The 72,089-nt window shown below is 42.0% G+C and overlaps 1 protein-coding gene and 2 long non-coding RNA genes across 3 annotated transcripts in view; all 3 read right to left on the reverse strand.

The window, feature by feature from the left end:
- Positions 1-2,435: 2,435 nt before the first annotated feature.
- LOC140693525 (trafficking protein particle complex subunit 9-like) lies at positions 2,436-55,697 on the reverse strand. Its single transcript, XM_072957345.1, has 10 exons — positions 55,202-55,697; positions 37,021-37,079; positions 36,671-36,823; positions 36,011-36,134; positions 31,381-31,440; positions 31,125-31,282; positions 30,726-30,846; positions 25,521-25,630; positions 24,057-24,180; positions 2,436-2,711 (listed from the first exon to the last, which is right to left on the reverse strand). Exons 1-2 carry the CDS (start codon positions 55,423-55,425, stop codon positions 37,052-37,054), a joined length of 252 nt encoding a protein of 83 aa, XP_072813446.1. The 5' UTR covers positions 55,426-55,697; the 3' UTR covers positions 2,436-2,711; positions 24,057-24,180; positions 25,521-25,630; positions 30,726-30,846; positions 31,125-31,282; positions 31,381-31,440; positions 36,011-36,134; positions 36,671-36,823; positions 37,021-37,051.
- Positions 55,698-63,149: 7,452 nt separating this feature from the next.
- Positions 63,150-71,483, reverse strand: LOC140693542 (uncharacterized). The gene is made up of 3 exons (XR_012069310.1): positions 71,244-71,483; positions 63,820-63,979; positions 63,150-63,417 (listed from the first exon to the last, which is right to left on the reverse strand). It is a non-coding gene; the product is annotated as an uncharacterized lncRNA (long non-coding RNA).
- A 198-nt stretch (positions 71,484-71,681) lies between these two features.
- Positions 71,682-72,089, reverse strand: part of LOC140693535 (uncharacterized) — a 6,875-nt gene continuing 6,467 nt past the window's right edge. Inside the window, exon 7 of the long non-coding RNA XR_012069301.1 lies at positions 71,682-71,796. This is a non-coding gene — a long non-coding RNA (uncharacterized lncRNA). The remainder of the gene's footprint in view (positions 71,797-72,089) is intronic.

The raw sequence follows: 72,089 nt of genomic DNA on the forward strand, positions 1-72,089 counted from the left end.
ACCTCTGTACCCTTCTGTAACCGTTCAAGTCCCGCAGCTCATGTTTTACCTCCCTGATCCAGCCCTCCATCAGATGCTTCTGCAGAAACACTACGGGGATCACACCCGTTGCCCCCATGCGGAGCTGGGTTTTCTGTTGCTCTGAGAACCAAGCACCCGCAGGTGTTGTCGCTCAGAACTTCCTTGGGAAGAGCACATATTCCCCTTTTACACGCTGGGAAACAGGCAGGAAGGATCACTGCCTTAGCTCCACTGTCCGAGGTGTTGGGCTGGCGGGGAGAGGTGTGGTACAAGATCAGAGCCCCAGACAGAGCAGACTGCCTGAGTGTTGGTGCATAGTCCCCATCCCTCCTGGGTAAACCATACCCCAACCTAGTGGAAACATCAAGGGCTCACAGTGGTTTCCTGGGGGTGGGAGAGCTGTCCTCATGTGAAGGAAAAGTCCAGCTGGGCTAACAAGCTAAGTCACAAATCTAAGTGTGATAAGTGTCGGTTTACTGATCTAAGTTCTGCTGGGCTATCTCGTAAATCTGAAGTTTAGTGTCAGTTTATTGGGCTAACAACCTAACTCGTAATTCCAAGCTCAACAAGTGTCAGTAATGTGAACTATTACAAATAGATAAGCTCCAGTGTACTGATTCCTTGCATTTTGTTCTTTGAGTCTTATTGGCTAATATCCCCTTACTTGTATTGAAGTCTTTAAAACCTCATGTGCACGTCTTGGAGGTGCTCAGAAATTCGGAGCAGAAGCCCCTCTGAGCCCGCCGGCATAAAAATTCTGAGTACTCCAGCACTCCGATTGGTGCTTGTTTCTTGGCTGGCCTGTTTCCATAACACTCAGCTCCAGTGCCCTGCTTTCTAGGTAGATAGGAGTGTTACCAAGTCCAAATTCATTCTCCTCAGTGCAGGACAGGCCAATAAGTTTGGAAACCAGATGTTGGGGCTTGGAATAGCAAGTTTCTGTAGACCTAGTTGGCAAACTAATGTTCTGGAAAACCATCTCCCCAAGTCACAATTCAGGCTCCTTTCCTACTCGCTTGGTTGTTGCAAACTTCTTAGTGTAGGAATTCCTTCTTGTTAGAATCCTTTGTTCTTACAGCTATCTGCGTGGGTCAGATCCCTGTAAATCTCCAACAAAACAAACGTTATTTTCTATTCTGCAATTTGCTATCTTTTAATGAATGAAAAAATGTTAAATATCCTTAAAGGTCAGAGCTTCAGAATAAGCTCTCCTGTGTATTTCAGGCTCTAGGCAACAATTTTTTACAAGCAAGATGAAGCCTAGGAGACAGAGCATAGGGTTAAATTCAAAGGAACAGATCTAATATGGAGTCAGATTTGTTCTGTTCTATTACCCGGGCAGAAGCCACTTGAGGATTTAAATCTCTTTAAGTTAAAAATAACTAAAATTTTAAAGGAATTTACATACATAGGTGGGAATGTGCAAAGCATATCTGGAAAAGCACCCAAAAGATAGTAAACAGTGGCATCTCCAGACAGGGCTGAAAGAACAGAGGATGAGGGAAAACTTCTTTCACTTGTGTATTTTTGTGCTCTGTTTGAGTTTTTTTTTTTTAACCTTTTGCTTGCATTTCTTTTTCAGTTAAAATAATGTGTAATGGAGCAAAGGAGTAACTAGCTTAGCAAATACAGCAGCCATGGAATCACTAAGTCATCACTTTTGATTTAAGCCAGAAAGCATTTATTGACTCTCTCCAATGTGCTCAGTCCTGTTTTAAGACTTCTTTTATTATAATAATAATAATAATAATTATTATTATTATTATTATTATTATTATTATTATACTATTAATTTTTCTAGTACTATTACTATTACTATTATTACTACTATTTTATGAAATAATAACATGGTATACCTCACCCCTGCCCATGACTGGTGGAAAACCAACTGAGTTTTTCTTGTGTTGTTTTCCAAGGAGTAGAGATGAGTTTATAAACAGAATACATCTTCAGGGCAAAACAGGCAGTGTGCATTACCAGCAGGCCAGACAGCAATGAAGGGTTTTCAATTGAGGCGCAAAGAAGCTGAGAGAGAAAGCCTCAAGGACACTACAAAAAGCTGCCCAAACTGCCATCTCCATGGTACTACTGAAATAGGAAAGAACAAATCTGACTCCACATTTGATCTGTTTCTTTGACTTTAACAAAGCCAAGTTAATATGCTCCGGTCTTTTCATGGGTTATGATGTCACAGAGGAAACGGACAGGTCAACAAGGAACCACTCTGCCGTGATCACGGAGCCGGGGAATGGGATGGGTTGCAAGATGTATGAAGCAGCCGCAACTGTGCCCGTGCTTCTAGGCAGGTATCCAAAATCGCCTCGACAAGGTGTCAAACATTTGTGCCCACGTCCTCATCAACAGACATGTATTAAAGACAAATGGAAACATATAAAAGGCCAATACCCTTGCTGGGTACACCGTCCAAAGAACAAAGTCTCAGTTTGACAACTGGCCATCTCGGTTCCATGGGATTCATTCTTGGAGAACCTTAAAAACCACTCTTCTGTCCTCAAGAATTGCTGCATATTTGTCCTATCTTTGGCTCAGGGATGCAGCACGTTCAAGTGAACTTTAATGTCTGCACAGATTTGACTGTCTTTCTCCAGGTTCATTTGTCCATTCCAATGAGGCCTGAGCTATGTCCATCCTCCGTAAGATCTATTCCCTCCAGTGACAGTTCATTGAGCCTGCAATTAAAAGCCAAGTGAACAAGACTGTCCTCAGCTAAAAATTTCACCCACCCTTCACTGTTTTCTTAATCTCCTCTCCTGGCTAATTGCAACAGACTAACACCTCCCTCCACCAAGATTACCAACTATGTCATTTTGTCTCCCCAAAGAGAAAGTAAGGTCCATAATAGAGGAGACAACTACATAGTCACCTCTGAATTCGTAGCATATAGAACTGTTAATAAAAAGATCTATGATTATGGCTTCTTTCCTTTAAAACCTTTCTGGTTATTTGAATGAGACCTTGGAAGGGAGGTGTTTGCTGTCCAGTATCTTGATCCACAAGACTCTGGAGGCCTTTTTCAGAATGGCTGTTCACTGATTCTTTCAAAACACAACTTATCAATCAAGGAGTATCTGGGCTTTTCTGCCAGGTGTTTGTGGTCACTCTAATGCCAGAACAACTTTAAATTATATCCTTACTTTGGATTTGTTATTTTTCCCCTCTTCCAACAAAATTGACTTTCCTTAATTTCTTGCCTTGAGGAATTTTTTTTTTCCTATTTCACCCTTTAGTAAACCAAGATCCTCAGGATGGGCTTGGCCCATAATATGATCCCCTATCCAACTCCTAGTGTCAGAGGCCTGGGGCTCACATCCTGCCCTCCTGTCAAGGCAACTGAAAATCAGTTCAGGATCAAACCAGCACCCCAGGGATTCTAAGGCTCGCTTATCTCCCAGAAACCCTGCTTTCTCATTTGTCTTGGCTTCTGAGAATTTTCCCTCACTTTCTTGACAATTTGTTGTGCAGCTTGAAAGATGAGGAAGGAAGGTTTTATTTCTTAATCAGCATTTTAAGGAACTTGTGTAATGAAAGTTTTCACGAGTTTCTAGAACCCTCCATTGCCGAGAAAGAAAACACACTAGACATTTTCTAAATTTAGCTCCCATGTGCATTTTTTCTTTGTTTTTGTTTTCTTAACTGTTAACAGACTTTTTTTTAATTAAAAAAAAATAAGGCCCCAAAAAGGATAGAACACTGAAGGGGCAATCAAAATTAAAGGGCAAAGACAGAAAAATGATAACTACTCTACAAAGTTAATATAATACATACACTATGTATCAGATCAGCAATTCTCAGTAACAGCTAATTGAAAAATGACCATGAGGTAAAATTTCTCTCCTGTCAGGACATGGCCAACAGAAAATACAATTAAACCAACAAACTAATATCCTAAGTCTGGCGAGGTACAGAAGTCTACAAGCTAAATGTGTCTTCTTCTGGAAAAGAGGAAGACACACCAGCTCTTTTCTGTGGAGCCTGAGCCCACGGGAGGACGGTGAAGTGAGCTCTGTAAGTACCCAATTAGCAAACTGAGTGATGAATAAATAGACGTGAGCTTTGATGACAGAGGTGATACTACTATTCATTTGTCCTGTAAAGTATGACTTCCGTTCAGTGATCAATACTTCGGTGTCCTCAGGAGTTGACATTATTCGAAAATGCACAGCCTGGGCGCAGACCTCCACTTTCAGCTCGTGACACTGCACTTAGATGTCACAAGGGCACCTCCAACTCCACCTGCAAAGAGCTGACTTCACGGTGCTCCTCCCATAGCCGTCCTGCCCAGGGCCTCTGGTCGGGGGCTAAGTTCTCCGTGCCTCTCCCAACTCAGACCCATCACTCACAGATGTGAATGAACCCCTCCTTCAGGGCCCAGATATCCTCAGACACCGAGTCCCACCACCCACACCTGACCTACCAGATACTCACTGGCACTCACTCAGCACTGACTCTGTGCTGGGACCATGCTGCACACTGCAAACGTTATCTCACTGGATCTCCACAACAGTCCTGGGAATTGGGTACATCGCTGCTTCAATTGATTAGATAAATTGTTTCACTTCCTTGAGTGCGTCATTCAAACTGACACGGCTACTGAGCCACAAGCCTGGGCCTGAAAACCACTTGAAAATTGAACACTGCTACACCTCGCAGCCACCCTACTCTGACTCATCACATCACCTCCTGCCAAGCCTTCTAAATGTTTCCAAGCATTCTACAAGACAAAAGTGAACTACGAGAGCACCCCACTCTCCAACATAAAATCTGTCAATGATGGTCCGCTGCCCTTAGGAGAAAGCCCCACCAGGCCTGAGCACAGCCCAACGGCCCAGCATCCGCGTTCCCTGCGCGGCCACGCCGCCTCACCCAGTACGCAGATCTACACGTGCCTTCTCTAGGACAGGGATGCAGACTCCGCACAACCCAGGGCTTGTCTCACTTGAACAATGATCACCTTCTTCAGTGTTCATCTTCTTCTTTGCTGACCCTCAGAAAAATGTTTTCTCATGATGAATAAATATCTTTTTCCTTATAACTTCCCATCATTGATAATGAGCTCCCCCGAAAGAGAGAAGACCTAATTGTCAGTCTCCTTATCTGTAAAGTGAGATTAACAAGGAAATATGTGAGGTTTTATGAGAAATAATATTCATGTGAGGCTGAGGGACAATTCCATCATACAATAAGCACTCAATATGTGCTTAATTAATATTAATAAGAATATATTGCATTCCAGCAACCTTCAATCAATTTTTAATGACTTTGTCCAACAGACTACTGACAAACTGTTGGACGAACCACTTTGAGCAGATCAGCACAAGCGTACTGGGATAGGTAAGCGCTGACTCCAGTTGCAGCTGCAGCCACCCAGCACTACGGGGTGGGGGCAGTTTGCTCAAGCTCTTACATGTTGCTTGAGCATTTAGTTGTCGTTATTGATTAAAGACAGGTGGGGGTTCTTTAGTCAAAGCACCTGAAACATAAATCTTCAAAGATTGATGCAAATTAGGTTTCAAGAACAACACTCTCACTAGAAATTATTTGAAAATCATAGTCTTAGCTACTCCGCACATCAAAAGGGCATGTTCTTAATGTATCTGACTAAATACACCGGAAGGGTTGTTTAAAAGAAATTACGATGAAGCCATCCTGAATAAGCTCCAGTATCATCTGCACAAAGCCCCACCCAAGGGTCTCATTTCACATTTCCACATAGGTGTTCAGGTAGCTTAACTTGGGTCTTGGTTTCTTATAACACGGGGCGGGGAATAGTTGTGGATAGATTTAAGTAGCAAATATATAACTAGGGTAATTGCTGTTAAGGAATTCTAGAAATAAGAAGATTGATATATAGTCCCACCCATAAGAAACTCAGCATGTCCAATTACAGCAGCATTAAAAATAAAATGAGGGATACATTTAACAAAAGTTTACAAGATTTGTACATTGAACTTTTTGAAGTATCACCAAAATAAATTTTAAAAGATCTACATATATGGAAGACATCCCATTTCCATGGAATGATAGACAGTATTATTAAAAATATTAAGACTCCTCAAAATGATCTACATATACAGTGGAATCCCTATCAAAATTCCAGCTGACTTCTTTGCAAAAATTGAAAAACTGATCCCAAAATTAATATGGACGTGCAAGGGGCCCAGGATAGGCAAAACAACCTTGCAAAAGAAGAGTAAAGTTGGAGGACTCACTTTAAAAGGTACTAAAATGCTATAGTAATAAGTCAGTATGATGCTGGCATAAGTTTGGATAAATAAATCTATGAGACACAATAAAAACCCACGGGGAAAAACTTACATTTACAGACAGTTTTCCACTACGGGGCCAAAAACACCCCATTGAAAGAATAGTCTATTCAACAAATTGTGCAGGGACAGCTGGGTATCTGCAGGCAAAAGAATCAATCTGGAATCTGAACACCCATATTTTATATAACAAATAAAAATTAAAACAAAGTAGATCACAGACAAAATGTAAAAATTAAACCTATAAACTTTCTAAAAGAAGACACAGTATAAATCTTTGTGGGCCTAGGATAGGCTTTGGTTTCCTGGATACAATACCAAGAGCACAAGTGATAGAAGAAAAAAGCAGATAAACTGGACTTCATCAAAATTAAAACCCTTTTCTTACAAAAGACATCATCAAGAAAGTCAAATGACAGGGGAAATGGGTATCTCAAGTCAGAGAGTGCGTGCTTAGCAAGAAAAATAAAATAAATCATTACATCTAACTACCTCCCCTGTAAAGAAATTGTTTTAATGTTTAAAAAAAATAAAGTGAAAGACAATGTGCAGAATAGAAGAACAATTTTGCAAAACATTTATCTAATAAGAGAGTAGCATCCAGGATATATAACGAATTCTTACAACTGAACAATACAATAAAACAGACCCAATTTTTAAATTTACCACAAATTTAGATACATATACAAATGGCCAATAAGCATATGAAAAGATGCTCAACATCACTAGACAAATCAAAATCAAAATGAGATCTCATTTTACACCCACTAGGATGGTTATTACCAAATCATGGACAATAACAAATGTCATTCAGGAGGCAGAGAAACCTCATATGCGGCCAGGGGAAAGGGACAATTGTGCAACATCTTTGGAGAAGTCTGGTATTTCCTCAAAAGCTTAGAGTTATATGGCTCAGCAATTCCACTCCTATATGTAGAGTCATCCCTCAATACCCTTGGGTGTTTGGTTTCAGGAACCCCACACCCTGGATACCATAATCCAAGGATGTTCGAGTCCCTTTACAATCAGCCATCTGGATCCATGTAGTGGAAACTACAGATATGGAGGGCCAACTGTACAACCAACAGAATGAAAACATATTCTCATAAAAATTTCACATCAATATTCATAGCAGTATCATTCAGAGTAGCCAAAAGTTACTAACAATATCCATCCATCAATGAACGGATAAACACATTTACCAAGAATAGGCCCACAAACTTTTGGTCATTGAAACTTTGACAAAGGAGGTGAGAACATACAATGGAGTAAAGACAGCCTCTTCAGCAAATGGTGCAGGGAAAACTGCACAGCTGCATGTAAATCAATGAAGTTAGACTACTCCCTCACAGCATACACAAAAATGAATTCAAAATGTGTTAAAGAATTAAACATGTAGACAAGACACTATAAACCTCTTAGAAGCAACCATAGGCAAAACATGTGACATACATCTCAGCAATGTTTTCCTAGAGCAGTCTACTCAAGCAATAGAAAAACAACCAAAAATATACAAGAGGGCTCTAATTAAACTTACAAACATTTGCACAGCTATGGAAACAGTAAGCAAAACAAAAAGACAACCAACCTATGGAATGGGAGAAAATATTTGCAATAAATGAAACTGCTAGGGGCTTAATTCCCAGAATATGTAAACAGCTTTTACACTTAATAAGAAAGAAAAACAAACAATTCAATTCAAAAATTGGCAGAAGTCCTAAAGAAACATTTCTCCAATGAAGACGCACAAATGGCCAGTAGGCACATGAAAAAATGTTCAATATCATTATCAGAGAAATGCAAATCAAAACTGCAATCAAATATCACCTCTCACCAGTCAGAATAGCCATCATTGAGAAGTTCACAGACAATAAATACTGGAGAGGCTGCGGAGAATTGGGAACCCTCCTACACTGTGGTGGGAATGCAGTTTGGTGGAGCCATTGTGGAAAAATTATAGAGGTTCATCAAAGACAAAACCTTGACCTCCCAGATGACCCAGCAATCCCACTCCTGGGCATATATCCAGAAGGAACCCTAATTAAAAAAGACACCTACACCCCAATGTTCACAGCAGCACTATTTACAATAGCAAGACATGGAAACAACCGAAATGTCCACTGACAGATGGCTGGATAAAGAGGTTGTAGCATATTTGTCCAATAGACTACTATTCAGCCATAAAATAATAATAAAATAATGCCATTTGCAGCAACATCAATGGACCTGGAGAATGTCATTCTAAGTGAAGTAAGCCAGAAAGAGAAAGGAAAATACCACATGAGATTGCTGACATGTGGAATCAAAAAAAAAAAAAAAGAAAGAAACAAAAAGATAAATTTCTCTACAGAACAGAAACAGACAGAGTCACAGGAACCAAACTGTGGTTACCAGAGGGGGGAGGGTGTGGGAAGGAATAAATTGGGAGTTCAAGGTTTGCAGTTACTGAGTATGTAAAGAATAAACAGCAAGTTTATACTGTATAGCACAGGAGAATATATTTAATATCTTATAGTAACTTATGTTTAAAAACAGTATGAAAATGAATGCCGGTATGTTCCTTTTTAACTGAAGTCTTGTGCTGTAGACAAGAAACTGACACAACATTATAAACTGACTAGACTTCAATGAAAATATTTTTAAATAGACTAAAACCAAAAAAAATGGAAAAGGATATTATCAAACAAAAAGAATAAAGTACTGATTCAGGCTACAATATGGATGAACCTTGAAATTTTATGTTAAATAAGCCAGACACAGAAAGCCAAATAGTGCCCTTTAAGGTGAACTGTATCTAAGCATTTATTGTACTACTCCTGTAAATTTTCCAGAGATTTGAAATCTATCAATATCAAAATAAAATGTATTATGCATTAAAAACTTAAAACGCTTCCTCACAGGAGGGCTTTGATTATTAAATGCAGAAACGCATATAAAGCTCTTGGAAAAACAATTTGCACGTCCACACACAGTCACTGCTGTCACTGCCACTCAGAGGGTGGTGCCAGCGCTGATGACAGCTGCCTCCACTCGCTCCCCTGCAGAAAGGAGTGAAGGCCTGAGCTCTGCCATGCAGGGTGAGCGTGAACCTGAGTCATACACAGCCACGTTCCAGACTCTGCGTTACCCAACTTTCTTATACAAACTGCAACATGTAATGTAAACACGCTAGAGGGATGTATCTTACAACACAGGGAATACAGACAATGTTTTACAGTAACTATAAATGGAGCATCTATTGTACACCTGAAACTAATATCATATTTTAAATCAGCTATATCGCTATAAAAAATTAAAAAATATTTTTAAAATGTTATCACTTTAATATTCAAATCGGTTTTTAAGTAAATACTAAACAGCTTAGAATATATAAAAGCATTTAATTGTGCTGTTTGTTTGCATATTTACATTCAGCCTCTTGCTAAAAGAGAATTTAAACAATTTTTTTAAACACAGCTTAACAACCATAACAACAAAAAGGCAAAACGGAGAGTGAAGAGAAAATGGAGATTCAATACTTAAATGAAACCAGGGGGAGATAAGCTCATAAAAATGGATTCGATGAAGTCAGGGCAAGTGTTAAAGGCCGACTACAAATTCAGCTGTAAGATTCTTGGCAGCTAAAGCAAAAAGAATATGATGAAGGGGTGGGTGGTAGAGCATGTGCTTAGCGTGCACGGGGTCCTGGGTTCAAGCCCCAGGGCCTCCACTAACAGATAAATACATCTAATTACCTTCCCACCAAAAGAACCCCAAAGAAAAGAAAAAGAGAAATTTCTTTCCCAAAAAACCCTGATATTAAATTTGGGTTAAATACTTAAAAACAGATAAAAAGAAAAATAAAAAAGATAAGTGACACTGTGAAGGAAAACCCCAGCTGGGCTAACAAGCTAAGTCACAAATCTAAGTGTGATAATGTCGGTTTACTGATCTAAGTTTTGCTGAGCTACTTGGTAAACCTGAAGTTTAGTGTCAGTTTAATGGGCTAATAAGCTAACACGTAAATCCAAGGACAACAATTGTCAGTAACGGGATCTGTTCCAAATTGATAAGCTTCAGTGTACTGATTCCTTGCTTTTTGTTGTTTGAGCCTTATTGGCTAATAGCCCCATACTTGTAATTAACCCTATAAAACCTCATGTGCACGTCTTGGAGGTGCTCAGAGGTTTGGAAAAGAAGCCCCTCTGAGCGTGTCAGCATAATAAATCTCAGTACTACAACCCTGTAAGTTATACTTGTTTCTTGGCTTGCCTGTTGTTTCTATAACAACACAAGCGATAATGCCCGTGAGATAAATCTGCGGAGGTTGCTGTCAGGTCCCCATGTCTCACGTAGGAAAATCTGAAATATTTTTCTCACCATTCAGGGTCATCATAAGCCCACCTCACACCTCCCGCAGTTAAATGCAAGAGCACAGGTAGGGCCAGACCTTTGCTGTCTCTGTGTCATCACAGTGAGACAGGATGGAAGGGGGAAGAGCACAGCCATTCAAGGAAGGCCACAGCAATTAACATCAAAATGTTAAAGGATTCAACCCCCAATAGGCCTTGAGGCTCAGGATGAAGAGATTTAACTTCTAGCAGATCTTGAGCTTCAGTAAACATCCATTGTATTAGTAACTTGGTCAATAACATGCCCCAGGCAACATGGCAGTCCCAATGATAGCCACAAAAGGTCAAAGGGTGGGAAATGGCCAACTCCCTGGGAATCCCAGCGCCTTACCCTAAGGCTGGTCCTTCTACTTATTAGCATATGAAACCACCAAGCCCAAGAAAACAAGCAACACAGTGCCACCTCGCGGTCACCACTCTCTCTCCCTCTTTGGGGAAGGCCCTCAATCTGTGGAGTGTGTACCTACTTCTAATATGAGCATCAAACCCCCACACCTCGTGACGTTTCTCTTGCATTACAATGTATCTCTCTGAATAAATCTACCTTTACTCAACACTGGCTTGCTCTTGAATTCTTTACTGCATGAAGTTAAGGAACAAAATCTGGTGGGGTACATCCCAGGGGCTCAATGAAAGCCTGGGACACAGCCCTTCTCATGCCCAACGTTTTTTATTCTTGTATCAACAGGACTCGGTTGTGAAGGGAGGTCTGAGGCCACAGCTAAGGGACAGAAGCAGCCTCCAGGGCTCCAATTGGTGGGCAGTCTCTCCCCCAGCATGGGTCTTGGGGTCTGCCCGGTTCTCTGTGTTTCTCTGTTGTGCTCACTCCCCAGACATACAGCGTACTCCTAGGCTTGTCCCCACAAAACCCTTCTCTCCAAAATACAAGCACGTCATGTCACAATCCTCTTGTTCAACAAGGAAATGTTCAGCCCACTTTTTTTCCTCCCCAATAAAGTACCCAACTGTCCTCGCTCCCATCACACCACTATTTTTTGTGAGAACTCTGCACTCGACACACCCCATCCTGAACACAGGTGCCTTACTGGCTGTGATTGAGATGTTTCTTTCTCACACAGCCTGCGTCCTTTCACTTTCCCCTTGTTACCTTAAAAAAGCATTTCCTGAGTCACTCACCCCTCTGATTCTGAACTAACAAAGTGCTGAGTTTGCAGTCACTATATGCATACATCCCAGTTTTGGCTAGGTTTCCATCACAAGATCTTCATTAAGGAGCTGTATCAAGAAGTTTAAAGAGGCTATTCTTACATCTGAGTGGAGGAGCCTGCAAAAAGTTGAATGGCTTTGAAGAGAGAGTTAACTAGGGACAAAGAAGTTGCAGGTCCTAGTCAAAAGTGTCATGAGGCAAAATGTTCTCCCAAGGCTCAGTGTGGCTTATGAACACGGAGTCGGCGGGGAGGAGGTGACAGGCAGTGAGTAGGGTGAGTGATACGGGTTACGCTCCCCCAGCTGGGGAAGAAAAGGTTTTTTCCAGTTTTCCAAACAATTTCTTACTACCTTTTTCTATTATTGTCACATACTATTTCCAACGAATTAAGCATATCAATGTCAGTCATTTGGGCCACTTGGGAGAAGCTACACGATGCCATTCACAGGGCTGGGACATGACAGCCACACCAGTCTAGATTGAAAGAACAGTCGGGGTATTTGCAAGGTAATCACGGGCATGCAGCAAACTCCCCAGCTTCAATGACCTCATCTCAATGCTGGGGCCAAGAAAACTACCAAGCAAAGTGCGTGATGATTATGGCCAACATCTGTTTACTAGGTAAGTGCCCGTGAAAGCTGCCGCTTAATGAGGAATGAGTACGATCAACGAGGCCCTGTCTACCTGGCCACACGCGCCCTGCCTTCCTGCCTTGGTGCAGCAGCAGAACTTGTTTAGCTGAGATGAACACCCCCAGAGCAGCCTCGACGGGAAAGCTCCCAGCTCTGCACGGCAAGACGTGTTCCTTTCCTTCTCAGAGCTGATCACAATTTGCTGTCGTCTGTTTTTATGTTTATCCCTTTTGTAACTGTCTCTCCTTCGGAGTTTTTGCTCAAGCAGCACAGGGCCAGATGTGTCTTGCGGCCTGCCGGATATTCTGGGCAGGGAAACAGCAGACTCCATATCTGGCTCTGGTGCTGAACAGAGAGGGCAGAAGGCCCAGGGGGCCATGCTGAACCGAGGCCTCTGCACCCAAAATTATGGTCTGATTTTGGGCAAATTATACAGTCTTTTTACCATGAGATTCCTCATCTGTCCATGAAAATAACTGTCCATGGCACATAGAATTACAAGGATTATAGGAAATCACCAAATTCATAACCTAGCCAAGGGGCTACAAGTGCATCCTCAACAGACAAATGCTGCCTTTACGGCTCTGACACATGCTAAGCGGGGCGGCCCCACACAGTGAACACTGCTAAGTGCCAGTGGGTTAAGTGCTTCATGTGTGCTATAATACTCTTTAGATCTTACAACAATCCCAGGGTGAAACGAATGTTATGCCCATTTCACAGATTCACCAACAGGTTAAGAGATTTTGAATTCTATTTCAAGGCCCTATGGTGAAGAAATGGCAATTTAAACCGGAATCTGGGCCCAGGCCTTGGCTCCATCTCTCTCCAATCCACCTGACCACTTGCCTTTGAATTCCACCTCTCCAATACACAAGTTTCAGCCGGCCAGCTCTTAAATGCAATTTGTGCAGTTTGTCAATGTTGGTTAATTACCATAAACTGTTCTCAGAAACCACTACAGTAAAGAAAGGTGGACTTAAGGAATTCTGCATTGCGTTCTCCTGCAATGTGCAGGATCCCTTTCCTACACCTCCAAATCCAAGTGTATGCTTCCTCCCTGTTTATGTTTGCACACGGCTTATTAAAGCAGAAGGTACCTGCAGTAATTCCATCTCGGTTGCTTTCCAAGGTTGCAGATTATCCATAATCAGTCTGTGAACGAAAATACTACAATGTGAATGAGAATACTGCAACCATGACAGTAAACAAAGAATACTGAAACCAAGTCATTAAAGGCTGCCGCCACCCCCCAGCTAGGACAGGCCTGCAGCCCAGCTGCTACAGCAACTCACAATGGTGTCATCTGAGCAGACTCAGAATAAGAAAGGACAGGCTACTGGCCCGAGATAGCTAGGTGCTTGTCTAAAAAATGAATTCAGTGAGTCCAAATATTTGCTTCCTCTCACACATACAAAAGTACTAAATTCTTGAACTTGAGATACCTGGCTTTCTTTAGATAACAAGCAATCTTTTATTGTTCCAACAACCTGGTCTTTGTTGTAAAGCTCCTATTTATCCTAGCTCTGCCTCAACCTCTTGGGAGCAGTCCCTCAGAGAGTTCTGACAGGCTGTCATCCCGGCTCGAGTCCTCCCGCCAAATGAAATATAACTCTTAAATTTTAGGCTGCACATGTATTTCAGTCAACAGTTTTGGACACCATGAAGCACCACAGCAGATTTCTCTCCACCTGAACTCTCCAAGTAACCGGAACCTTGGTACCAACAGTGGCCCTTTGTGCCCATCCACCTCCTCGGGGAGTCCAGATGAATTTGGGTGAGTCTCTCTTGGTTCTCGGATCTCACATATTGGTTGATGATCCTAAGTTTATCTGGCGGTGTATCCAGGTACGTGGCCCTCCAGTTGAAAGAACCTGAGGTGAATTACCCACCCAGTGGAGACATATTTGGTGGGGCCTGGTTGAAAGATAACAGGAAATATCCACCTTGAGGATATGTCCAAAGTGGGGCTGGTGGAAACATATGAGGAAAATACTCACCCAGTGGAGACATCCTGAGTGAGTCCAAGTTGAAAGACACTGGGTTCAGGACTGAGTGGTTAGGTAAGAGTCTGGTCTAATATTTTCCTCAATTTGGTTACCTACATTGAATTTTTCAGGATAAAAGTAAAACTCTTATGAGGAAACTTTCAACTCCAAAATTCGGACCATCCTCCTGGCTGGTAACAGCTTTCTCGGGTGACAGAGAATCTTCCAGAAGTGGTAGACACAAAGACTTCATGACACAGAGTTGTCCCTGTGGGAAATCTTACTAGCAAATTTATTCTGAGAACCCGACCTTACAATGGGGAATAGAACTTTCAAAAAAAAAAATAAAGAACAGAAAAGAAAAGAAAAAGAAATGACAGATTGCCAGTCTCCAACTATTACCCCAGCCAGGTTTATGTACATACAAAATTTACAACATTAATTGGGAATAAGAAAAAAAAAACTCACTCTGAAAATAACTAACCAGGCCTGATAAAAACAATTTTGGCATTCTGAACTTATAAAAACAAAATCCCCTTTAGGGGTAACTTGGATTTCTCTTCCTGTGTCCTTGAAATGTAAATGTTTTATCTTTCTCTGGGTGTTTTAAGTGTGTGTATGTATGTATATGTATGTTTAGTTTATTTTTTAAAGGAAACCTTGGACTCCACCATACAAAAGTTTCAAGTATTGTGTACATATGGTGGCCACGCAAATAAATTGGGATTCTAAGCAATTCTTTGATAGTACCAATTTTCAGATATTTTGCCATCTTAAACTTTGTTGCATCAGCCTGGACCACAAAGGCTTTTAGCTTTTGGAGAGTAAACCTTTGAATTTTATTTAGGCAACACCCCGACTCTCATGTGAAAGGGCCTCTTCATCTTATTGGTTTAAAATCACTATATATATATTATATTTGTATATAAATTGACGGCCATATGATGGATTTTTTAATTTGGAAAACTTTTTAATTGGTGAAAGTTTAAAGAGATCTCATTATAAACAGTTGTTTTATGGTTTCTATTAAAATCAAGTTTAAATGTAGAAAAATATATCTACTGGTTAACCTAAGAACTTAGTTAAAAAAATAAAACTGGTTTGAAAAGCTACGTTTGTGTTTTTCCTTTCTAATAAATGTTTCTAGATATGCTAATAAAAACTTAGAATTATTAATGTTAATTAGGTTGAATAACTGGAAAAATGATTGTAAAAATGTCGAAAAAAAAATTAAGTGGCTTATCCCAAAAGGATAAATATTTTTATATGGTTATTTTGAATCAAATACATAAAATGGACATTTTTGGATTTACATACAGGGTTTTGATACTACACAACGTAAAGTTAAAAAAAAAAGGGCCAAAGAGTTCACCTACTCCCCCCCAAGACTAAAGTTCAAACAAGCCCATTTTACTTACCACAGTTTGAAATATATGTATATATAGACTGAAATACTTGATCAATAATTGGGATAACAGACCAATTAATGAAATTAAAAACTGAGAAGTGCCTAAGCTCTTTGGCTGAAACTTGGGCATCCTAGAGACTTCTATAAAATTATATACAATGCACACACACACAAAAAAAGGTTTCTGGCACTCCTTCTAGAAATAAGAATTATTGATTAAACTTAATAAATATAAAAATTAAAGGTATAAGATTTAATAAAATTGAGATAAAAGTTTGTGAAATTGGTATATTTAAATGGTCTTTATACAAAACTTTTGCTTATGTTGTGGGATACGTATGTTTAAGAGGAAAAACACTTCCCCTTCTTGGTATTATAAGGCTAGGCACATATCTGTCCCTCTGAAAATATTAATTGAACAAATTAAAATAAACCAATATAGTTACATAAGCCGTCCAATATAATGTAAAACTAAAAACTAATTTGAGTGGCTAATAAAAAAATACAGGTTTACCCTGGGTTTAACTTATAACACAAGGAAAAGAGATCTTACTAAATGCCTTATGCAAGTTTTGGAAGACATATTTAAGTAAGCCTTAATGTTTTAAAACATGGAATTCTTTGTTTACAGCTCTTCTCACTGATACAAAAATGCCATTTAAGGAGATAAAATACGGCATGGGTGAGAGAGCAGTTCTCTGGGGACCTGGAAGACAGTGTCTTTGTCTTGCACATCAGAAATATAAATATAACAAACAGTGACCTAGGACTGAGTCTAATTAGCTCAACCAAATAAACCTTAAGGCCAAGAAATTTTTGGCATATTAGAACTCAGAACTCTGAAGGGTCCTTCAGCCTTTGTGAAGATATTTTAACTGTCTGTTTCATAAAAAGTAAGCCTTAGTGATTTGAGCAAGCAAATTCAGCTTACTCCAACTATTATTATACCTATCTTATAAGTAAGTTTTAAAGTGAAGCTATGAGATCTCTAGCTTTTTTCTGATTATAAGCCTGTGTACACATTATAGAAGTGAGATATTTCTACTGCTAAAGAAAAAAAATTCAAAGTCATAGAGCTCTGCTTAATTGACGTAAAAATATAAGAGCTTAAACATTAAGTATTTTTAAAATAACAACTGAACAAATTGACTTTCAGCGTCATGTGAAATGGAAAATATTCAATATTAAGATAATATTTGATATTGTTTAGTTTAAGTATGTTCTAATTAATATAGACATCTTTAAAGTCATCAATATTATGTATAATACCTTTACTGTACCTAGGTTTAATGAAAGTCAAATAAGATCCTGTTATATCTGTTGCAGATTTGTCAAAAAAAAAAATAAAAGTAATGTGCTGTGGTAAAATTTTAATTAAATTAAATGCAAATGAGATGAGAGCTTTGGGTAAATATTTAAAATATATTTTTAAAATGTATGTTTAAGATAATCTCCAAGTGTTTGGTATCTTTAAATTCTAGTGGTGTGCTAAATTAAGTTAAATGACAAGATTTTATTAAATAGCTATGCCATTTTCAGATAAAATAACATTGAAATACGAATTACTTAACATTTGACTTCCTCTTACAGTGAAACTAAAGGTATATAGAAATATTAATAAATGGTTGGTGCCACACTGAAATAGTCTCTATTAGTAAGGGAATGATCTCAGTATCCTAGGAAAGTAATATAAATGCGTAAAGGAAGATGTAAGAATGGAATAATACTTTGTTAATGAAAAATAGTGACTTTCTCCTGAAGCTGGTTACCTCTGAATGGAAGACAAAATAAGGGACACACTAATATAAGTATAGAAAACTGTGGAAGGCTTGTGGAAAAGGAACCCTGAGGGAAGAGTTTTGTACATGGTCAGAATTGGCTAAGTTTAGAAACAAATTGGGCAACGTAAATGAATCTTAGAAGTTAGCTGGAACAAGATTAGATTTGGTTTTCTCTCTGTTAAGAGGAAAAAATTTTCTTAAAATATTAATCCACCTTCAGTAACAGATTGTAAAACTTCTTATACCACTTAGCTGATCTGTTCTGCCTTTACATTTGACATATTTTCTTGTTAATGAATTAGTACTACTTTACAGTGATCTATATGTTTATCTGATCAAGTGTTCTGAAATCTTTCACAAAGCTCCCCAAATATAAAATTCTAATTAATTAAATAAAAATTAATTTAATTAATTAAAATTCTTTTAATCTCCAGTTAAGTTTGGGATGCTACAGAAGGCCCCTGAAACATCCCAAAGAGAGATTTTTAACTATAAAGTTTCATTTGGCATTTTAAATAACATGGAATTGTCAAATGAATCATAAAACTTCTAAGGTTATATTGAATGAGAAATATTATTAATATAGGTATTGTAGAAATTACATGGACTCCCTAAAATTCTGGCATATCTGAAATGTTACCAGTGATAATTATGGGTATAGTGAACAGGTTTCTTTATTGATTATAGTGTAACGGTGTTTAACCATGCTTTTAAATTTTTGTCATTTATAGACAGTTAATTGTTTTCTTCTGATGGTTTTGCAAAATGCTTTCTCTTCAAGGAGATTTACTGATTTCTAATAAATTTCAAACTACAGCACTGAACTAAACTGGGTAAGAAATTTTAAAGTTCTAATGAAAACTCTCATTAAAAGAATTAGTTACATGGGACTGATTAACCTGCTGAATATGGTTATAATTTTTGATATTGTTTGAAATACTACTGGCTTTTAACCTGTTTCCCAGACGTAAAGAATCTCTTCTCCTTAAGCTAGTTATGGTTCACAGCAATTTGATAAATTATACCTATGTAATCACACTTGGAACACTTATCTTTTCTCTCTATCTGATCCCTCAAGAGACTAAAAACACTTAGGTCCCCAGTGGCTCTATCAAACAAATTAGGGAGATCATCTCCTAACAGATATAGGAGTATAAAGATATTTTAAGGACTTTAAAGAGAAAAGAATTTACCTAAATCTGTAAGGCAGAAACCCATGAAAAGCCTTGACGTGGCTTTCTTGGCCTTAGCAAACCTTAACATTCTACCCTGAGACTCCGTATTAAAACTTCCAACACAGCCAATTTAAAAAAGCCTATATGATCAAATAATCAGACTTAACTTGTAAAAAATTAATCTTGATTTGGCTATATTTGAGAAAACTGAGGGTAACTTAAGAGAGAAAATAAATTATATTTTAGTGGATATTAAATTCTAGTTTTGTTAATTGAGGTCCATATTTACTAAGACACTTCCCAGATCATTCCTTGCTGTTATGTCACATTACTCTACGGTTTAATTGAATTACGAAAAAGATACTCTAGGTTTGTTTCTGAAGCTCAGAAATCTATCCTTGGGTAAAGTTCCAATGCCCCATGACCTGCAGCCAGGGGTTATACATACTGCAACAGGCATGACTTAAAGAACTGTCTCCAACCTGAATGGAAGGACCCTTTTTCAGGTACTCTTTACCAGACCATACACACCAAAGCTGAAGGAAACGGAGTCTCCGATTCATTTCCTATCTGAAACATCCCCTGCACTGCACTGGCCTATCGAGAGCTGCTCCCCTGAAAACAATGCCCAAATGGAGAAAAAGCTACCAGACCAGGATGAGAAGAAGATGACATCTGAGCTAGACAGCTGACCCAAGACACCGGACCAGGACTGTATACCAATTACTTTGATAATTTCTCCAACCTTTGATTATGAACTACTCCACTTGTTAAGTTTATGATAAATTACCTATGTCTAGTACTTCTGTGTTACCTTGGTGGGTTTCCCTACTCCAAGGCTCTAACTAGATAGCCCTCAGAAACGTTATTCTAAAAAGAATTTATAGTTCTGTTTAGGCCACTGTTGATCTTACAAGGTGGGAGATTTCAACTGGCCAATTAATACCTGCTCTGACCCTGACCATAAATATGAACTTTCTCATAGGATCAAACTCAGAAACACAAGCAAAATTTTAACCCAAAAATACAACTTCTCGACTATTAAATTCTTACTCGTGACTTTATTAACGTTACTAGCTGTATTACTTATATCCTGTCTATTTTATAAAATTGTTGTCTGTTACAATTCCCAATGTGTAACTAGGCCCACAAGATTGATGATGGCTAAACATCTTGAAGAAACAGATAAAATTTATAACCCTGAATAAAATAAATATAATAGTGTGATTCTATTTATGGGAATGAGCAAAGATGGGTAAACACTTTCTGTATCATAATAGACTAGTAAGACAGGTGATCCAGAGAACTTTTAGTATCAACAGGGCCTGACAAAAAAAACTAACACCTTGAATGGCAACTCAGAAGATTCTTCACCTGAACTAGGAATGAGCCATCCTAGCACCGTGGGACAAAATTGGTCATGAAATTTCTCTCAAAATATTGGTCGAATTTAGGACCAAGTGGGAGCACTGTGAATGAAAATACTACAATGTGCATGAAAATACTGCAACCATGACAGTAAACAAAGAATGCTGAATCCGAGTCATCAGCGGCTGCTGCCAACCCCCAGCGAGTACATGCCTACAGCCCGGCCTCTCAGCCACTCACAGTGGTGCCCTCTGAGCAGTCTCAGAGTAAGAAAGGACAGGATACTGGCCCTAGATAGCCAGGGGATTGCCAAAGGAATGAATTCAATGACCCAAATGTTTGCTTCTCACCATACATAGAAAAGCAGTAAATACTTGAACTTGAGATATCTGGTTTTCTTTAGATAACAAGCAATGTTTTATTGTTCCAATTACCTGGTCTTTGTTGTAAGCTTCTATATATCCTAGCTCCTCCCCTACCTCTTGGGAGCAGTCCCTCAGAGTGATCTGAGAGGCTGTCATCCCGGCTCGAGTCCTGCAGCCAAATAAAACAAAGCCCTTAACATATAGGCTGAACGTTTATTTCAATGACGTTCCAGAATAGACACAACTCATCAATTCTGTAATGGAACACACTGAATCAGGAACCAAAGCGTGTTTTAGTCCGGAAAATCTCCGGGTTCCTATTTCTTCCTGTCATTATACAATCCCTCTAGAACTCATTAATTTGCTGTCTGCTCCTCTGGCAACAAAACTCGTAGAAGACTCAACTCAGCAGAGCGCCCTGCTGGGGAGAACACCCCGCAGAAGCACTGCAGGCTGCCTGCCCTCCTGCACGCTCTGCTGACCCTTGGTGTCCCCCGTGGAGACCAGGCCAACAGAGCTGTTCCTAACAGCTACAAATTCGCACTCGTTAAATAAATCATTTTATTTTATATGATATTTTACGTATATACCCATCTCTGAAAACAGCTTTGCAGAAACTCAAATCTTCAACATCAATCCCCAAAGGCAAATCCGGTCCCCAAAGGGAAACAAGACTTAAGACAACGCTAAGGCCTCCAATGTCCTCTCAAGGACCGTCAACCAAACTGCCTGCAGGTCTGCAGCTGCAGGCTGTTACATGTCTGCTTTTAAAGCAACCCCTTCCTGCCCTCGGGTATTACAGTGTCCCTCTACGCCCTCCTGTCTCAGAGTAAAAGCAGCCATTGCAGAACCTTGCAGGGAAGCACTGACAGGAGTCGACAAAGAGGATCAGAGCTAAGCTAATACTTCTGATGACACGACCTTGTCACTGTGTCACTTTACAGATGAAGATATATATAGAGAGAGGTGGGGTGATATTGCTTAAAGTCACACAGCTAATAAGTGGCAAAGTCTATAACTCTGCTCTTCCCTTCGGCGTGACGCCCCAGCTGGGACGCCCACAGGGTTGTCTCATGCCTGCCTGAACAATCCTCTCCTGTCACTCATAACCCACCACAGGGTCTGACCCTAGCCTGCCTTTTCAGCATCTATTCCCTCCAGTCTCTCAGGAACAAGGCCGTTTGGGCCACTGTATGACTTCCGGCTCCCGGAAACATCAGTGCTCATGCTGGTCTTGCCTGTGCATCCGGCCCGCTGCTCAGAGGCTCTTCCTCCCCTACAGGAGTACATTTCCACTCTCCGCAGGGACACCTCCTCAGGGGAGCCCTCTTCTCGCTCTCAGCACGGCAGGGCCACATCCCGAGCTGCCCCATTAGGACAGTGTGCGCCCAGGTCTGTTAATCAGACCAGCAGCATCAGAGCCAGGGATTATGCCCGGGCTACCCTGCAAAACTACTGCCCGCCACACAGCCCCCAGCCAGCAGGTCACCTGGAAGTCACAGCAAGTGCCCCACCCAATCCAGAAGCCTCTTCATTTGCCAGCATCGCTGATGACTGTTTTCCAAACTTTGGTCAGTTTCGCACAAAACAGCACCTTCAACTGTGAAGCAGAGGGTTTCACTTCTGCTCCCCATCCTTACTGGCAATGTCAAGGAAAACAAAGAGGCCTTTTCTCAACACTTTTATAATGACACCCTCCCACCCACAATACTCATATGCTCAAGAGCTTTGGATCCACGTGATTTTCTTTCCCTTATGATAAGCGGCTCAAAACACTGCGGGATTCCTTCTATTTAGAGGGTATTTGTACTCAGTTTATCGGCTTTAATCTGTTTTTGTCTCTCTTCAATATCCCTAGCAGTTGCCACCTCTTACTCCCTTCAGCAGCCTCCCTCCCAACATCTACTCTAGGAAATCAGCTGTGATGAGGGGCCCTGGGGCAGTCACAGACGATGCAACTAAGGCAAAGAGAGGGTCCATAATTTGCCCGAGAAGATCAGCTTCAACCCCCAACAATGTGTGTCACGTCCCTTTGTTTAACTCTTATGCTAAGCAAGATAACTTTTTGTAGATTATGGTTATAAACAGATGAGGTATAAAAATACATACAAGGACACACATCTACTCTAAGATGCTCACTAACTCCACTATTTTGTTTCTACTTATTTCTATTAAAAAATAGTAAGAACCTCTGCAGTCAGTATAGCAAAATGTTACTGGGCTTTAAATCCAGAATATAGAGGTGTTAAATGTGTCATTACTCATACTTATTTGTATGTTCACAATACAAAATTATTTGAAAGTCCCTCTCACCTCCCCCTACTCACTACTGGCTCTCACCTGAGCTCCCAGACCACACATCTAACAACCTTTCACTTTACCCACAGCTGAACTCATCAGATTTCCGCAGAACTCCCTCTGCAGCTTTCCCTCCTCAGAGCACAGAAGGAGAATCATTTACCTCATTAATCCACCCAGAAACCTGGGCCTTACTCCATCCTACATTCACAGACAGCCTTCATCCTTTCCTTTTTAACATCTAAACATGCCTTCAATATGTTCGCTTTTAAACACTGACCGTCCCACTGCTCAAGTGGAAGCCACCAACACTGCCCACCTGGACTCACGAGTCTCCTACGTGGCCCCACAGCCACTCTCCCCTACTTGAGACAAATGGGACTTTGTCACTCCCGCGCTTTTTGGACTCTTTTCAGACCCACTCTTCTTAGAAGAAACTCCAAGTTCTTCACCAGGTGAAAGTCTTTGCCATGAAATTGTCACCTCAGGGAGGGCAGGACCCGCCCTCTCCCCTCGGCCCCGCCCTCTCCCCTCGGCCCCGCCCTCTGGCAGAGCATCAGCTTGGGAGGACCTGCTGAGCTACACCAGCCTGTATTCTAAACCTGGTCTGAGTTCTTAGCAAACTGCTTCAATTATCCATACAATTCCAAGGTAAATTAGAAAGATTTTAGATGTTGAGCTAGACTATTGATTTTGGGATTTTGCACTAGCAACCTGCAAGGACATGTTCTAAAGATTCTGTCTTCTTAAAACCACACCCAGGTTAAAGGAGTATTTGTGGAATGTCTTCGGAGGAAAAGGGACTGTACTTTTACAGGCTTTATGTTTTATAACATGAACAACCCGGACAGGGTCACAAATGGAACCGCCTCACAAGTGACAGAAGACAGGTGAGAGGCACAAAGCAACAGGTTGCAAAGATGGTAAGAGCAAACATGATTCTCCAACCCCCCCAAAAATTTTTGAAACAACCAAAAATTCTGAATTTTAAAAGTAAAAGAGTATCATATAGAGAAATGAAATAAATAATGCTCTTCATCAGGGTTTCAAGATCTCACTCCAGAATTTTTAGCAGGCCATACTGAATCCTAGCACAGAAAAATCAAATGGACTTGTAGTGAGAAAGTTCCAGGAAAACTGCAGTAATTCCTCCACTTGTGTAAGGACATACACTCACCTGCTGAAGGTGAATGTAAACCGCATTCTGGATAAATTCGAAAGCTTCCAGGCTCCGCTTCTGGATGCCAAGGACATGGACAGCTTGGAAGCATGCTTCTAACTCAGTCATCGGCATTTTTACACTGAAGGGGAAACGGAGGCACCCAGTCAAGAGCAGAGATGTTCCTGTCGTGTCTCACAGGCCGTGCCTCGGGGATTCAGTGCCCTGCAGCAGCCCGGCCCCAGGCAAGGACCAGCAGCGTTTTCCACCCAAGCAGGAGGGGCACTGTGCTTGAGAAAGCCCATCTCCGATGGGGGCAAGAGGGGCTGGTGGGGTTCAGTGAACCTATAAATGCCCACAGAAATATGCCTGCATTCATTCAAGTGATGCAAACAACTGTAGCAGGCTATTTAACAAAATTTCAATTGTCAGTGGAAATTTTGCCATTCCTTTCCGCTTGTCCCCTGCACTCTGAGACAGGCTTAGGCTCTCTTACACCTGCAGCTCTGTGCAATTGTTGTGAAGTCATTTTACTTTACAGATACCACGGTTCTGCCCAGGGTGATATCCAGCCCAGAGAGGTGGCCCAGGCCAATTTAAAGCTATGTGGCTTGCGTGCGGGGGCAATTACAGGAGCTGGTTCTGGAGCCAGGCCCCTCCCCACCTCTGCTCCCCTCTCTCCCGAGGCCCCGCTGCCAAGCACTCAGGCTCCGTGATCTTATGTCCTACTCTTCTACTCTACTCCAAACCCTTTTCCTTTTGTTTTTTTCCCTAATTATTCCCAGCTGGAGTGATTTTTCAATCTCAATATCTGAAAAAAATTCCTGCAGCCGAAAAAGAGGTCTCCAGAGGTCAATGCCCATATGCTGGTTCCTGAAGAGAGCCCCTGGCTACGGGGACCCTCACCAACACTCACGGGGCATCAGAGATGTTGCAGGGTCGGCCACCCCCTACAAGAGTTTGCTGTCACCCCAATGCCTGCACAGCATCCCTGCTCACAAAATATAGTTGGTACACTTATCGGTTATTAAGAAGCAAAAATACAAAATTGCTCGTATTTCTTACTAATATTATCTATGAAGCTGGAAACGGAATTGTAATAAAATGTACAGTTTTTACCCTATGTTAAATCTGTTCCTTTGAGTTTAAACCTGTGCCCTGTTTCCTAGGCTCAGACTTGGTAGCTCTGCACCATTTGAAAAAGAAAGTTGCCTTTAGCCTGAAATCTGCAGGAAAGCCTATTCTCCTGGCCCTGATCTTTAAAAATGTTAGCTCATCTGCACTTCTGTAGAGATGGCAAGTTGCATAATAGAGAATAGCCTTTGTTTTTTTGGAGGTTTTACAGGGGTACCATGATTTGATCCACATGGACAGCTGCAAGAACAGCGGATTCAAAGGACAAACAATTCATAAAGCAAGAAGTATGCAACAACCAACCACAACCCCGCCCCTTTTTAGTATAAAAGGAGACTGAATTCTTACTTGGGGAAGATAGTTCTCCAGGACATCAGTCTGCCGTCTTCTGGGTCTGCCAGCATTGCAAGTGAAGTCACTATTCCTTGCTCCAACACCTCATCTCCCGGTATATTGGCCTGTCATGTGGCGAGCAGAACGAGTTTGGACTCAGTAACAAAATGACTGCATTGGAGGTAGTATGTCTCCAATGTTTCCTCATTTCCAATATGTAACATGCACATCATTTATGATCTAGTGCAAATAATTCATCAAAGACAACCACAAAAAGAAACTATACTCACCTAGCTATCAACACTGAAGTCAGAACCTGTCAATTTTATATGATGTTGAACAACACAATGGAAAAACCTAACATAGGTAGTTGATTCCACGGAAATAAAATTATTTCTACTCCTTCAATACTTTTTCTTTTCTTTTCTATTTTATTTTGTTTTGCTTATTGAAAGGAAAATAAAAGTCAAGTCATTTTATTTCACGTATTTTTGTTATAGCTACATTCTTTAAATACTACAAAGAGATTTAAACTGCAAAAAATTGTTCATATATTAGTATAAAGATATATACACAATCAATGGGGATTAGGAAAGGAATGGACATTTACTAAAAATCCACTGCAATCTTGTCTTTTACAAGCATATCCTGGAATATAAGCTGTATGATCCAGGGGGCTCCACCCCCATTCTCACTGTTGAGTCCCTTAGCAATCAACTACTAAGGCACCAGCATAGAACCATGTGATCAGTATTTTAGGAATAAATTAGGGAATTAGCACATTCAATTCTAAAACAAAAACCCTAAAATAAATACTGAACTTATTTACAGATAAAGAAAATTGGAACCAAAAAAGTAGTTATTTCCCCAAGGTCACAAAGCTAATAACTGGTAAAGACAAGATTTGAACTCATCTGCCTGATTCTAAAAACTAAGGTGGAAATCCCATTTGACTGGGGAGGGTCCAGCAGCAGAGCCTATCACCCTATCTTTGTTCAGATCTAGCCTTAGACAGCCTGAGACAGCACCCCATTCCTATGGAACTCGAGGGCAAATGATAACAATAAGGATTTTATATCCAGTAGTTTGTTAGGTCTCATTTATATAAAGTGTCAGCAGGTCAGCAGAAAAACTCTGGAAAATATGAGTGGGTCCAGAGCTTTCTGCTGATTAGTAACTCAGTCTCTCAGGACATAGTGACCTTCCCATGAGAGGCCTCATGGACATAAACTAAAGGCAGCTGAGCAATGAAAACTAACAAGAACCTGGAACTCAAGCAAGAAGGTTCCCTGCCATCCCCCACCCAGTTGCCTCTTCACCCGCGTGGACACGATGGCAGGAGACCCAGATTCTTGTCTAAGTTACATCATCATGGATTCTCATCCATAATAATGTATGACTCTATGCCGCCTTATGTCCATTAAAACTCAAATATGATAACACCAATATCTCAGCAGAATATCTATGTCTCCACTTCCTTTCTTCTAATAGGAGAATATTTTTATGGACAAAAAGCAGAAATCCAATTTAAAAAACCATGCACGAAGCCAGGTGAAATTCTGCTTAAGAGACTGCTCTCACGCTGAGTAAATGAAAACTCAGAAAAAGTGGCCCTTCTCCCTCAGCAAATGGGAGGTAGCCTGATGTGTGTGTGTGTGTGTGTGCACGTGTGTGTGTGTGTAAATCAAATACAATGAATTCTGGGATGTGTACAGTTTTTTTAAGTCACTGTCATTTCATGGGAATGAGCCACCATTTAAATAATTTGAATCTAGTGTTCTGAGAGAGTCTCAGGCTCTTGGTGGAGGAGGTGAAAGGGGAGAGTGAAGGAGGAAAGAGGTACATGAAGCAAAGAACTAAGAATACTGCCAGGGAAAGGCAAGACGTTAGTTTTGTTCTTCCTTGCACCACATACAAATTAGGGACTCACTATCTGCTGATGACTTATCGAGCACTGATTTGCAGGAGAAGAGGGGACAGCTCATTGCTCACTGAGCTTGTGACTGTACGTGGCATCTTATAGACACAAATCATTTACCCTGATCAAACACTCTAGCAGCAGGCTGTAATTCTTCTGTTTTGAGAGACAACAAAGCAGGAGTTCAAACAGGATGCATAACTTGACAAAAGTCAGAGGTCCAGTAAACTAAAGAGGATTAATTCAAACTCAGATCTGAATGCAGAGTCTGATCTTCCCACTCCCAGGACTGGAAAATCCTTAACACAGGCTCCCCAGCTCCCCTGCATTGTTCCTGGCACCAAGCATTTGCCATGGAAATGGTCACCATTTCTCACAGACACAGCGCTCTGTGCAGCAAATGACCTTGATCAGACCTTGATCATCTACCTGCCACGCCCACCAGGCTTCACCATACAGGCAGGAAAGCTGGCTTTCAAGTGCATACAAAGCCATTCCTTGTCTAACCTGGGCTCTTCTGTGGTTTCTCCAGCCTAAAGGCAGCCATGAAACTGCTCACAGTTTGTACATGAGCCACACTACCTCTCTCCATCTGTCTCCCCACCTATACTACTTAGCTATAAACATTTTGAGAATCTTCGACACAAATTTTTAAAAACAAAAAAGAAAGGATTCTGGAACAACTACTTAATACTTACAATTTTAAATGACAAAATACAAAGTGAGTATTTACAAACCGAATCTTCCTTTCTAAATTTCAGTTTTAAGCGTTTAAAAATATAATAGCAAAAAATTTTCACTTACAAAATTGACAAAAACATAAACAATAATCTGGAATAAGTTAAAAAATAATGCCCATGTTCTAAATGGAGAAACTTCAGGGCTGTACTGAGGGGTAAAGTAAGAGGTGAGAATGTAGAGACATCAACAAATTGCATGGAGGAAAGCAGTTTTGTAAAGATGTAAGTTCTCATCAGAATAATTCAAAACTTACTGAAAACTCCCATGACAACTCCAATCTGATTTTTTTTAACTTGAACAAAATATTTTGGAATTCTTCAGGAATAATAAAATCATAATACTAGACAAGAAAATTTGGGATGGAAGAAAAGAATGAAAAAAATTCAGACTGCCAATTATTAAATAAATTTTTACAATATGTAAGTTATGGTGCTGGAGTAAGAAAGGCAGATTGACAGAAGGGAACCATGAGCTCAAAAAGAGACTCTAGTGTACACAAGTATTTTGTAAAGGTGGGATTTCAAATCAAAGAGAAAAGTATGACTTCAGTAATTGTCCTGAGACAATCAGACAATCACCTAGAAAGAATAAATACTATTCCTCTCATAAGGACCACAAGATAATTTACAGACAGTGATGTAAATATAAAAAAGTACTAATAACAGCAAATACAACACTTTGCTCTTATTAACTCAACTTACCCTTACATTAACAAGTACTATTATCATCTCCATCTTAGAGATTAAAAAAAACCTACAGAGGAGATTTATTCCAGTATAAGAAATTATTTTTAAGAATAATTTCAAAGATAAAACACATAAGGAATACATTTATTATCATAAGAATATTTTGAGACACTACCAAAATTAAAATCCTCCTAAACAAAATGAAAGGAAAGAAATGACAAGAAAAAGCTCTGTGATACATGTTGTTGAAGACAAGAAGTTAATGTTCATAACATACAAAGAGCTGTCACAAACCAACAAGAAGCTCCCCCACTTAAATGTGTGCAAAGGATAAAAGGAATCATTCATTTTAAAAAAGTCAAATGGCTAATGAGTGAAAAATGCTCAATACCTCACTGGTCATCAAATGCAAACTAAAACAATGAAAAAGCACTTTTGCTCATCATATTGGCAAATATTTTTAAAAGATATTCTATCTAGTGTCCATCTGTGGGAGAAGAAACCATGAGCGACATTTTCAGAGGACGACATGTCAATGGATATGTAAACTCTGAAAAAGTACGTACACAATGACTCAACACCACTTCTAGGAATCGTTTCCTTTAGGAAAAAACAAATTAGGTCCAAAAAGATGTACCCATCAGGGCATTTACACAGCACTGTTTACAATGGTGGGAAGAAAAACTGAAGTGAAATCATATCCAGCAATGGAGAATTGGTTACATAAGTAATTGTGCATCTTTTCATTCCCCTATGGAAGGAATTTCTAGAGTTACTTGAATGGAGTCTGTGATGAATGTAAATGTCACATCCAGGGACTAAATTTCCAGAAGCCTTAACTAAGGGAATACTCATAAAAGATCACAGGAATGTCTGTACAAGAAGGATGCCAGTCAAATATCCTTTCTGACAGTGGAAAATGGAGAAAATTTAACTGTCCACCATCAAGACAATGATGCGGTAAATCACGACGAGCTGCGAGCAATGAGGGAGCCAGCGTTTCGCTGTGGTCCAGGGCCTTGTCCACAGCATTCTCTCACCAAAGGTGTGCGTGGGAAAGAGACCACACCCGCAAATCAGGAGACCCCTCCACTCTATCTGAAAGGACCGGGTGAGTCTGGAGTGGGAGGACGTCTATGATATACACCTGAGTGATTAAAGCGAGCTGCAGAAAAACATATAGTATGGTCTCATTTTTAAATAAAGCATATATACACACACGTATACATGGAATTCTCATATGTGTGTATATATGTATGTCATAGGCATAAAGGTCATGAAATATATATATCAAATTTTCAACAGTTTTTACTCTTCGGAAATAAGGGGAAGGGAGGTAGGGCCTTCCTGTACCACCACAGTTCTCTTTTCAGTATTTCAGTTAAGTATACTTGGAATTTAAAAGTTTATTTAAGTCCGAAGTAAAATTGACAATGCCTCCACAAGACAGAATGCTATACTGGTCATCAAAAATCATGCCAGAGGAGATAGAATATTGTAGAAAAACATATAAAAAGCCAAATGGAAAATGGAGGTGTCCACACAGTAAACAGTCACAGAGTGCTCTCTGGTTTTTTATGACAGAGGTGATCCACACTGATGAAAATATACGTTAACGTCTTAATTATTATCTTTGAATAGCGGGACAAGGATAGCCTCTTTTGCCCCCCTTTTCAGAGTTATTATTTTAAATGCACATTCTTTTTCATCTGAAAAAAGCATTTTTGGGTGTGTAGTACTATGCATTGGAGAATAATACAAGAATACTTAGAGAAACAAGTAACTAGGAGACAAAGCAGCAGCATCACACAATGTAGGACGGGCGATCCTGATTAACACCACGCAGTTACATAAGGACCCACAAAGTGAGAGCACCTGCTGTAACAGGGCGTGGCCCCCTTCTATTTGTCAGCAGTGTCTTCAGGGCTGAGGCAGTTCTGAGCACGGCCAGTGTCAGTGCTGGTGTCTGGATGGATGCCACTGGAGGTGAAGGCACCTGCAAGCCGAGAGGAAGAACAGAAATCATCCTCTGCCTTTTCTGTCTTGTTTCTTTGTTACTTTAAAAGAGAGCCATATATAAGATAAACCGTGTATCTCCCCAAATGAAATTTCAGTAATGAAACCGTTTTTAAAGACTTCACAGCTTATATTCTGCCTATAACTGTCTTTTCAACAAAGATCATATTTATTAAATGTTAATTAACTCAGTTAATTAACTCCCTGTTGAAACATTCTAGTAAAGAACATGAAATGCAGTATGTAAAAGAACCACACCTGCAGTGACTAGCTCAGCTGTCTTGACGGCAGTGCAGTCAGCCCCCACCATCCCGTGGCCCTGAGCTCCTGATGCTGGTAAGAGATTACGCTGCCGCCTCAGATGGAGAGAAACGGTGAAAGCATTTCTTGAACCCTACAGCACTGACAAAACATAACTGACAAATCCCAGGCCCCTTTGAGGCTCTCATTTTCTGTTTCTGGCCAACCCCCATCAATGAGCAGAACCACCCAATCCCCGAGCCATGGGACTCACGTGGGAAGCAGTTTTGGAGAAATTTCCAGGTATAGAATGTAACCAACTATACATAGAACTCTGAAAAAAGAAAAGATGCCATACTCTGATTTTGGAAGACACTCAAAATATTCTCCTAAGCCTTAGTAGCTGGAAAGGCTGGGCTTCTCCTAAGTCACTTATTTATTTCACAGCCAGTAAGCATCTCCCTCAAATCCTGCTTCCCTGTGTCTGCTGGGAGCTTGAAGCACACTGCTGCTGTCGATCTTATAAGTCACATGGCAGAGACATGTGTCTCACGCCTGCAATCCTCACACAGGCTCGCCTCCTAGCCTCACTGTCTGAACTGGGCCCCATTTTCTCACCTGTTTATTTGGTATCTGTTCTTCTGTAAGCTACCTGAAATGCGTTTTGGAACATGTCAGAAGAAGCAGTGGGTTGAGAAATGGACAGATTGAGAGGTGAGAGATGGGCAGACAGAGAGAGAGACTCCAAGAAAAGGGGAACAAATAAAATTTCCTATGCAAAACCCTCTTCTAATCAGGGAAGGAAACCACCACGGAAAAGTGTGAAGAGGCAGGTAGCTTAGGACTGTTTCCTGGATTCCATGAAAAGTAATACCAAGAGATGAGAGGGTAGAACTTTAAATAGTAAAAGAAAAAAAGCACGCATGCTTGAAAAATATATCTACAATATGTACTTTCTAAAGAATAGACTGAAATCAGCAGGGCCCAATAACACTACACTTGGGTATTTACAGAAGTGAGAATCCCATCTCCAAACCACAAGGCATCCCTTCAGAGCACTGACAGTCTACATGGGGCGGTCATAAAGCCATCACCGCAAAAGCTATGCTACCCTGCACTTACGAGGAATGAGCAGCTGTGCTCAGGCTGCCCATGCGCATCATTTACACCCCACAGCACCTCTACGGGGGGGACGCCTAGCGAGCCCCGTCTCTGCAGGACAGAAAACCAGTTCTGGAGAGGCTAAGCCGACTTACCAGTTCTCCATCGCACAGGACTGGTCTCTCCAGAGCAGGACACGAACTCGGACCCACGATTGTAACCATGGTACTACAGTGCTTTGTGTGCTGTTTGTGTGTATAATACATTTGTTTCTATCATGAAAGGTTATTTAATAAATGATCGGTTGTCTTGTCTATCTCATTAGCTCACAATCAATCTTTATACTGTTGAATTGTACTCTTTTCCCCTGAAGAAAGGAACGGAAACAGCGGGGGTCAGAAAGAGGTGGGGCTCCATTCTTTATCTGGGATCTCATCTCATCGAAGTCTCCAAACAGGGAAAAGGAGCAAATGTTCTCTTTATCTTTTAAAGAGAGGGCTCCAGTGATGGTGACTTATTCAATTACAAAATCAAGGCTGGGGAAAGGGCACATGCAGCAACTAGAGCAGTATCAGCTGTAGGAAGGTCAAAAGTGCTCACGGGAGGGCTCAGGGGGCAGCCTCATTTAATTTCAATCAATAAAACAATAACAAACTCTAAAAATACTGGCCTACAATGGATTAGCTCTTTCTTGACATCTAGCAAGTTTCCACAGCCCACATGTAACATTATCGGGAACCAGTGAAAGGAAGAGTCCACAGACAAGGAAAATCAATGCCACAGGCAGGCTGAAACCCAGGCTGGAGTTTAGGAAGAGAAAGGGCATAGTTAAGAACTGGGGAAAGGCTGGGGAAAAAAATCATCACAAGGACTCTCAAGCATCATCCAACAATCATATAATCATTCATTCAAGAGAGAGTTACTGAGGTCGTATTCTGTGCAAGATTGTACAGCGGGTGAAGCAAGAGCGCAGCGTCCATGGTGGCAGCAAGTTGCGGGGCTCAAATACACTTCTGATCCCGGTACCTTGCACACTTGTCCTCAATATAAAGGCAAAGATAATTAAAGTAAAATAATACTCTGTAAACTCAAAGCATTGTTGAAAAAAAAAGTTAAAGAAGACCTAAATACCAGGACAGACACTCCACACACATTCCCCTATCAAAAGAAAGTGCTCTTGGAATGGCAGTGCTCCCCAGAGCGATCCGTATATTCAACGTGGTCTCGATCACAATCCCAGCGGGCTCCTCTGCAGAAACTGACTATCTGCTGCTACAATTCATATGGGAATTCGAGGATCTCAGTAACCTATACGTACTTGAAAAAGAAAAATTTGAGAGGACTTATAATTCTCAATTTCAAACCTTACAACTGTATCTCCAGGTGAGATTAGAGGCCATTGTGAAGTTATTACTGTGTTAATCCTTATTTACTAAATTCTCTACAATGAATATTACTGTTACAATAAGAAAAATAAAAAGTAAGTTATCCTTTAAAACATGCACACCAATTCATTCATTGGGAAAAATTATTCTATCAATTAAGAGATAAATATCTATTGAAAAAGGACAACTTAAAAACAAGAGTGCATTTGCATTTTTCATAAATTGAAAACTGAAAAGCACAAAGACGTCAAGTTTCTAGGGAGACCAATGCAACATATTAATAGTTATTTTCAGAAATTCTAATTTAACAATGAAAACTCTGGAAAGGGAAAATCGTGACTGAGAGCCAACTGCAAACACATGGAGAGCAAAGGCCTAGAAATCACAGTTCCTTTAACTCTGCTCCTAACACAATAGGAGAGGAAATTCCTCACTGAGGGGACAGTGGAATCCCATGCATAAGACAGGATACACAGTACAAACTGCACTAGAATTGGGGGTGATTTCCATAGAAGAATTCTAAAGTTACAAAATTGCTGAAAAACTATTAAAACACTGACAGAAAGATTAAAACACACAGTCATATATATTATATAGAAACATATGTAGTCTGCTCCCATGTTGCATTTAAATACAAATATATTTGTTCATTTATGGGCACTTATGACTTTATCCCTGGTAGAATATTTCAACTAAAACAAATAATCAATATAACACTCCTTTTGTCAAATCTACTTGATAAGTTACTCTGCTATGTAAACATAATGTGTCTAAGATAGATCTAAAATTAGTGAAAAAGAGCTTTGTATGGCTTCTTGAACTATTCTCAAAATTCAAAGCTTAATCTTAAAACAGATCTGAACAGTAATTCTATATTACCTTTCCCGTCGTGAAATGAACAACACAGTCTGTTGTCAAAATTCTGTCCTTACAATGATTCACGAGCACCGTATCCTCACAAAACTGCTGGACAGCAAGGCACTATCCAGACACTGTGACCCAACAAATGAAACACAATGAAGACAGTGACCCTATTCTGGAGGGCTTATAGTCTGTGTCAACACCAGGGTTTTATCTGATTGGTTTGATTGGTTGGCAAAATAAAATCAATCAAGTACTTTCTTCTTTGAGCATTCTATAAGTCATGACTCTGCTGTTAGTGTCATGAGCAGGAAAGACTTAAGCATGACTTGATTAGATCAACTAGCAACAATCATCACTGGAGAGTGAGTAATAAAGAAGTTAACTGATAGCAATGCTTCTCCCTACATGAGACCTAAAATAAATCGACACTGATATCCGAAAAGAAAATGAGAATTTGAGGTCCCCAATAAGAAAAAAATCTAACAAGAAATCAAAAAAGTAAAGATTTTTTCATTAACGTTTCCTGGAAAGATTGGAGCATGGTGGTGTTGAGCTCAGATGCTAGGGAAAAACATGAGGGTCTGAATTCCCACAGCACTGGGTAGCTTTGACACTAATATGTCAGTCAAATTCTCTGCATCTCAGTCTCCGATGCATAGACTGGGGACAACAACCGCACCCATCTCCTAGAACGGTCCTAAGAATTAAGTTATTTTATATATACAAGTTTTAATAAAATACATCAGATATTAAATATTACCCCAAAAGCACAAGGAAAAATGAAAACAGAGATAAATTGGAGTTCATTAAACTTTAAAACTTTGCTTCAAAAGACACCATCCAGAAAGTGAAAAAACAACACTCAGGAGAAAATTTTTTCAAATCATTTATCTGATAAGGAATTTGTGTATCAAAAAAAAATTCCACAGCTCAACAATAAAAAGGCAACTCAATTAAAAAATGAAAAAAGAATCTGAAAAGATATTTTTCAAGGAAAATATACAAATGGCCAATAAGCACAATGAAACGGTGTTCAATAACATTAGCTCTAAAGGAAATCAAGTCAAAACAACTAGGAGAAACCGCTTCACATTCACTACAATAGGTTAAAATCAAAAAAAGATTAACAAGCACTAATGAGGACACAGAGGAAGCAGAGCCCGCAGCCATTGCTGGTGAGGATGTAACACAGCGTGACCACTTTGGAAAACATCCTGGCACGTCCTCAGAGAGTTGAACATTTGGCTTCTGAATGATCCAGCAATTCTGCTTCCTGGGCACACAAGTAAGAGAACTGAAAACAAATGTTAACATAAAAACTCCTACAGGAATATTCACCATTACTTTTCGCCATTAATTTTCAGAGCCAAAAAACAGAAACAACCCAAATGACTATCACGTGATGAATGGGTAAATAAAGGGGCCCAGCCATACAGTGAAATATTATTCAGCAATAGCAAAGCATAGAGTACTGACTCAGGCCACAACATGGACAAACATTGAAAACGTTACTCAGTGTGAAAGAAGTCAGTCAAAATAGACGGTTCCACTTACATGAAGTGACTCGAATTGCATGAAATGTTCAGCACAGGCAAATCCACAGAGACAGAAGAGTGGCTCCCTGGGGCTTGGGGAGGATGGGGAAGTTGATAATGTCTGCTTATGCGTACTGGGTTTCCTGTTGGGGGGAAGAAAATATTCTAAGATTGACTGGGATGCACATTTCTGGGCATAGAGTAAAATCCGCTGTACATTTTAATGGGTGATTTGTATTAAAACTGTTAAGAACAAAAGCACCTCGGATTAGTACCTTCCATAGTAAATGCAAATTGCTAACATTTATTACAGGAAGAAGAAACTGCCCTCAGCATGAAAGCAGGAGATCAGCAAATATTAGTTAACCGAAATTGGACAAGAGCATTTCACTTGAAACTGTTGCTGAGTGTACAAGAAATATTCAGACATGACAAGGAAAATCAGTTTGACATCACGAAGAAGCATTCTGCTTCAAATGCAAATCAAGGATTCGGCAAGCCCAGCTGCTACAAATGACCAGAGAAGAAACCTGGTTCTTAAAACAAGCACCAGAGCCAACAAGGAAATGGTGGTGAGGAAAGCAGGCGGCCTAAAATCTGGAACAGTGTGCTACAAATAATTTCTCCACTGAAAATTCAAAAATAAAATGAAAGTGATGTAATGCTGTGTTGAACTCACGTGAATGGGCTTCCTGCAGTGCTTGACAGTTCTGTAACCCCGAATGACTCAGGAGAATCAGCATGGCTCCTGGGAGTCCCCAAGTAACTGACCATCAGGACGCTGACCACCATCACATCTGCCAGGGTTGAATTGCAGAGAAGAGAGCAACCTCTGAAAGGCACAGGGAATGTTGACAAGGGAATAAAAGGCTGCGGTCAATCCTGGGACAGAGGCCCTGTGAGCAGAGGCCAGAAGGCTGCAGGTGAACTGGAGTGGCCATGGGGCAGGAAGGGACCACAGGGGAGCATATCTCAATTATCTCCTCTCTCTCCCTCGGGTAGGAGGGATAAAGCCTGCATCCTTCTCACCTGGAACTGTGGGTTCTGGCTGGCGGAAGTCTTACCGACACGGAATGAATTTCTCAAGACTGCGGAAAAAGGAAAGAAAGCGAGAGGGATTAGGGAGCCAAATCCACGAGTCTCTCAAATGCTCCCATATTTATTGTGTATAATCAAAGTAAAAAGTCAATAACAGTTGTGAGATAGTAGGCAGGAACTTGGGGAAAGAAGGGATGAGACAGAGATTGTAGACTCCACCATGAGTACTAAGGCTTAGTTTACCTTTAGGGAAGTCATGGGCTGAGGGGAACAAGATACATTTTTTAGACATGTTCATTACAAAGCAGACCACCAGACCAGCCTGGTCCCTGTTTTGGGGATAATAGACTATCTAACACCACGCAGGCCTGGCGTTTATAGCTGAGGGCCTGGGTCATTGCTCTGCAATAAGCAGTGTGCTATCTATAACCTCAAATATGCAAGCAAGGCATTGTCTCTGCTTTTTATGGCAAGGAGACAGGAGTGAGGATGCACAGGTGTTTGCTTTAAAGCAGTTAATAAGCACATTTTTTTTCTTAAAGTTGACAGGCGGCTGCGATGTGTTACAACTTGTTAACTCAATCATGGGCTCCCACATGGAACCATTATGGAGGACATCCTAGGATGACAAATCCTGGCTCTGGATCTTTTCCTGCCAGCTTCGGCCACTCCAGCAGGGTCTAGACACATCCCTGAATAACGATCCCACAGAACCACCTAAACTCTTAACTCCTGGTGCTTGAAACTTAATTTTAGCTCTACACAACTTAATGTAGAAAAGTTTCAGAAATAAAAGATATTATATTCTTTTTATATCTCATCACTGATTTTTCTGATTGCTCTAAGCTGCTTCTACATGGTAAAGCACCTAATTCTGCAGGTGAATTCAGTACTTTCCTTTGGGTATAACTAGACAGTCTGGGCTGTCTGACTTCTATTAGTCAAATACCAATACACTTAATTGATTTCTTTGTTCATCAATTTCAGCCTGGAGGTGAGGGTCTATCACTATTTTCCTCAGCCCACCCTCTACTCTTTTCTCATCAGCATCTCAGGCCTCCTGAAAACAAAACAAAGCATTTGTTTCCCTTCATCTACACTTTCCACAAAGGCAACAGGAATCATCATGCCTAGAGAATGAATTCAACACAAATGTTAAAACAAAAATCTATAAACCTGAAGCAACTCCATCTCCGACTCATGATACACAATGACATGAGAGTAAGTGTGTCAGGTACAAAGCATGCGTGAGCCTGACCACCTCATTTCTATTCTTCAAAGGAAGGAAGGTTTTCGTATTTTTTATTATCATTCTTTGTCATTGTTTCTGATTAAGCCAAAAAATTTTTTATGAAATAATTAAGCACTGCAATAACAGATTTTCGCTGTATCAATTACAGAAGGAATTCAGAGGGGATAGGAAAACCCACCTCTGTAAAAAATGCAAAATTCCTTCCCCTGTTAAGAACACGAATACAAAATGCAACAGAATTCAAATTCTTGTGGAGAGGACAAAAGCCACAGAATCAAAGCAAAGTCATTATTATGACTCAATCCAAAATTCACTGGACAAACATGCTCAATGCATTCAAATAATTTTTAAGGCACACTGCAAACCATTCACTTAATTATCTACAGGCTAGAGGAAGAATTTCCCTCTATAACAGACAACATAAATCAATAGGTTGCCCCACCAAACAAGGAACAAACATCAGGTTTTTTGCAGTTCTGATAAATCAGCAAGTTTTAAAGATCAAAATCCAGAAATTTTAAACATTCATTCACACCAGAATGAATCAAGCACTTAAAAAAAATAAATAACCCAAAGAAACTAAACACATTGATCACGTACCTGGATCAATGAGAAATTCTTGTACAGCTGGAAAAAAAGAACAGTCTATAGACTTATACTTGAAAAATAAAACTACTTTTAAAGATAACTGCTAAAACACATTTCATCATTCATGTTGCCTTGAAAAATCTGAGGCACTTGTCTCTGATCAGAAAAGCAATTCTGAGTATTAGTATGTTACAATTCAGTGCCAGTTTGCTTTAGAAGAAAAAAGAAAAGCTACTGTTTCTCATCTTGCACAAAGTTTAAAGAACCTCCCTGCCTCTATCTCCTCCCATTTTCTAAGCTCATGCTCCCCAACCCTTCTGAAACAATTATGAGAACCTCTTATTCCCACCAATATGCCAAATCACAAAAGAGTATCAATTTATTTGTGTAAATATATACCTACACCTTGAACTGGAGGAGAAAGATTTCAGAAGGCTATATGGAACTTATTGCTACATTCCTGAAATCACACACATACACGTTCACAGAGACACAGACATATACAAACAGAATTACTGGGCACTTCACAAGCTAAGGACTTACAACTTCTAGAAGATAACTTTGTAGTTAGTTTAAAATACAAAACGGTCAGCTTTTGAAAGCCTTGAACATTGCAAAATCATCCAAATATCAATGAGATCCAATTAGCCTTCTCTGTAGAATGTAATTCCCCATGATGGCAAAGCAGACCCTAAGAAGTAGTGGATCCAAGACTCGTGTTTTTCACTAGCTATGATCGTTTTAAAACATGTAAACAGATTTAGAAAGGTATGTCCCTATGACATTTATTCTTATTGAGATGGCATATGTATTCAATTGTCTATGCAGAAAATAGGACCCATGATGGTGTTTAAGAAATATTTTGTGTATTGAAATATTTATTTTTAAGTGCAGACAAGGAGGGTGGGTATTACTCCATTGTAGAGCACCTGTTGTGCACGCACATGTTCCTGGCTTCAATCCCCAGTACCTTCATGAAAATAAATAAATACAAGTGCTTACTTAAAAATAAGAATAAATTTATATAAAAAAATAAATGCAGACTAAAAACCACTGCAATCTAGGAGCCACAATTATAATAAAAAACAAGAGTTTCTATCAAATATTGACTATACGCCAATCACAGAGACAACCACAAATCACACCTGACAACCATCACGTGTGATTCTCAGCAATCCTACTAAGTAGACACGGATGAGAAACCCGGCTCTGCGGATGAGGAGACGGAGCTCGGAGGAGCCGGGGACACTGACCGTCCTGCTCCCCGTGACACCGCGTCAGCCCAGGGCAAGCGCTGACAGAGCTGCACTGAGGGGACACCCAGCTGCATGGAACCATGGGGGATTGGGGAGTCCTAGAAAATACTCAAAAGTGTTCAATGAAAAACCATCTCAAATATATTACTCTGTGCCCCATCCTCTAAACAGAGAAAATGTCTGGGACCTTTTTGATGCCTCCGTGTCCTTTCTGCCATCATCAGTTACGTGCCCTCTCAGCGCGACCAGTCATGAACTGGACCCCATACGAAGTGCACTCAGATGGAAGAGCTTTAAAAGCTGTTTTATGAAGTTTGTAAGACTCTGTCTATTCCTCACACAGGCGGTCATCCAGCACTACTCACCGGTGCGGATGTACCACCTGAAATCACACCTTTCTGCTTTTTAAAATCCCTTCATGTAATACAGACTTTTAAACAGCAAAGAAGCAGCTCAACCACAGACAGTGGACAGCTTTTCACCAAATGGACTCGAACAGCACATCTGACAACCTGGAAGCCCTTGTCTTCTATTAAACCCACTTCCAGGTACTTCATCATTTTCGGATTGGTGGACTCGGCCTCTGAATGGCCTACTCAGAGAGATCCCATCCTCACATCCGGGGGTGGGAGAGGACCCTGCTGCTGGGAGAAATCAGTGAGGAAGGTGGACATCCTCCAGCCATTTCTGCACGGGTAGAAATGCCACATGCTCAGAAATTATACCGTCAGCACCCCTCGGCTCCCATGGACTGGTTTCACATTAAGCAAACTTATGACACACTGATGCAAGAAAACCAGAAATTTAATTTATTAATGTAACAGGAGATGTGAAACTACAAACCAGATTGAAATATCAGAGTTCAACCATGAGTACAGATTCTCCTCCACGGCCCAATCTCGGGCAGGCAGTCACATGGCAAGCGTGGACAGAAGCAGAGCAGGAAGGGTTTCTAGATTAACTCAATGGACTAAATTTCTGTTATAAGAACAGATCTACTGCCTGGAAAACAATTAATGCCAATCACGGGGCACACTCCATGGACAGTGGCTGAGACACGACTGTGAGCACCTGTATAACTCCACTTTCCCTGTCCTTTCTGGTCTAACTGATGCAGAGGTACAGAGATCCAGGGATGCAGATACCTGTAAACACCCAAAGCCCATCCCTGGGAGCCTGGAAACCAGATAGCCAGGATTTAAATCCCAGCTCTGCCACTTACTAGCTCTGTTACCTTGGCCAAATTACTTACCCTCTGTGTGCCTCAATTTCCACACTGTAAACCTGGGATAACAATCAAATCTTTCTTACTCACTTGTTGTGAAAATTGGAGGATTCATTTCTGTAAAACTCTCAGAAAAGAATGTAGCACATTTTTGGTGCCCAACAAATTTCAATTTAATAAGAAAGTGATTTACAAGTCTCCCATCTAATCATCTTCTGTGTTTCATGACTATTCTGAGTCCCAAAGGAAATACTTATTTCCCCTCTTATAAACTCTTGAGGAGCACCCTTCTGTTTCAAGCCACCACCTGTTTAAACTGAGGGGGGATTCCCTCCTCCCCACTCCTCTGGTCCATGGGAGACTGCTTCTCCCTTCACACTCCTGACCACTGGCCCACGGCTAGCCCTCCTCACACTAACAGATTGAGGTGTGAGTCCGGGGAGACAAGCAGGGCATATGAAAGCTTTCCTTCCCCTCCAGTGTTGGCCACCCTTAGGAAGCAGCCGGGATGCTCAGTTCCATGGCAAGACAGTCCTGTGCATTATGGGTCAGAATCTCTCAAGGGAATGCTCGCTGTGGACCAGAGTTACCTGGGACTGCGTAAGTCTCTAATTCTGGGACATAGTGTCATGACACTCACTCTCCCACAGCCCTGAATTTCATGGAGAACGTGGCTTCATCAGTAATAAAGGAGACATTTATCGCCTGCCTGTTCTTCTTTGTCATCTCTCAGTTGGCTGCTGGACACAACATGTGTATAAGTATTGGGTCCCCTTAAGCCCCAACATATATGAAGTAACAAAAATTCTGTGGCTTAACATTGGTTCAGGGCGACTGTGTAACTGTCCTGACTCTGCTGATGCTAAATTATGTGTATAGGAACTATGGAACCTCCTCAAATATCTTTCATCATAAAACCAGCTTTTCTTATTTTCCTGTTTCTCAGTAATTGCCAAAGACTATCAAATGATGGCTTCACACCAAATAGCAGTTAAGATTATGAGCCCTCTTGTCATACACACTGTGCTAAACACTTTACATAATTTCTAATTCTCACAATTCTACAAAGCAGAAATGAGTGTCCCCATCTCACAGACGAGGGAAAAACTCAGAACGAACTGACTCAGGATCACGTAGCTCAGTGGCAGCGCGTGCACACAAACCCAAGTCAAAACACCACACCCCTTTGTATATGTACCAAATCTCCTACCACCCATTGACACACAGCGGTGGGGATAATACTTAGGGAACTCAGTACACTTTTCAGCTTTAAGGTGCTCCAGAGGCCGCTTCTAGCTCTTTTATAAAATCCCGGCTCACTGGTTTCTAACACTGCAAGAAAAGTCCGATGTTGCAACTGTTTGCACAGGAAGTCTGAAATGTTCACAGCGAGATGATAGAATAAAACTAAGACATAAGCAGAATAATAGTTCCAGGTAGTCAGACATAATGGACATTGTGCTACCCTGAAGCACTAAGCAAAGGAATCAAAAAAAAAAAAAAAACGTTGTTTAAGACTTCCTTTACAAACAGGAAAGTTAAGACTGTAAGAAGGTGTAACAGCTCCACCTATGGCTTAAAAGGCCTTCCTGGTTGCCTGGAAAGGTGCAACACAAAAATTGCCTGTGGATCAGAAACAAGAATCAGATAACTAAAAGCTTATGTAGCACATACTGCTCTCCTAGTCCTCATGTCTTGCACTGTAGCAAAAACCAACAGACCTGTACTAGGCCTATATTCATAAAAGTCATGTCTGTATTTTTCCAACAGGAGGTAATCTAAGTATCTTGCAAAATACTTCTCAAAGAGCCAGGAAATCATAGAAGTGTATTGAAATACAAAAACATTTATTTACATATTAAAACAGCATGAGCTTTTTTCTATTAAAAAAGCTGACATGTCAAATCAATGTTTTGATATTTTAAAACCTATTAAGAGTGCAGAAAAATAAATCAAAATTTTCTTTAATCACAAAAGAGAGAAGCTTATTCCCTGAAAATGATCAATGTGCCATTTTTCTAAACTTAATGCTTCTGGTCAGAGTCCTACGAATTTAAATGTCTGAGTGTATAGTTACACGGCAGCATGAACACTGAGTTGTAACAATACACATTCTGTGTAAATAATCTTCAAGGTCGTCTGCTTAAGTCAATTTAACTAGTCCCTGTCTCAATAGAATGATACAGATTTCATTAAAACTTCATACTGCACGCACACACACACACAAAACCCTGAATCCTTGTTACTTTAAGCCATATTCATATATATCCATATTGAATATGCATCAGAAACAAGCCAACCTCTTTAGTATTCACAGTTGATCCTTCTAAACTATCTGTCATTGTGACAGCACATTTTTACTAAGCAGCTCTTGGATGCTTTGTATACAAGGCGTCTACCTCTCACAGTCAGACATGGTAAACGGCATCACTCAAATTTCACAAATGAGGAAATATACTTAAGCCATGGAAACAACGTACATATTTATCATCAGGAAAGAAAAGAGTAAAGATTTTACTTTCAATATGCACTGACAAACTTTTCCTCCATACTAAGACTACATACATAAAACAAATTCAGTCATTGTAAATTATTCTGTCAATAAGCACCACTAGAGAAAAACAAGCAACATCATTAGCAATGATTGGACTTTCAAAGCCCACTCCTATTTTGCACTATAATCATTTTTAATGTTTTGTTTTTAGTGCTTACATAGCACTAATATAAAGAAAACATAAACTATTTAAGTCATTACCTGAGAATGCAACATTTGTGAAAATGTACAATTTTAATTTATGCCACTCTGTCTCACATTCTCACTGGTGTCTCTCCTTTGAAGGCCTCATCAGGCTGAGATCGCCAAAATCAGTCATTTATGGACTCACAGGAGTTCGGGAAACCACTCAACGGGAGGCTGATCAGAGGAGAAATTGAGAATGCATCCTGTGCAGCCTGGGTTCCAGCACCGAGCTAGGCACCGCCAGCTGCGTTTGATTTGGGACAAGCTGCCCACCTCTCAATCCCTCAGCTGCAAAAAGGAGACATTGATACCTACCGTCAAACACCTGCTTTGAAGTAAAACATGAGAAAAACAGTTTAGCCTTTGGTAGGTGTCCACTCACAGCAAGCTTGGTCATTATGATGATGAGGATTACTTTTAATAAGTTAAGCTAGACCAAAAATTAGAAATCACCATAAAGGAGAAACATTTTAACTCAATAAGCATTTCCTTTTGAATGGATTGATAAAAGTTCTAATGATTTTTTTAATAAACCAAATTTTGTCCATTAATTTTAGATTTACCGGTGTATGGACAAGTCTCCAAAAAAAGAATTAGAGGCCTCAAACCTCTGAATACTAAGAAAGTAAAGTTTAAAAAAATTATGGGGCAGAGTATACCTCAGTTGAGAGAGTATGTGCTCAGCACGCATGAGGCCCTCAGTTCAGTCCCCAGTAACTCCATTTAAAAACTTTTATTAAAAAAAAAGGAGAATTAAAGGAAAAAGATGGAGGACTACAGAATTTTTTTAGAGAATCCACTCAGATTTAAGATGGGGAAAAAATATCCATTTCTCACAGGAAATCTTGAGAACTATGTAAACCGGATCTGAGTTGTCTAGTCTTTAACATTATTCATGAATTCATATTACCAAGTCTTAAAACTACCTGATAACCCACAGTGGTGATAGTGATCATAAAACCTGCCAATGCGGATCGAACTCCGGCTAGGACTGCTCTGTTCTGACATCTCTGCCCCTGAGGCCTCACCAGGCTGAGAGCACTAAATTTTGTCATTCATGAGCATCTCGTGTAAGTCTTCCATTTGTGCTTCTCAGTCTCCTCTCACCAGCCCCTCTGAGGGAAGCACTGTTATCATCTTCCCCACACGCAGATAAGGTCACTGAGGTACAGAAACTAAACCTGCTCCAGGTCACATCGGCATTAAAGGACGTCTGTATTTCTGCTGTTTTGCGATTGACAAAGGAATCTGAGATATCAATACAAGATAGACTGTTAAATAATCAAGTCTGTCAGCTCTTCACCTCAAAGAGCAGATACTATAAATTCCTGATGTAGAATGAGGCTGCCGCCACAAAATGACTCAGCTAGAAATTAATATCCAAGATGAAGCAGCGGATACACATAAATATTCATGACTGTCAACTCCTCTCACGGGTCTTGGCCCTTCACTGCCTGAATGGGGGTGAAATCCCCACCCGTGTCTGGGAGGGTAGCGCGGCTCTTCCAAGTCTCACCCAGGCTTCACAGGCTGTTTCCCCCTACAGACTGTCCTAAATGAATAAAAAGCTCACAAGATTTTTACACCAGCCAAAACTGAAAGACATTTCTGCATATGGAGCACTTTCTCAGGCTTAAACCATTTTTGCCTACACTCAGCAAGGGGGAAAAAAGAAACATGACTCTGCAAAGTCTCTTAGCCTTACCACTCACAGGAGTTGAATGGTCTCAGCACAAGATGAACCTTCACATTACAGGATGAGAACAAAATAAAGCCCCCCCAACAACAAGCACTCCCAGAGACAGCGCTCAGCAGTCTTCTGCACACTCACGGTTGTGCAGCCCTCACCACCATCTATTTCCAGAACACTTCATCACCCCAATAGAACACCCCTGTCACTAGCAGTCACTCCACAACCCCCCTCCACCCAGCCCCTTGCAACCATCATCTGCTCTCTGCCACTGCATGAGCCAATTCTGGGCATTTCTAAGATCACTGAAATCAACAATATGTGGCTGTTTGTGTCTGGTTCCTTTCAGTTAACGTGCTGTTATCAAGGCTTTCCCATGTTGAAGTGGTATCAGCATGTCTCTTTTTTTTTGAAAATGTTAAACTTTATTAGAAGGTGGTAAATACTATCAAAAATAGTAGAGTGGGGTATAAGGGATGGGGTTTCAAAGGGAAAAGGCCAGGTTGAGAAGTCAGGGTGGACTACCCAGAGCAGATGGCTTTTTTCATATTCCCCTTTATTTATTTTTTCTTTTTTATTCACTCTTATGTCTGAATAATATTCCACTAAATGGAGATACTACATTTTGTTCTTTCATTCAGCAACTATATATGGATGAGGTCCAGAAGAATGAGTGTAAGTGGTGGCTAGCAGGGATGGCATTTAAGCAAAGGGCAAGATGTGCTTTCAAAAAAAAAAGTGAACAATCAGAGGCACAAGGAAATTCAGCGCGTTTCTGAGAAAGTGCATGGTTGCTTCAGTAGGACTGCCATGCAGGGCTGTGGGGGATAGTGACAGGAGACACAGTGAGGGAGTCACCTAAGAATATCCCCACTGCAAGCAGCTCAGCCAATTCTCCTCCCTCATCCTGTATTTTAGAGACATTTTTGCTAGCTTTTCTCTTATTTCAAGTAACAGTACTTTAGTTACACATCTGATCATCTGCATCAGACCACATTAGCTCCAAGCCACAGAAAATCATTCACTGACCGGAGCAGCTCCAAGACATAACATTGATGGACCAGGGAGTCCTGCAGCATCCCATCCTGCAGGCACAAACCACACATGTTCCCTGGTGATGTCCGGAAAGTAAAATGCATGGAAATATCTCACTGCTGCTGCACGACATCTGCCCACAAATTGCCCCCAAATCATGCTGGCACAGCACTACTCAACCCTCGCACTACCCCCCCAAAAAAAAAAAAAAAAGAGAGAGAGAGAAAAGAAAAGAAAAGAGAAGAAAAGAAAAGAAAAGAAAATATAAGAAAAGAAAAGAATAAAGCTAAGAAAGCAAATTTAGGCTCTTCCATTGAAAACCAGCAACCATCACTGCCAGTATCTGAGCTGGAATGATCCTGACTTCAAAAACCACTGTGCAGTTACTATTCAAATGTGACAGACATATATGTATTTCACTTAGATGATATTACAATAGGATTTTTCTTTTCAAAATTTCCAGTTGCAACAATAGCACAAGAAAGTTTATGTTTCATTTTTTAAAAAAAATCAATTATTTTCCACTTTGTTAATTTTGAATCTATTATTATTTTATAAAGGGAGCTATGCTGCAGATTATAAACCAAATATCTGGCTTCTGCAAACAAGACCTATATGACTTCACTATTTCAGAGCAAGCTTTAATGATGCTTTCAAATTGGGGGCGCTCACTAACAGCTCTTTAAATACTGTCAAAGATGTGCTATTATGTAATGCAAAGGGTCTACCTACACATCAACTCAGAAACCAAAGAAACTACACGAAAGCCTTAGTTTATCATTTTAAAATATTCCTATTATTTTGAATATTAAATTTCTTAAAAGATAAGATATTTTTTGAGAAAGACATCAGTTGTATTAAATTTCCTCTCACCAAGAAAGCAATCTTTATCAAGAATTACTACCCCTATGAAAATCCAAAAGACAGGACGTTTCTAGCTAAGTTAACTTACAGATCTCAACACAAGCCTAAATCCTATCTGCTCTCACTTGAACGAGCCCAGCAAAGTCCTGGGCTACTCTGGAACTTAGCTCTTCTGTTCCATATGTTGGCAGAGCTAAGATCATCACACAAGGCAGGGAAGGAGAGAAGAGGTAAGTCCACCTGGCGGCCTCCATCTGTTTACTTCCAGCCACAAGGTGTCGCTAGAGCGACCCCGCTAACAAGCCCTCCACACAAGGAAACCCGGCATCCACTCTGCCCCTGCGGTCCCCAAGCAGTCCGGACGCCCCTCTCCCACTGGTGGCCTCCGAGCCTGTGAATGGTCTTCTAATGACCCTCCCAGTTGGTGACACCCTCCCCCTCTTCCCCGCTACACACACACACACACACACACACACAGCCAAGGCAGCCTTCCCAAAGCACAAATTTGATTACATCTCCCCCACTTCAAACCCATCAGAGGCTCCCTGGTAGAGTTCTAGCCCCACCCCCGACCCTGCTTGTCCATCCTCACCTCAGTACCAGGTCCCCAGTGACCTCAGGGGCCCCGTGACCTGCTGCTACTTCCCACTAGCCTCCAGGCTCATTTTAACTGTTTGTCAAGGAAGTCTTCCTTCCCTCCAACCTCCGCACTTTGGATTAGGTGCCCTGCTGTGTTAATAAAACATTTTAATCTAAGTCAACTTCTGACACTGCTAAGCTCTCAAGAAGCAAGTACATTTTGCTTACTACTGTGGGTCCACCCCCTCTCCCCTAGACACTCAGAATTGCGTGTTTTGTGAATAAAAGAATGAAGGGGTGGGACTCAAAAGGACAGGCAGAGCTGCTCTCCTAAGGGTCACTTCCTGCTGACACCCTTCACTGCCTCTTCTGTGTCAGTTCTAGTAAAAACCAAGCTCCTCCAAAGCCCTCCACCCCTAGGCCCTCTCCAGTGTCCTTCAAAGCAGGGTCACCCACCACCCTGGACCACACAGGGCAGTCTCCCCGAGTCCCCACCCCACAAGCCTCCAGGCCTCTACCCGGGCTGCTCCTGCCACCTGAGTCACCCTCTTGATTCCTTCCCCTGGCTGACTCTTACTCTGTCCCCAGAACTGAATGTAGAGCCAATTTCTTCCAGGAAGTCCTCCCTGATGATGTCCTTTAGCTCTTGGCTGGGCTCCATCTACAGCAGCACTGCTTGGCGACCAACTGGTATTTGTCCACCTGCTCTTATGAGACCATGACCTCTTGGAGGCCACGTGGGAAAAAGGAGTGAGGTGACAAGAGGGGTGGGAAGAGCAAACAGGAAAGTCGCAGCTCAAGTCCCAAATTCAAGGATTCTGTCTCAGATAAAAAGAATAAACTGTTTCATACGTGTGTCATTTGGCTATGATTTTTGTGGCTCATGGAAAACAAAAGCTTGGTGTTCAAGCCTGAAATCCAAGTTACATGCAAAGAAATGTATATATTCATATCCAAAGGAAACCAGAGCTGCTCAACAACACTTTGCAGTTAAAATCCAAAGGAACTTTGATAAAGGCAATCTCCCTCTCTCTCTTTATTTTTATTTATTTATTTTTTTTGGTATCATATAGTTTTAGAAGTATTTGTATAACTAAGTGATGGCTACAGCCTATGATTCTGCACTGGAGTGTTTGGGGCTAAGGAAGCCCAGATTACATGCACTGTGTAAATGCAATCACACCAACACAATGACAGGCGCCCTAGTGGCTGAGCTGAAGTTCCAAAGCAGAGAACCTTATGTTGGAAGACAGCTCTCAGTAGAAAGTAAGAAATGTAATGTTCTGTACTCAATTTCATTAGCTTTATGAGCCATTAACAGATAGTATGTCTTGTCTAATGAAACCCCAAAATATATTGTCATCTTCGATTTTCTCCATCTGACTGTTTTATGCTAAATTTGGATATCAAACCCTCACTCCATACGGAAAGCTCAGGCCTTAGCTGCAGCACAGTTACATCCCGTGGAAGAAAGCCGATCAAGGGAGAACAGGAGAGTTTCCCTTCAGAAGCTGTTAAGTGTGGTTTTGCACCTGTATGTCATTTACAACCACGCCATCGTCAAAGGAGTAAGACCTTACATCTGTGGGGCAAAAAGCACTGCGGTGGTTCCGAACCATGAAAGAACACTGAGCTTTGTGCAACAGTCCTGAGGCACTTAAAGCGTACTTTCTCTGAAAGGCTCCGAAACTGACTCACTTCACCATTTCAGGTACAACCGGAATTAGTAGAGAGAACATGCCCTTGAAGTCTGACAAGGCCCTGCTGGAATCCTGCTACAGCATTTACTAGCTGCTAAATGAACCAATTCCTTAAACCTCTGAGGAGGCTTCCCAATCTTCAAAACGGGGCTGCCACCGCCCACTTGGGAGGCATGGATGTGAATGCAACACGCAAGTAGGGCGGCCGACTGGTACGTGACACGGGGCCTGGCTAGTTTCCCTCCGCTGCCCTTCTCCCCCTTTAAACTTGCACTGTTCCCCCTGGTAAGGGTGAAGCCCCAGGAACAGACTGCCCGATTCTTCTGTATATCCCCGGATACATACCTTACCCTTAGGAGGTCAGAAAAACAACTGCCTCCTCCCCAGTCACTATCAATATTCTTAAGAGTCTGGGTTTTTTTAACTCTATGTTTCAGGGAGACTATTCAAGAATTGTTCAACCACCGTTCTCCAGGTTGGCTCCTCTCCCAACGCCCATCCCTTCTTACCTCAAATCTTCTGTCTGATTGCCTTTTGTTCGTGGGAAAGAGAGTCCGCTAGGGTGCGGACTCCCTAGGCCTCCCTCCCTTCATCACAGGAGAGTGTGACTACATTCTCCCAACTCCCCACTCCGACTCCAGCTTCTGAGGAGTTTCCCCTTCTGGACCCTGCAGCTCCTGGATCGTCCCAAGACGCGCACACGTGGCCAAAACCCTCTCTTCAGATTTCTTCCTGTGTGGCCCTGCCCACCCCCCAGAACCTTAAGGATAAATGCCATTGCTCTGAAAATCACAAACGCCGCTGACTGACACACCAAAGCTGCATGGTCCGGGCTTTCCTCCAAACCAGGCACAGCCCTGCCCCCCCTCAGACACAGTCTGCACCTCTTGAGATGAGCTGATCCACTTGCACGGCTGTGAACACCAGCTAAGAATGACGAATCCCAATGTGTATCTCTAGTCCGGCTCCTTCACCTGAGCCCCAGGCTCATAGACACGAGTGCCTCTTGGAAGTCCTAACTTGGATGACAAATGGCATCTTAAAAATGCCATATGTCAAAAAAAAAGGCCTTATGTCCACCATTTACTCTAGACTTCGATTCCTGGCAGGTACCTCCCAGGCTCCCCATTTTAGTAACAGCCCCAGCACCCACCTAGGTGTTTGAGGTCACATTCAATTTCCACTGTTCCCTCCACCTGGCCCTGCCCTGGAATCAGTCTTGTTATTTCTGTCGCTAAGCCAGTCTCAAGTCTGGTTCTGCAGGGAGCACGATGGAAACCCACAAGCTCACAGCAAGGTGCACTGAGTCACAGTCCTCCGAAGGGAGTTCCCTGGAGGGGGAGGCATCTCCTGCTGCCAGTCACCTCAGAAGGCACTGGATTCTCACAAAGAAGGACCAGAAAAAGGACTCAAGGATCTCCCGTGATCTGAGGTTTGAAGGGCCCGAGGTCTGGGGGAGCTCCTAGTTAGCTGACACTCCTGTCAGTGAGCAGATGAGGATGGTAGGAACCCAGGCAAGTCTGTTCTCGCTCCGACCCCTTTTCTCTCGGGAGCCACGGGAAAGGCCAGTTTCCAGGGCACAGACCGGCCATCACAGATCCCAGCCTGCATTTGCCAACCCAGACAGCCTAGACTCCTACTTGCGACTCTTACTTCTGTTCTGTTCCCCCCCAGAATGTGATGGACTCTTTCAGAAAGTCTGGACTGTCTCAAGCGAGACCAAGTCAGTGAAGGATGAAGTGTCCACATTTGGACCAGAGCATGAAAGGAGAAACAAGGCCTCATGTCCAGCATGACGGTGGTGGCCAAGCCCTTTCCCTGGGTGAGATGAACCAGGGTCGGGGTGAGAATGCAAGGTCCCTTCACGGCTGACAGGGGTGTTGGAGACTCACTACCGCAAAATAACCACACGGCCGTCAGTGGTGGACATCAGCTGCAACAGACACAGAGTCAGCTATTTACTGCCAAAAAGGGGTAAAAGTAAAGGCCGGTGCAGGGAGGCCTGCACGGCTGCTGAGGCAAACCCCAGACCTGGCTCTGAATGCCCACTGGCTGAAGCAGAGAGGAAGCTACGGTCCCCTTTAGCGGTCCCTGTGTCCACCAGATCCAAGTGAACCAGTTACTTAGGACAAGGCAATGTTTTCCTGATACTTAGAAAAACCAGCCTCATAAAGGGAACAAAAGAGTGGCATGGTTTTAGGCCCGCTCCTGCCCCTCTATGAATGCAAAGTAAAGTAAATGGCACTGGGAAGGTGAATGCAAAAAAAAAACCAAAAAACAAAAAACCGGTGACTGCTTCCTCCAACAGCGTCCCCTGCAGCTGCTCACCCCCGAGCCGGCCACTTCCTCACCAGTGACCGCCGGCCAGGAAGCGCCGTCACGCACGTCACACAGCGACAGCCAGGAACCTCGTGCCGAGCACGTTTGTGTAAAAGCCAGAATCAAGCAAGGTGCTGCAGAATTTGACTTTCCAAGTTTAAATACTCCATGAAAAAAATCCCTCAGCAGCCGCCTAAATCAATTCGCATCTCACTTCTTCAAAACAAATAAACAAAATTAGTAAGAGAGCATTTGTTACCAAATATAAGGACGAACTAACAGGTTCCTCAAAGCAAGGACTTTAACAGATATCAAACTCCAGTGGGTGATGTGCTAACATAGCAAAAATTCCAAAAAAGTAGAAAATAAGATGACTAGGATAATATACGAATCATGGCAACTGTTAAGTTTTTGCTTTTTATAGCGATGGAGACGGCACAGAGGGCGATCTGGCTATTCCAATGCAGGGTGTGCACAGCCCACATTTTCAGACCCAACAACATGCTCACGGGGTGGTATAAGGGAAAAAGGAAAATAGAAAAAGGAATAGAGGAACAGCCAAAATTAGAAACACACGAGAACAAAAATGACTTTGACAGCATTTACAAGAAATTACGTCAGTGTGATGAGGACAGGGACGCAGGGACGGTGAGACCCACCCTCACATCCTGATCCAGGGAAGGCAGGGGCCTGAGGGGAGCGATGCTGCCGGGGGACCCCAACGTGGTCAGCGCCCCAAACCAAAACTTCACCTAGATGCGTGTAGACAGCTTTTGAGCTACAAAATGTGGTCGCATTTCAAGCTGGACAACTTTACTCACTCCCACCAAGAGGAACAGGGGAGAATTAGGTTCTGCTCCTGAACCAAAGCATTGTTTAAAAAATTAATGACTGTGTAATAGTAAAAGCAACAATGGAGTAAAAGTCACTGGCGGAGAACGTGCTTGACCCGAGCTCATTGGCCACGTTATCTCACTGACGTTCAGATGCTGGCTGAGCCCTTATGGTACCAGAACAGACAGACCCACCAGGAGGGAGGTTTAATGCGCTGCTGTATTTTGATGCCGGCAGCCATGCCTGGTACACAAGGTTCTGGGTAAACAATGGTGACAGTGTCAACCACTATGGGCTAAGCACACATCCAGCTACTCCGCCAAATCCCAAGGGCAGACTTCAAAAGGCAAAAACAAGCTGGCATTCTCTGTTGGCTCTGCAGAATCAGAGCCAAGCAGTTGCTGAGCAAAAATGTCACCAGTGCCTCCTATGACAAAATAGGAGGCACTGGCGTGGGGCTGGGGCAGGGCTCCAGGCTTCCACTGATCACCCACCAGTCTGTCCAGGGGGTGAAGGAGGTCCCTGCTTTCATTGCACCGATGCACCTACCTTGAATGACGCCTTAGGACTCAACAGGAGGTGACAGGTGAGGTGAACGGAGCCAGCCTTGGTGTAGCACGGTTCTGGCAGCTATGCCCTCAGCAGTGCCCAGTTTCCTAAACCTGACACCTCATCTCCAAGGAGCAGAAGTGTAGTGTGGGCATGTAGATCACAGGGCCCTGTGAGGACAAGTACAGATCATGGCCACGACATGCCTCTCCCCTTCCTTAAGCCATAGAGGAATGTCCGGGGAGGAAGTGAAAATTATTCCAGAGCCTGCCAGGCACCACACGCAGGTGGGACACGGATCCCCTGTGTCTGTCATTCACAGGACTGGTGTGGATTTTCTTTTTATCAATTCTCTGGCATCTTCTCCTCCATCTTACCAACAACAAGAAAGTAGAATCTGACCTTAGAATCACAGAGAATCACAGAGCCCCTCCTGCACAGCGGGCCCGGCAGCACGTACCATGTCCTCCGACCGTCACCTGTGGGACCGCCATGAGCGCTCTCCAGACTCAAGGCCCGAGGCCGTAGGCCGGGGGGACACAGCTCACCTCACTCTCCCCAGTAAAGGGGGACCACCTCTCGGCAAAGACGTCTCACCCTCTTCTGCCCGAGGGACAGCTTGAAAGATACACAGGGAAACATAGTAGAGGGTGAGGGGTTAGGCAGCCCAGAAGTGATCGTCTGCACTTCCAAGGCAGAGTGGGGCCTTTGACCTAATCACAGGGACAAAGTGAGGACGAATTTTTCCCTGCTGTGTCCCATACACTGTGACACGCCTTTCCCTGCGTAAGGAGCTAATTCGGAAGCCCCTGGCAGTGTTTCTGATGTCCTAACTTGGCATGGTGGCTGTCAGGCAGGGGAGAGGGCCTGAGCCGTGCTGGTGCTGGGCCTGGGAGGCAGGAGACATCGGCTCCACCCTGAGCTCAACCAGCACCTCATTCTGCGTCTCGGGATTCAGAGTCTCATTTATAAGCAAAGGGATGAAACTGTCCCAGGACAGGCTGTCCAACAGGAATGAAATGAGAGTCATGTAAATAACGTTTCCCAGTTGCCACGTTTAAAATGTAACAAAAAAAAAACCAAGCAACTGATTTTAAGAACAGACCTTACTTATTTTACTGTATGTAAAATACTATCATTTTGACGTGTAATCAATATAGAAAGTAACAAGATAGTTTATATTCTTTTTACTAGACAAGTTTCAGCGTCTGATGTGCATTTAACTTACAGCACATCTCAGCTCAGACCGGCCTCCTCCCCAGCACTACTAACATCAGTAGCTGTGGCTACTCTATTGGACAGCAACTCCAGGGGTCCCCCCAAGTGTCCTGGCTGAAAAGGGGGAGTAAGTGTCCACACTAACCCTAAAAGGATCTCTCTGAAACAAAGGCGGATTTAGTTTTAAACGTCTGAAAACCGGCGGGCTACACCTCCTTCCCGCCTTGGCTACAAGAAAGCCCTCCTCCTTGATGATCCCATTCTGGATGTAAGGAAGCAATCTGTCACACAGCCAGGGTGGCCCGGCCTTCAGGTTGACTTGCCTGCTGTCTGTGTCCAGTCCCACGAAGTCCTCCTTCTCAAATAGGATGTAGAGGAGGGGGGTCTTCTCCCCAGAATTTTCGGGGTCCCCATCCAGCCACTTGGACTTGGGCAAGATGAAGAGTGACTCAGTGAAGTCTTCGATCCTCTTCTCCACCACCCGCAGTCCTCGTAGATTGAAGGCCACGTCGGTGTGCGGCTGCTCGGCCACCTCCCCATACAGCATAAAGACAAAGAGCTGAGAGTCGTAGAGCGTGGTGCCATACAGCTCCTCTGTGCGTGGAGCTTCTAGAAGGTCTTGGCCAAGAGGCAGTCAGTAATGGTGACAAGGCCCATGACATTGCGGTGGGTCTGGAAGTCACTCCATCCATTCTCGGGCGCATAGAGATACCTATAGTAGATACAGAGTGCCCACTGGGAGCCGCACGGTCTGATCTGGCTCACCAAGGAGATTCCATTATAGATGCAAAAGAAATTCTCTAAGATGATCCCCACAGGTTGGACCACAATCGGGAGAGTCTGGTGGTCCTCAGCGCACTGCACGTAGTCAGGGGTGTTCATGTTGCAGGCCCTGCCGAGAAGGGAGGGTAAATCGATGTACATACTGTGCTGTGGGCTGCGGGCCTCACTGGGATGCGGCGACCTGATGTGCACCAGCCAGAAGGCAAGGGAAGTCCAAGCAAATCGGGGATAATTTTGTCCTCAGCATCTGCACATGGCTACTGAAGCTCAGATCACATTACCCAGCTTTTGGTCTAGGCTTCCATCCCCTGCAGAAAAGGATCATTTCTTGTTTTCTGTTTCCAAGCACCTAGGCAGGCCCTGATGCAAAGTCGGTGCTCAAAACTGCTGAATAAATGAATGAATAAAGGAACTGCTTCCCCACCCCTCAGCAGGATATAATGCAAAGAACCATAGTAGGATCAAAATATCTGGATTTCAACGCCAATTTATTTGAACTCCTAAGGTGCAGAATAATGGGTAAGAAAACTTGCTTTGGGGAGGAGGGTACAGTTCAGTGGTAGAGCACGTGCTTAGCATGTTCAAGGACCTAGGCTCAATCCTCAGTACCTCATTTTAGAAAAATGAAACAAATAAATAAACTTAATTAACCCCCTCAAAAAATATTTTCTCCATTCAAAATTCAAAAAAAACCACCTTGCAATTGACACAACATTGTAAACTTGACTATACTTCAATTAAAAAAAAAACTTCTTGCCTTACAAGTATATATCTGGATTATGGAAGTTTGCAAATGTAAAATGCCTAGGGTACCACCTGCATAAGAAGAAGGAACTGTACAAATGTACTATCCCTCATTTATGAGCTATTTTTCCTTTGGGGAGATTATAACCTCTCAGAGATATTTTTCTCATATTAAAAAAAAAAAGAAAAAGAAAACATTACCTGATTCTCCATACTGCTGAAGAATCAGATAACCCTATGAAAGCATCTGACCCACAGAGTTTATTCAATAAATGTTTGTTGAATGAATGAATAAACAAGCAAAGTGAATGCTGCTCCCTGCCACAGACCATCATAATGGTACTGCTTGGAAATGCCATGCCCACGTTCCACCCAAATCTTCACTAACCACGTGGGTGACCTGGGCAGACCTGTGTGCTTCTCTCAACACCAGTTTATTCATAAATAGAAATGAGGGCAATAACACAAACCTAAAAGGGTTAGTGAGTCACGAATGAATAGTACCCCAACTTTGCAAGATGGAACTATTAAAGAAAATTGGGCAAAGAGTCCATAGGCCCTCTCCATATTATCTCTTACAACTACATGGGAATCTACATTACATCTAAAAATAAAAAGTCTATTATTTTAAAGAGGCTATTGAGTTTAAATCAGCTCACCATCTCAAATAAGGAACACACAGTACAAATAAGAGAATGCGCAGCCCATGAGATGCACTCAGTAAATATTCCCACTGAACCCACTGGTCCCTCCAAATTCAGAGCATGAGGATGTGTCCTCGTGGCCAGAGGCCACTGCACCTGAAGCTAAAAAAGCTAATGGTCCCCACTTTCAAAAGCCCCTGCCACCAACCTAGGTCTAATTTTGTATTTGTAATTTTTTTTCTTTTTATAAAATAGAAATCCCCAATTGCATAGCCTTCAGGTCACCAAAACCTGACCACAGAGATCATGATGGCAACCCTCCTTGGTGAAACAATAAAATGAAAAGCCATTTCCACAAGACCTGTGTGTAAATCTACTAGGGAACTTCATCCTGGACTGAGAGGAAGAGGACTGGGGAGGAGGGGGCAATCTGAGGCACACAGACCCATGGGCCACCTGTCCCACGATGGACATTACACTCAACCCTCACCCTCCAGGAACTTCAAAATACACACAGACAGAGTGATGTGGACAATATATATGTATTTTTAAAGAAATTCCGACTCTCTAGCAGGTCTTGTATCTACCGAGACACAAATGGCTTATGTGTATAATGTTTCACAAAAGCCTTAAAACATTACCACCCCAACTTGACACATTAAGAAACTAGGGATAGAGGTTTATCACATTGTGCAAGATTAGAGAGATGCCACATCAGACACTGTATTTAAACCCAAGCCTTTGCTCCAGTGCTCACACAAGAAAGTGTGACATACTGCCCCTTTCCTGCCCTCTCCCTGCAATAAATCTCTGAAGAGTCTTTTCTGTGCCACGTGGAATCACAATCACATCAATTTACCACAAAGAGCTATGTGACTCCTTGGAGGACGTGTCAAAATCTAAAGGGTTGTGATGGGAGGAGAGATTTGAATTTTCTGTTTCTCAAAGGAAACATGGCTTTAAAAGAAACTGAAAAGCACTTATCTAGTCTAAGCCCTCATTGTGTAGAGAAGGAAATGGAGGCTCAGAAGAGATGAGGAAAGGGCGTTATTAACAAATATTGCCTCAGTGCAGCACCAAGCCAGCCCTGGGCCCTTCTGGGGGAGTACCTGGAAGGCCCAGGAAAATGATTGTTAGAAAAAGGAAAGAGAAGAAGCATACAAGGCCCTGTCTCTACATCACCATACCATGAAGTTCCACCAAATTATCCAGTATTGGGTGCAGCCAAAATTTAGGTGGGCTAAAGAGGTTATAGAAACCTGGAAGTCTCAACCATAGTGGAAATTCCAACATTTACTGTTTTTTTCCAAGTTCAAGCATCAGTTCAGTGGGCGCTCCATACGAGGGACTACACGAGGCCTGGAGTTCTCCCAAATACAGATCTCTATTATCACGTGTGCAAACCACACACAGGCCCACCAGAAGAAAAACGCCCACACATAAGATGGAACTACTGAAACAGAAAAGAGCCAACCAGCATATATTGCTAGCAAAAACGGTGCTGCTAGAAATAGACTCATGGACATAGAAAGCAAACTGTTGTTAGCAGGCAGGAAAGGGAGGATTAACAGATACACATTAATAAATATAAAATAAATGACAAGGACCTACTATATAGCACAGGGTACTATTTTCAATTTCTTGTAATGAGTTGTACTAGAAACAATCTGAAAAACATTTATATACATATGCATAAGCTTATAACTGAATCTCTGCTGTACATCTGAAGCTAACATGGTAAATTTACAACACTTCAATAAAAAATAATTTTATATAATAAGTAAAAATAAAAGCAACGCCATAAAAAAAAAGTAAAAGAACACGGTAATCCCCTTAGCTGTAGGTGGTGGAGAACTCTGCAAGCACCAAGTCCACTCGAATACTCCAGCACTGGCGGTCTCTCATTCTAACCATCAGAGAATCACTTGGCTTCTACGAGGTTACTTTTCTCTTCAGTGAAAGGCTACAGTTCCATCTAATGATGTATTGAATCTCATCATTCACAAACCCAAGTATTAATGAGGATTTCCCATAGGCCTGGCTCTGGACAGATGAAAAGATAGGGTCCCAGATATATTCATGTGTAGAAGAAGTTTATGCCATAAAGACATTAATTCTTCCTGCTTTGATAGACAGATTCATTGCAATTCTGATTAGAATTCCTCCCAGATATTTCATGGAATGTAACAAGTTAATTTATGGTCAGGAACAGCCAAGAAACTTCTTTAGAACCACCACTGGGAAGGGGTGGATAGGTCATGCATTTCAACTGGTCTTTCTGATGTGATGAAAACGTTCTGGAATAATAATGGTTGCACAAATGTGAATATGCTAAAAGCTGCTGAATTGTAACATTCAAGTGGGTGGACTTCATGTTGTGTGAACAATATCACAATAAAGCTGTTATATGAAAAAATCCTTCTTGCCAATTATTTTTCCCTCTATACTACTAGTCTGTCCCACAATTTAAGTAAAACAAACAAACAAAAAAAAACAAAACAAACCAGATTTTGCCAGGAGCTCTTTAGGAGTGCAATGTCCCTGGGTCTCCAACGCCTCAGGTTGTGCTGTTCCTGTTAACACACAGTAGCTGGGCTGGACTAGTTACGAACTATAAGTATCTTTTTAAGATCGACGGTCTCACGTTTCACCCTGGGAGAGTGAATGATGGAGGATGAGACAGCCTCATGCCTTCAGCTCATTTTTAACTGAACCAAGCCCTGCTTTCACCACTGTAATCCCTCTCAGTATAAAAACATGTGACATCAACAAGCACCGCCATCATAACACCTGAAAGTGTTCAAGGTACTTATCTGGGGCAGAAATCCTGATCAAGGAGACAGAAGCTCCCTCAGCACTGCCGCTCCCTTTTCCCGACTCCACCAGGAGAAGCTGGGAGTTACAGCCGCGGGCTCTCAGCCTGGGGAGCAGCGCCCACGCCGCTAATCTGGACCTCAGGGATCGGGAAAGGGAGAGGAAGGCAGCCCCGGGGTCGCGGGGCAGGGAGAGCGGGGTGGGGGACGCGGGCTGCAGCCCCGCTCGGAGGCCAGCCCCAGCCCCAGCCCAAGCCGCCCGCCCCGTCCGGGTGTGCAGACCCCGCCCGCCCGGGACACAGCCCGCCCAGTGGTGGGGACGGGTCGGCGGCCAAGGAGAGGAAGACCGGGAGGGGAGGACTCGCCGGCGGGAGAGGGGAAGCGGATGCCAGCCGCGGACTGAGGGGAGCCCGGCTGGGTCAAGAGGCGGCAGGGGCACACCTGGCCCTGGGCAGCTGTGGCCGGTGCGCCGGGGCAGGTGGCGCGGGCAGAGGGGTCTGGCCCGAGCAATCCAGCTGAACACACGCTGACTGGCGCCCTGGGGGGCTGTGACACGCCGACCGCCCTCCCGCAGCCGCCTCACCCCTTTCCCGATATCCCCTCACCTTGCACTTCCACAGCCAGAGGCCCCGGCCCCAGGCAGTAGCCAAAGGCCTACAGGGCGACAGAGCTGAGAAGCCATTGGGGCCGATCCCCGGCTCGGAGCTGGAGCTTCCAACCCGCGGTCCAGCTGGCAGCAACTGCGCATGCGCAGGAGGGCCAGCGATCCGCTCTGGGTCCTGAGAGAGAAGGGGAACCGAGGGAGGGAGAATAGGGGAGGAGGAGGGGAGGCGGGGAAAAGTGGAGGGAGACACATGGACAGGAGGAGCAGAGGGAAGGCAGTTATCTGGAATTGGGAGGGGAGTAACAGAGATGGGGAGAAAGCGTTTTACCTCTTGTGGCACCCCGAAGGAGGCAGCAGTCCTGCCTATACACCCTTCTCTTACCCGTCATTGCCCACAGCTCATATTTTACGTCCCTGGCCCAGCCCTCCAGCTAAGGTCTCTGCAGAAACCCTACGGGTATCATACCCGTTGCCCCCACAAGGAGCTAGGTTTACTGTTGCTCAGGGAACCAAGCACCCGCAGGTGTTGTTTTCAGAACTACCTTGGGAAGAGTACATATTCCCCTCTTACACGCTGGGAAACAGGCAGGCACGATCTCTGCCTTAGCTCCACTGTCCCAAATGTTGGGCTGGCAGGGAGCGGGAGGTAAAATGTCAGAGCCCCAGAAGGAGCAGACTGCCTGAGTGTTGGTGTAGAGTCCCCATCCCTCCTGGGTAAACCACACCCCAACCTCGGGGAATAATCAAGGGCTCACCGTAGGCCCCTGTGTGTGGGAGAGCTGCCCTCAGTCCCAGTGTCCAACTTGCTAGGTAGGTAGAAGTGTTATTGAGTCCAAATTCATTCTCCTCAGTGCAGGACAGGCCAGTAAGTTGGGAGACCAAGTGTTGGGGCATGGAATAGCAAGTTTCTGTAGACCTAGATGGCAAACTAATGTCCTGGAAAACCATCTCCCCAAGTCACAATTCAGGCTGCTTTCCTATGTGCTTGGTTTTTGCAAACTTCTTGGTGTAGGAATTCCTTCTTGTTAGAATCCTTTGTTCTTGCAGCTATCTCCCTGGGTCAGATCCCTGTAAACCTCCAACAAAACAAACGTTATTTTCTATTCTGCAACGTGTTATCTTTATATGATTGGAAAAGTGTTAAATACCCTTAAAGGTCAGAGCCTTCAGAATAGGCTCTCCTGTATATTTTAGGCTCTAGGCAACATTGTTTTACAAGCAAGAAGAAGCCTAGGAGACAGAGCACAGGGTTAAAGTCAAAGGAACAGATCTAATATGGAGTCAGATTTCTTCTTTTCTATTACTGTGGCAGAAGCCACTTGAGGATTTAAATCCCTTAAAGTTAAAAATAAGTAAAACTTTAAAGGAATTTACATACATTGGTGGGAACTTGCATAGCATATCTGGAAAAGCACACAAAGGATTGTAAACATTGGCATCTCCAGGGAGGCATGTAAGAACAGAGGATGAGGGAAATCTTCTTTCACTTGAGTATTTTTTGCTCTGTTTGAATTTTTTTAACCATATGCATATATTTCTTTTTCAGTTAAAATAAATGTGTAATGGAGCAAAGGAGTAACTAGCTCAGCAAATACAGCAGCCATAGACTCACTGAGTCATCATTTTCGATTTAAGCCAGGAAGCATTGATTGTCTCTCTCCTATGTGCCCAGTGCTGTTTTAAAACATTTTTATATATTTTTTTAATAAAATAATAACATGCTATCCCTCACCCCTGCTCAGGGCTGGTGGGAAACCAACTGAGTTTTTATTGAGTTGTTTTCCAAGGAGTAGAGATGAGTTATAAACAGAACACAACTTCAGGGCAAAACAGGCGGACTGGTTTTCCAGCAGGCCAGATAGCGATGACGGGTTTTCAATAGAGGCGCACAGAGGCTGAGAGAGAAAGCCTCCAGGACCCTACAGAAAGCTGCCCACAGTGCCTTCTCCATGGCACTACTGAAATAGGAAAGAACAAATCTGACTCCATATTAGATCTGTTCCTTTGACTTTAAACCTGTGCCCTGTTTCCTAGGCTTAGTCTTGCTGTTTCTGCACCTTTTGTGAAACAATGTTGCCTAGATCCTGAAATATACAGGAGACCCTATTCTCAAGGCTCTGACTTTGAAGGATATTATCACTTTTCCATTCGTATAAAGATAACAAGATACAGAATAGAAAATAACATTTGCTTGTTGGAGGTTTACACGGATCTGACCCAGGTGAAGAGCTGCAAGAACAAAGGATTCTAAAAACAAAGAATTCATACACCAAGTTTGCATCAACCAAGCATTCCTGCTTCCCCTTTTTAATATAAGAAGAGCCTGAATTCTGACTTGGGATGATGGTTCTCCAGGACATTGGTCTACCATCTTCTCCACTGGCTTTACAAATTAAAGCCGCTATTTCTTGCCCCAAATCCTTGTCTCCTGATGTGTTGGCCTATAATGCACGAGTAGAACAAGCGTGGACTCGGAAACACAAACATACATTGAAAGTACGCATTTGGTATATTAAATGACCTGCTTCCACTCGTATTCCTGAGGTTTTCTTCTCTTGACCACTCCTACTATATTTATGAAAAACCTGTCATGTGGACACATTTCCTTCTCTAGCCACTACCCTTCCATGTAAAAACTGATGCCAAGAAGGCAATGGAAGTTGCTAGAAGGTATTACCTGGCCAAAAAAGAGCAGAAGTGGGTTCTGGCTGATGTTCAGGAGCAGGCCGGGGCACCTGACAAGATGTCATAAGTACGGATAGACAGCTGGGCACCAAAGGAGAAGCTTCTAAACTTCCATGAGGGACTTGGATAGGAAGGAACAGTCCCAGACTATAGCTCTGATCCCACCACGAGCTTCCTGGGCAAGGCTGGGCAAGTCATTTAAATTCTCTAGACCCGTGCTGTCCAACACGGGAGCCACCAGCCACATGCAGGATTATGATGTTATTCTGTAGCCAGACAGAATTATAAATAAACACTTTATTGCAAAGGGTCAGCAGGTATAATATTTAAAAACATTATTGGTTATCTTGCCTTAACAAGTTATTTTTGTATGTCTAGCTTTCTGTGGGTTGTAATGCCTGCGACTAATGTTTCCCTTACAGTGAGGTATTTTGAAATTATAAGTTACTGGACACAGTACACTCATATCACAGTTGAAAAAAACTGATTAAATAAGCAAGGTGATCTGACTTAGTAGTTATGAGCAGGGGCTCTGGGGCCAGCCTGCATAAGTATTAATTCTCACTCTCCCTCCAGGGAGTTCTGTGTGAATCTTGGACAAATTATTGTTGCTGTTGTTGTTGTTGTTGTCGTTGTCATTGTTATTGTTTGTGCCTCTTTTTCCTTACCTTTTAAATAGCGAGGAAAATGTAGACTCTATCCCCTACAGTGTTGGCAGGATTAAATGAGTAAACGTCTGTGCTGCCCACTTCCCTGGGTTTCAGCATTCTCCAGGCAATCAGTGCCAAACGCAGTGGCATTCTCCACTGTCTTCGTCAGTCTGGGATTCTGTAACAAATTACCGTGTGTCGGGTGGCTTAAACAACCAGCATATTCCTTATGGTTTGGAGGCTGAGGCTTTCAAGGTCAATGTATCTGGGAGAGGATTGCCAGCTCGAAGATGGCTGTCTTCCCACTATCTTCATGGCCCAGAGAGGAGAGAGAAGCAAGCACTTTGGGGCCCTGTATAAGAACACTAATACCATTCATGAGGGCAATACTCTCATGACCTCATTTTATCCTACTAATCACCTCCCAAAGGCCCCGCATCCCTATATCATCACCCTGGGAGATGAGGTTTCGACATATGGATTTTGAGGGGATGCATTCAGTCCACACATCGGCTAACTCTCCCAAACATGCAGTCATCAAACCTGTAGCTAATTTCAAAATAATGTTTATATCTCTCTGCCCATTTCCATTCCTACATCTACTAACACTGAAGCCCTGCTACATTTTATTTCTTATTTTCCTTGTGAGGTTTAATTGATTCCTCTAACTCCAAGGATTCGCTCACTCCAGTCTTCTTGACAGCCCTGCCAGGTAGGTCTTCCTTAAAACACCTTCCCACTTCACCTGGTTGTTTTTTAGGTGTAAATGTCAGAATTCTCTCCACACCCCATCCTAGACCTTTAATCCCTTACACTACCACTCACTATGTTATTTTCCTATTACCACTGTAACAAATTCCCATAAGCTTAATAGCTTAAACCAGCACAGACTTATTAGCTTATGGCTGTGGATGTCAGAGATCCAACACAGTTCTCATTGGGATAAATTCAAGATACCAGCAGGGTTCCTTCCTTCTAGAAGGTCTAGAAGAGAATGTTTCCTTTTTTTTTTCCAGTTTACAGAGGTCACCCACCTTCCTTAGCTTGTGCCCCTCAACTTCCTCCATTTTCGTGGTCAGCAGCCTTTCTGAACATTGCTCCATCGCTACACCTCCCTCTGATTTTAAACTCAGCTGGGAAATATCCTCCAATTTAAGGACCCCTGTGATTACATTCAGCCCACCTGGACAATCCAGACTACTCACCCTATTGTCTCATCTCAGGATCCCCTTGTCCCATCCCACTCAGGCAGTATGTATGTGGCTGTGACATTCACCTTGTGTAACATTTCCTCATGAGCAATTTATGGTTCAAGGCACTTATAAGTGACTTTTTGTTTTTCTTCCTTATCCTTTCTACATTCAGTTTGTCTGGTGAGATTATATGAATCCATTTTATTTGTGCCCCTGCACTAATCTATAATAATGTATCATGGGTTTAAAGGCTAACTAATAGACAATTTAGGAGACAGAAATCCTCTAAGATTTTTAATCCTAAAATATCTGTCATCCCTTTTGCCATGTACAGTAACATGTCACAGGTGGCTACCCTGTGGCCGGGGAGGGACATGATTCTGCCATCACACTCCCCTCATTCTCACCAATGTGCTGATCAACTAACCAAGGATCTATGCTCTCCAATTCACTCACTTCCTCCTCCTTTCCATTGACTATCCTGTTCCCACCGCTTCCTTCATTCACCACATCAGGATTTCATGACCACATTCTCCCCTAAATGAAATGGGTATCTTGCATCTAATGTCTGACAGCTGTTCTTATTGTATATGCACACACTGACCTACACATAATCCCGTCCATCTCTTTATTTTCCTAGAATCTTCCAGAAGAATCAGTTCCATGATGATGATGATGATACTGACAATGATGACAGGGGCCTCTCAAGGATTCTGATAAAGAGGGAATCGATAAAGGGAGGGAATCATTGCAAAATTGCCCCAGAAACAGGCTTAAAGGTAAATAACTCTTATAGTGTTTAATGAAATTGACTAATATTTAACTATTTTTAAGACTTTATATCACTGAATTTAAAATTTTAACGGGAATTTTCATTCACCACTAACCAAGATTCAACTCTGGGACCAAAATCTAAGGATTTCTGTCTTCTAAAAAATTGTCCACTAGCCTTTTAAACACGTGATCCTTTTAAAAAGTTTAGTGCTGGGCTGAAAATAAGCAGGATTCATATAATCTCACGAGACACAGTGAATGTGGAAAGACTAAGAAATAAAAACAAAAAGCCATTCATAACGTCTTGAACTTTATGTTGCTCACAGGAGAAAATGTTTGCCAATGTGTGTGTCACATCAAAATGACGACTGAGTGGGATGGGGAAGCTGATCTTCCTCATCAGTCATTTATGCTGATTTGTTAGATGCCAAAACAGTTTCCTCATTGAAATTGCTTCTAACAAGTATGGAAGAATTTAGGTTCTACCAAAAGCAGGCTAAATATTTTCCCCTGCTTTCAGGTCTCTGGACTGAATGTCCCCACAAGAAGGACATGGTTATGTTTCATAGGGAAGTCTTCCTGAGAAGCAACAGGCTTTTCTAGGGCAGAACTGCAGGGCCCCCCATGGAGGGCTGGAGGAGTTCTAGAGGGGACACTGGAAAAACAGCAGGAGTGAATTCAGATACTGCTGCTCAGGTCGCCAAAGACAGCATTGCTATCTCTAAGGATATGACATTCTCCCAAATTTTCCATGAGTGAAGGAGCCTGTGAACACTAAGCAGGTTGTTAAGACACAGCAGCACATAATTTGCGTGACAACACAATTAGAGTATGATTTGATATTTGCAAAATAACTAGCCCATTGTTCTTTGAAACTGCAGCAGTAGCAATAGAAATAAAAAAGACTGAGCCGTCTTGGAGACAACAATCAATAAACAATTCTAAATCTGCAGAATTCCTTGACAATATTCAAGCAATGAGCTAGATGTGTGCTGCAGATACCTCTTACTGCAGGGCTCACTCCTGCAAAGCATAGAACTAGTTTCTCAGCACACAGAGGGAACCAAGTCAAGATTCCTAATCTTTTGAGATTTACTAAATGGCTGGAAAGGTCAGACAAGTACATACAGGCAAATATGATTAAGTGTAATCAAATAATATCAAATGTGATTTGAGCACAGACGAAAGAGAAATTCCTTTCACCTGGGATCTAGAGAGACTTCTTCAGAAAATGTGGCTTTGGAGACGGCCAAAGACATGGGTGGAATTTTGGCAGAACAGGATGTAAGGAATTTAAAAACTTATTCTATAATTCATATAAAAATTCAAAGGATCCCAAAAATCCAAAACAACTTTGAACAAGAAAAACAAAGTTGGAAGACTTGCACTATCTGATTTTCAAACTTTTTTTATAAAGCTACAGTAATCAGAAATTAGGGTGTTGGTGTAAAACAGGAAAATAGAATAATGGAACACAATAGAATGTTCAGAACTAAACCAAGACTTATACAGACAATTGATTCTCAAAAAGGATGCTGTGGAGAAAGGATCTTTTCAGCATGTAGTGCTGGAACAATTAGATCGTGATACGCAAAAAAAAAAAAATGAACTTTGATCCACACCTCACAAAATATACAAAATTTACCTCAAAATGGATCATAGATCTTAATAGGAAATCTAAAACTATAAAACAGCTAGGAGAACAAGCATAGGCTTAAGGTTTATGGCCTTGGGTTTGGCAAATTTTTCTTTGCTATGACACCAAAAGTATCATCTATTTTAAAAAGAAACTGATAGAGTGAACTTTATGAACATGAAGACTCTTCAATGCTCTTCTAAACACTGCTAAGCAAATGAAAAGACAAGCCATAGACAGAAGCTATTTGCAGATCATATATCTGATAAAGGTCTCTCTTTGTATCTGATCCAGAATAAAGAGGTCTCAAAATTCAATAATAATTCAAACACCTGAATGAATGAGGCCAGAAAACACACTTCAGTAAAGATATCCAGATGGATAATAAGCATATGAAAAGATGCTGATTAAAGGTGTCATTAGTCATTAGAGAAATGCTTTTAAAAACCACAGTGAGATACTAGTTCACATACATACTAGAATGAATACAGTTAGAAAGACTGACCTTACAAGGTGCTGGCAAGGAAGTAGAGCAACCAGAACTGATACACACCACGAGGAATTTACAATAGTACAACCATTTTGGAAAAGTCTTTAACAGATTCTTTTAAAAAGGTAAACACCTGTGTACCATATAATCCAGACATTCCTCATCTGGTGCTTTAGAAAGGAAAAGCATATGTCCATACAAAGACTTGTAACCAAACATTCACTGCTATTTTATTTATAATAGCACAAGTTGTAAATAACCCATGCATCCATCAAGAAGTAAATGCAGAAAGAAATGATGGTCTATACAAACACTGCTCACAATAAACTCTTCAGTAAAAACTCAGCACTAAACAATACTCTACTATAAGACAAACAAGCTATTAATACAGCAACACAGATGATTCTCAAAATAATTACACTGAATGAAAGAAGTCAGACAACATAGAGTAGATACTGCATGAATCCATTCATATAAGGATCTTGAAAATGCAAACCACTATGTTGTGATAGAAAGCAGATCAATGGTTCCCAGGGGAAGAGACGGGGAGGGAGGGAGGGACAACAAAAGTCAGGAGAGAAGCTTTGTGGGTGATGGGTATGTTCACTGTCTTGAGTGTGGTCATGGTTCCTTGGGGATATACTTACGTCAAAACGTATTAAGCTGTACACTTTAAACGTGTGAAAATTATTTTGCCAAGTATACCTCAAAGCTGTTTTAAGAAAAAAGGCACTTTAGTCCTGATCCACCTCAGCGCCTGATTGGAGTGACATGATCAGTCCCTCACACTGTCTGCCTAACGGGAAGGTAGAAAAGCTCTCACGGAAGATAACATGGATTTTTCATTTGCAATGTCTGCCATGTAATAAAGAATTTCTAGACATGCAACATGTCCAGACTATATGACAGATAACATGAGAATAAGGAGCATTAGACAAAGGATGCAAACCCCAGGTGATGTAGGCATCAGAGTTACCAATAAAGGCTATAAAATACTTTTAATATATTCAAGAAAATAAGGAAATGATGGGACAATAGATAACAGGGTAGAGACTTTCACCAGAGAAATATACTGGAATGTATTTTTAGGAAAAGTCAAACTGATACTCTAGAACTGAAGCTTTCAGCTCTGGAAACAGGTAAACAGAGCTAATTAGGATCCCTTTTAAGTAAAACTTTCAGTAATTCTGGGTAAAATATAACAACAAATTAACACAGAGCTAACTATGGAGAGAGAAGTTCCCTGATGACAATACAAAGAGGACACTTAAAGCCCAGAGTGGTCACCTTGTGAGCTGATGCCACCGCACCCTGGAGGGAAGGGGTTTTCATCTGCACATAAATAGGGATACAATGTCCATGTAGGAAAAAGGGTCCATACCAGATGTAGAAGACTCTTCCTCTATATCTATATAGTCAGAGACAGAGATGTAAAGTGGCAGCAGAGGTCACAGTGACACAGGGCCCTGGGCCAAGGAGTGTGAGCACCTCTGCAAGCTGGGAAAGGTAGGATGACGAATCCCTCCCAAGAGCCTCGGTGTGGAACTTAGCCTTGGCCACTCGTTGGTTTTAGCCCACTGACATTGACTTTGCACTACTGCACCCTAGAACAGGGAGAAGATGAATGTGTATTGCTTTAAGCCACTGAGTCTGTGGTCCTTTGTTACAACAGCAATAGGAAAGGAACTCAGGAACCAATATGAACTTGAACCACAGGCTGCCTGCTGTGCTGGCAGGAAGTCCTTTGTCTCTGATCCTGGGGGAGTGTCCTGTCCTCTGGCAGCATCCACAAACTACCTCATGCTAACTTGGCAGTTTGCAGAGGGTTAAATCTTATCCCTGCACAGTTCTTGATATTTAGTTAATAAAAATGATGGTGTCATCATGGGTATTTTTCCATCTTTTAAATACCCTTCAGTCTTCTAATAAAGCTACTTCTAATTAAGAGACCGTGTAAATAGTTTTCAATCTTCATAATAAATAACTGTGGTTTTATCTGGTTACTTAAATTATGAATAATAATGTTCACATTTGTAAAAGTTATTAAAATCAACATTGTTTAATGAAAATATCATTTCTTTTCGCATGAACATGTATTAACTACAAGAAATGTTCCATGCTTTCTTCTACGATTTACTGTTAGAGCCTTAAAGAATAATATTTTCCTCAAAAGATATTACGGCAAAGGGATTTCTTTTGGTGGAACTGTTCCGGCATCAAATCTGGTGCATGTCTCAGGCCACTGGCAACATAGAGATGATAGAAATTAGGAGGCATTATAAACACAGAATCATTTTTAAAGGAATTAAAAAAACTGGATGTGTGTAAACAAAGAATCAGAGAATATTCTGGTGAAATAAATGTATTTTTCAGCTTAAGCAAGACATGGGGTGAATAAATCTGAAATGAAAAAACCACCCAGAGATTAGCAGCGAGTCATGCACGCAGTGTGAATGATCAAAACCAAGTTGTTTCCAAACCAGTGTGCAGGCTTGATGCCTTCATGAATCAAATCTGTGTGGCACCAGGCCACCTCGAATACATGTTGATGAGGTATTTATAAGCCCTTCACCATCCCAAATCAAAGCCCACGCACGAGCCACAAGACCATCACCTACACATTTGGAAAACACACAACATGGTGAATAGCACTTTTCTTGTTCAGTAGCCGGTGGCAGCGAACTGTCAGCAGACAGAGATACAGGGACACAGAGGCACCTCCCCTCACTCAGCTGATAAACTTCCGTGCATCCCTGGGGACAGGATTGTCATAAAATGCACCATGGATTGATCCTCCTCCTAGGAAAGGAACCGTAGTGCTGTCATTAGGTTTGAGCAGGGGTGGGTGGAGGATCTCAGAAGAGTTGTTTCAGCACACCAATAGAATTCTTGGCCACCGTGACCACGAAAGACAAGTCCCCTGCCATCCCGGTAGGCACTTGGGCTCCTGACAAAAGCTGGGCTCAGTAAAGGGTTGAGTAGAAGGCACAGACCTGAGGGATGCCCCAGCAATAGGCAGGAGGTAGGGCCTGGTTTATACTGCTCTGGGTGTATCCCAGACTCATCCGAATACGAAATCAGAAATTTGCAAAACAGCAGAGCTGGGGTGGATCATCTACTCCAGACTCCTCACCTTACAGTTAAAAGGGTGGCAACCCTGACAGGCAAAGCAACGTGCTAAAGGCAGAGCGTGGAAGTGGCAGTGCCAGATGAAACGCAGCGTGCAACCCCCGTTCAAGGCCGCTGACTCTGACGACGGGGCCAAGGTTTCCAATGAGGAGAATAAGACAGTGTAAATACTTTGTTCCCCCTAAAACCCCAAATGTTTTTTAAAGGCACAAAAACTCACCTTAACTAGATCTCTTCTGAGGGGGCTCTCTTCTGCTTCTTCGTCTTTCTGTCTCCATTTCCCTCTCTCAGACACAAACACATTCAGTTTTGTGAAAGGGGACTTCCTTCCATACAAAGACAGACTTCACATTTTCAGAAAGATACCTGAGAAAGCACGTTTCTCAATTCAAGTCTTTGTGTGAGTTCTGGGCAACTGGCTTATTTTCTAGAACAATCGGTAGTTACAAAATCAGGAAATCATCTTCCACAAAGGCAGAGTTCTGGTCCGTGTTGATAAAGTTGGGGATGTCACATTTCATGAGTCTGTTCGGCTCCTCCTCTGGCCACCTGCTGCATCTGATGGCTTCCTGGAGCCGAATAACACTGTAAAGGGCTATGGTAGGGATACCAGCTTTGGCCTTGTCCAAGTGGTCCACTTCATTGATGTAGCAGTGAAAGAGGGACCTAGATTCGTCATTGCACTGCCAGAGAACACCTTGGGCAGCAGCGGTCTTCCAAAGTCTGACACAAAGCTGTTGAGTCTAAATCTCTTCTCGGGAGACTCTGCATTGCTACAAAGAAAACCAAAATAAAATATCGTTCACAGTGTAGCTCGGTGACCTGAAGAATCATAGTTTTTGCCATCTACTGAGAGTAAATCCCTGCACAGAGCATGCTGACATGCACTGGAATTGAAAGACATCACTTCTGAACACATACAATTAAACCCAAGGCAAAAGTCTAAAGTGAGGGCCCATGGACCATCCTAAAAAGACATCGTTCCCTGAGAATCCTCAATATTGGTGCCTCGCACACCAGTGTTTCTCCGTGGGACACTCAGATCTCTTCATCAGGATTCGTTAAA

This window comes from Vicugna pacos, unplaced genomic scaffold (assembly GCF_048564905.1).
Source record: "Vicugna pacos unplaced genomic scaffold, VicPac4 scaffold_19, whole genome shotgun sequence".
Taxonomy (NCBI): domain Eukaryota; kingdom Metazoa; phylum Chordata; class Mammalia; order Artiodactyla; family Camelidae; genus Vicugna; species Vicugna pacos.

Bases quoted from the DNA above. Each gene is read 5' to 3' on its own strand.
- LOC140693525 (XM_072957345.1), bottom strand. From the start codon at position 55,425: ATGCTGTATGGGGAGGTGGCCGAGCAGCCGCACACCGACGTGGCCTTC. The intron at 37,080-55,201 runs GCAAGTCAACCT...CTTTTTCCGCAG, and splicing joins GGACTGGACACAGACAGCAG to TCTTGAGAAATTCATTCCGT.